Source organism: Zingiber officinale, chromosome 6A (assembly GCF_018446385.1).
Source record: "Zingiber officinale cultivar Zhangliang chromosome 6A, Zo_v1.1, whole genome shotgun sequence".
Lineage (NCBI taxonomy): Eukaryota > Viridiplantae > Streptophyta > Magnoliopsida > Zingiberales > Zingiberaceae > Zingiber > Zingiber officinale.
Window position 1 is genome coordinate 144,954,431 of NC_055997.1, and position 71,162 is coordinate 145,025,592.

Here is a 71,162-nt window from a genome sequence, read left to right on the forward strand (position 1 = left end):
ACATGGCGCCGCCACCAAATTACCAGCAGCAGCAGCAGCAGCAGCAATATGCACCTTACCCACCAATGACAGCGGCTTCACGGCCACCAGCGCCGCCACTGCCATCCGCAGGACAGCAGTATCCTCAAGGCCCACCTGGACCATAGTAGTTTGTCATCCTCATAAAAATTGCAACGGTATTTTTCTAAATCACTATGGCTAAGTATGTATTATGAAACTCATTTTGGCTGGCAGGCCTGGGCAGCTTGGAATTCGTTCATGACCATTAAGGATCCGTTGGACTTTGTTTACGTACCATAGCTGCAAGCGAAGAACTGTTTAGTTTTTGTTGTAATCTTTCAGTACCAATCTATTGCGTCCTTTCATATTCTAGTAACAAAGTGGATGTGCCAAGTATATGGATGTATTTTTTTCACATGAAACTGAAGTGTTCAACCGGTCCCGTTTGCAACAGCGCCCAGTCTTTGCAGATCATGTTAACATCAAATATATTTATTGTCGTTTCTTTATTATTCATATTCTTTTACTAACTATTAATGTCTCTGTTCTTGTTGCCAACAACCTGTGCATTATTATTATTCAATTAAAGAGCAGAAAAGCAAAGTACCTGCAGAAGGAAGCCAACACCACTCCACCCACACAAAAACCCGCAGGTGTAGAGGAAGAATTGAATCGAAGGAATGGAATGGAATTTGAACCCTACTCTTGTCTCTCTCCGACTTCTATCCTATCGCTTAGATCCCAGACCAGGCTTTGTCTCCTCCTCTTGTTCTCTTCTCTCTCCCTTCTCTGCTGCAGAATTGAAGGTTCATTAATGCTGTTTGGTGGAGTCACTGATCGAGGACGATGGAAAAGTATGCATCGCGTAGCACAAATATTGCCTCTACGAGGAACCTCACTTATTGCTCCTCTTTGACTCCTTTCTATTCATGCTTTCTTTTCAGTTTTTCCCCTCTTCTTCTCCTTCCTCTTCTTCTCCCTTTCTTCTTTCCCGGTTCCTCAACAACCTTCCTCTGTTTTACTCAGTAACAGGAAATGAGGAGGAGGAGATCTGCAGCAGCTTTGGTTTCATTCTTACTATTGTTTGTTGTTTCTGGTGTCTTAAGTCGAGGGATTGGAGGACTGAAGCAGAGGCATGCAGTGGACGGAGAGAGACTGAAAACAGAGAAAAGAGTGGTAATCCATGCTTGTGGAATTCTTCAGGGAGAAAAAAGTGTTAATGGGAGCTTGGGTGTTGAGGAGGAGAAGAGAATGGTGCCTACTGGTCCCAATCCATTACATAATTGATCAAGGAAGCCACTTTTGATGGAACAGAGGACACGAAGGATGCTGAAATTCTATGTTTGTTTTCTTTTCTTTTTCTCTCTCTCTTTCTCTGGTTATATTGAAGTTTAATTATCACCCTTTTATTGTCCTTTTCTTTTCTTGCAGTTGTGCATATTCCTTAAGATGATAATTCTGTGTCCCTTTTCTTCTTTTCATTGAAGTTTAATTAGCACTCGTGCATAATATTAGTGATAATTACCAAAATTTTCAACAATTGAATAACTGATGCTGCTCTTTAATTAGCTCCTTGTTAGCAGAATAGAAACTAATGATAAGGGCGCCAGCTCTTTTGATGAACTTAAAATTTAATAGTTTAAATTTATCTCTTAACAAATTAAAAATATATATTTATCTTGTTTCTATCGAACCAAACTTTTTTCTTTTGTTTTTGTGTCTTTTAAGAACTCTGAATCAGAAAGTAAAACTTACAAGCAAGAGAAACTTAAACCTGATCGACCGGGTTTTGATGAGGATACAACATTGAATATACAGATATAATAAATGCTCATGTTGCAGCAAAAAGGCAGCATCATCAATGGCCTAAAGCTTCCCCTGTTGTTTTTCCAGTACAAATCCATCCCCACCTTTAATTCCTGCGCAGCCTCCTCCACCGCCACCGCCAGTCATCATTCTTTCTTTCCCCTCGGCGAGCTGTTTATTTCGAAGGAAACAAACATTAAGCATTAAGAAATGAAAGAGATGCAATGAATGAGAGGGGGAAGGAAGGCAGAGGCCTCGGCTTCTGTGCTGAGAAGTGGAATGGAGATGCGTTTATTAAGATGGGACGTGAAGATAATGAGGGAGGAGGAGATTGTGGAATGATTTCGCCATGATTGTGAGATGGAGTTTGTGTTCTTGCTTAGAGACGAACACTGAGTTTAAAGTAGACAAATTTTCCTTTTATTTATTATTTGTTAACCCTATTAATTTTGATAAGTCTTTTGAGTTTATGCTAATTTTTGTAAATCTATAATTGTAGTCAATGATATAACGACACGATGATGCTTTATTAATTTCTCAAACATACAACAATCTAACTCTAATTTTCAGATGATAATCAATAATTACCAAATAATATTAGATTATAAACTGTATTTCTTAATTTATTCTGATATCCTTAGGGTGCGTTTGGTTCGAAGTTATCATGGATAACCTTGGTTATCTGTATATAATTATTCACGATAACCATATTTGGTTCAAGGTTTTTTTGGATTCCTAAGTTTTCCTCGATTCCGAAACGTCAACACACGTCATCAATTGAGGCATCCAACCCGGAATAGAAATACCTTCGGTTACCTTGGTTTTTCTCAATTCATGAGGTTATGATATTTTTGTTCCGAAATTATCCTCAAAGTGATATGACCAGAGCACGAAGGTGGCGGTAGGCTGCAGCAACAGGCGTCAAGCGGCGGTCGGTGGGCAATGGTCGGTGTTGTCGGAGGTGGCAACAGATGGTTGGATGGCGGCAACAGGCGGCTAGCGACAATCGGTGGGCAGTGGTCGACGTCGTCGGAGGTGGCAGCAGATCGATGGCGGCAACAGGCGGCTGGCAGCGGTCAGCAGATCGGTAGATGGAGGTTGACAGGAGAAGGTCGGCGGGAGGTCAACGGTGGGCGGCAGGCAACGGGAGACAGGCGGGCGGTGGGCAACGAAGGTGACTTGCAGTGGTGGGCAACGCGAGGGAGAAGAACCGACTTTACTCTTCTCTGATACGTTTTTTTTTTACTTTAGTATTTTAATTTAAATGTTACTATTTTAATTAAAACTTTATTAAATTAAAACAAATTATAGGTAAAACTTCATTATTAACTTTAATAAATTATTTAAAAATATTATCTAATTTTATTTATTTATATTATTAAATATTAATATTATTAATTTAATTTATTTTAAAAAATAATCAAATATTAAATTGATTTAGTTATAAAATATCTTAGATGGAACAAAGGATAATACCGTAAATACTAAATTAGGTTATACATTAGAACCTCCAAACAAACAAGTCTGTGTTACATTACTTAGAATTGAACCAAACAACATTAGGTTATATTTTATTCCCTATAACCTTAGTTATGTGATTACCAAGTAATTACATAACCAAAGTTATAAATGATAACTTGAACCAAACACACCCTTAGAGTTATGGTACCACAATAAGATATTCATATTATTATCCAGACATTCGTAGTTTGATCTCCAGCTATGGTATATTTATAGGAATTTTTCCTTTAAATGGAGGGCACAAACAAAGGGCACTGGGCTTCTGAACTGGCTGTCGGTGTATTTCCCGATTTATCCTGATAGCCGGTGGAAAACTTCTGTGGGATCAGACCGATCACCCTAGAGATAATCAATGAGGCTAATTACGATTATCATTTTTTCTCTCAATTTATTAAAATGATCGATAAAAAAAATTTTAAATTAATTACCTTCAAAATTAGTTGACATATACTATATACTGAATACATGTACTAATTGTAAAATTAGTTGACATATACTAAATACATGTTTTTTTGAGTATCCAGGGTAATCTTGATGTTATTAAATAAGTTCAGATAGGTTCTGTCGTGTTTGATCCTTATATCTCAGTATACAGGAGCTTAGGAACACAAGAAGTAGAGCAGAAGACGCAGCTAGAGAGAAAGATGACATGAGAAGGGAGTCGACGGACTCGGTGCATTCGAAGGACGAGATGCTGCGAAAGAGTACATCGATGGACAAGAAAGACGTGTGCGACGACCCGAGGGATGAGAAGCAAGGAGGAAGGCTGCTCGAGCAGAAGGCCGGTGTTGAGTTCGGGTGAGCTTAATTTCGGACGACCGGAGTATCATCCTAGCGAGCGGAGCAAAAATTTGGTTAACAAAGGAAGTTAACTATTTTCGAATGAACAGTACGAAGGTGCCTTCAAAAGTTTGGAAGGCGCCTTCCATGAATAGTACGAAGGCACCTTCAAAGGCTTGGAAGGCATCTTCTATAAACAGTACGAAGGCGTCTTCAAAGACTTGAAGGTGCCTTCAGTGAATAGTACCAGCCTAAAGTAATTGTTTATTGTCGTTGAGTTATGGATAAAACTTTATCCACTTGAAGGCACTTTGAATCCTTTTGAAAGCGTCTTCCACCCACGGATAGAATTTTCCAAGAACTATAAAAAGGCCCTGGAGTTAGAAAATATTCAACAATTTATGTATTAACTTTCCTAGTTATTCTTGAGCTGTCAATGTGTATAAAAGATTTCTCCGTCTTCAACGAAAGAGATCTTCTAGTGTTTTTCAACGTCTTGGATTAACAACCACCTAGGTTGTAATTGTTGGTGTGGTTTGTACTAACGGTCTAACTCGAATTTTGATGAATGACAAGTAAGTTAAGTTAAGTTTTGTTGTTATCTAACCACTTGATTAAGTGTGCAGGAAATCCAGCTAGGTCAATGGGCCGACCGGATAGCTGGTACGAAATCCAGCTAGGTCAACGGGTCAACCGGATAGTTGATAAAAAATCCAGCTAGGTCGACGGGCCGACCAGATAGCTGGTACCAAATCCAACCAGGTCGACGAGTCGACCAGATAGTTGGTACGAAGTCCAGCTATGCCAATGGGCGGACCAGATAGCTGTCACAAAGTCCAGACAGGTCGACTGGATATCTGGCAAACTGGTAAGTTAAGGTAAGTCACTGGAGGAGAGTGACCAAGTGAGAATGTGCCTCGGTTGAAGGGACAGTAGACATCAGTTCAGTTTAGGTCCATTTGAGATCTCTAAGCTGAGACCTTGACTAGTTTCTGGTCCTGGAAGGACAGGAACTAATTGTTGGGGCAATTTCCCTAGGTCAAAGTTGACCAATTTGACTAAGCTTGAGTTGAGTCAAGTTTGAGTCAGGATTTGAGTTTTGATGTTTGGCAATATAAGGAGATTGCTGGAGCAATCGTACGGTTATGGAGATGGTCAAAGGGTTGACCAGGTTGATGAGAATACAAGTCAAGTAGGTCAAGATTGACAGGAGACTTGACTGGGAAAGTCCTAACTGGATGTTAGGCATTTGGAAAGTCCTAGTGAGGAGCTAGGCAGGAGAAAATCTTGGTGAGAAGCCAGGCAATTGAGAAGTCCTGGTGAGGAGTCAGACAGTTGGAAAGTCCAAGTGTGATCTTGGAAATGAAGAAAGTCCTGGTGAGGAGCCAGACAATTGGAAAGTCCTGGTGAGGAGCCATGCAATTGGAAAGTCCAAGTGTGATCTTGGCAAAGGGTGTAAGTCCAAGCATGTGGTCTTGGCAAAATAAGTCCTAGTATAGCTTGGCAAAGAGAACCCGACAACTAGGATGAGGCCGAAGGAAGCTCCTGAATGCAAGGCGTGAAGGATGGGGAGATATGTGAGGGACGCGAGGCTGGTGGAGGAGGCTAGAATGCTAGTTCGAGGTTAGTCGGGTGTGGAAAAATGCTAGGCATGGAGACCCAACAGGTCACGGTTGACCGGGAGTTGGGTTGGAGACTTTGGACTTGAGATTAAGTCAAGTCCAGGATGGTCAATCGATTGGGCGATCGGTTAAACCAAGGTCCAATCGATCAGCCGATCGATTGGAGTGTGCTGCGAAGGAAGAAATGACCCAATCGATTGGTCGATCGATTGGGAGCATGAGTCACGAGCACAGAGGCCTTCCTAATCGATCGGTCGATCGATTGGAGCTGGGAGTTCTCGCGCAATCGCAAGAACACAGAAAGCATCTGAATCGATCGGTGGATCGATTCAGACTGTCCCAATCGATTGGTCGATCTATTGGGATTCGACCGTTGCGCGGGATGCAAGTGATGGACGCCTGAGATTGTGCAGAGTTGACGTGGCAATCGATTGGGATTGATTTAAATTGATTGGGAGCACAAGATATAGCCGTTGCGGGGCATTTTCTCCGCAGATCTTTGCGATCTTCTCCTGCGAGCTTACAACGATCTTCACATCGATTTCTTCAGCACTCACGCCAGTTCTTAAAGGCACTTGGGGAGCATCTACAAGGTTCAAGAGGCAACAACAAGTAGCAAGAAAAAAGGTGTATTCACTTGTATTCTTAGAGTTTCTTCTTGTATTTGTATTTGTGTTGTGTGTGAGTTTGTACGAGGCTTCTCCGCCTCCGGCTGCGACCGAGAAGGAGTTGTTCTTAGTGGAGATAGCATGTCGTGTGTGGATCCTTGGATTAGTCACCTCTTCTTGAGGTGGATACCAAGTAAATCCTAGGTGTTAGCATTGTGAGTGTTTGTATTGGAGTATTCCGCTACACAACAACAAGATGAAGCAAACTGACGCAAGGGCGACGAAACACTATTCACCCCCCCTCTAGCGGGCACATCGGTCCCAACACTAATTACTACTCTGTATAATTATTAAATTGTCCTAATACTCGTTTTGCAGGATATTTTTGGACTAACATTATTTTACAGGGAGAAAAGAAGAAATTTACCTTCGGATGAACAATGTCCAAAGGCGCCTTCAAACAGTGAAGGTGCCTTCGTACTGTTCATAGAAGACGTCTTCCATAGGTATGGAAGGCGCCTTCCGCAGAATAAGCTTTTGGCGTCGTAGCGGATAAGTGTCGAACTATTCGGGATCAAACTTGCCTCATTGGAGGCGCCTTCCATGGCTATGAAAGACACCTTCCATGCCTTTTATAAGACTGTCTCGAGAAGGCATTGAAAAACAACACACATATGAACTACTGTGTGTCCATTTGAGGCTTCAACTGCTCCAGGCTCCTGCTACGACTCTGCTACGAAGCTGTTGTGTCCGACGACTGCTCCGAGGACTTCCGATCTTGACCGGCAGACCGACTCTGACACACAAGCGCCTTCACATAAACTCCTAAAGTGTCGGTAATAAAATTTCTATTTGTACTTAAATTCTGCAAACGGAAAGTATAGTCTGTTACACTTCTCCGAACTCTCTCTGTACTTGATTCCCTCTTCCAGAGGTGCCGGAAGAGGCTTTTAGTGGATTACCCATCGATAGGTCCGTAGGACCTGGGTCTTGGAGTAGGAGTCGCCGAAGGCTCCGAGCCAAGTAAAATCGCCTGCGTTTTCTGGTGATTGAATTTTTGTTTTTAAGTTTTCCGCTGCGTACTTTACTTTGATTTTAAAACACAAAAAATGAGTTTTTGAAAACCATGTGATTCACCACCCCCCCTCACACGTCCGCAATCGATCCAACAAGTGGTATCAGAGCCCGTACTGCTCTGAATTGGTGCAACCACCAATCAGGCAAGGGGGTGCCTTTCATTTTTTTCCCTACAAATTTTTTTTTGAATTTTTTTTTATTTTTTCACTATTAGTTGGAATTAGTGAATATTTTGACAAAATTTATCATAATATTATTTTTTTTATTATTTTTGAAATTGGTGAAACACCCTTATTTACTTACCTCCCACATTACTTACCCCAAGACAAAGTCTTAGAAATTGCTTCTTGTCAATATTTTTTTTTGCAAGTATATCAATGTCTCTTCAAGAAGGACGGAGCATCCATGAACCACCACCATACGGGTATACGAGAAGAACGAATTTCACCTATGGAGGATGCAAATGGAAAGCTTTATCCTGATGAACGACTTCGATGGTGGCATGACGCTGAAACAACCTTCTCAGAATTTGAAAGTAAATCAAAAGGTAATAAAATTGATTTCAAATTTATTACTTAACAAAGTTACCTGCAGGATAGGAAAGGTCAAAGATGCTCATGAGTTTTGAATCCGCCTAACCAAGCTTCATGAGGAGCCATTAAAACTGGAAGGAAAAGACAGAAATAAATCAAGGCTCGAGTCAAATCCAACAGAGAAGCCTATAGCATTAGGGGTCACGCTTGATGTTAGTAATATTTACCGAAATACCCCTATCAGTAATGATTTAAATAATCTGCATGATAATTTAAATTTGCATATCGAGTTAGATATACAAAATTCTAAAACAAATCTAGATTTTGATCAAGTCAATCAAAACCTTGATCAAATCTACATCAACCTTGATTTGATCAAACAAAACATTGACCAAGTCAATTTAAATAAATAAATAAATTTTGAAAATACAAATAATTCTACAATTAATAAAAATATAAATTCAAATAATTATAAAATTTTAAATAAACCAAACTTAACGAAACAAGATAAATCTCAATTAACTGATTTAAATATTATCCTTAATAATTTAATTGATAATAATACTTTAAGCAATTCAAACTTTAACATAAACTTAAAACTTAAAAATGAAGTCAATATATATCTAGATAAGGCTAACATATTTCATGATAAAATATTTTGCAATCTAGATCTAAAAATTTCTACCCAAAATAATAATTTAAATATTAAAGATAAGATCTTAAACAAAGATAATTCAATCAATTCAAAATAAAAAATTAGGAAAAAGTTAAAAACTAAAGATAAAACCTCAAACACAACCAAGTTAATTAGATTGAGATTAAAAATCAATAAAAATGTAAATAATTCTTTAAACAAAGATAACTTAATCAATTTAAAAAATTAAAAATTAACAAAATATATTAAATCTGAAAGATACTCTTTTACAGAATGATAATTTAACAAGCCTAATTAATTCAAAATTAAAAATTTGTACTTACATTATAACTAATTAAACCTTAACTAAAAATAAAAAAGTTCAATAATTTAGGGGGAGATATCAAATTAGTTGGCACCTCCAAAATAATAACTTACCCGATAGGATAATTATGACTAGTTTAAAAAGGGACAAAAGTTTAACTTAACTAATGGTACTGGTAAAGTTTTGGATGATAGTAAATTAGGGAAACTCTGTCTATGCATTTCTAGGAAGATATGACTTCGACTTGGTGCATTTGGTTTAGTGGAACTAACTAAAGCTACCCCTTACGGATCATAACTAGTTAGACCAAGATTTTGTACTAAGCTCAGTGGATAGACTATTTGGAAAACCTCGAAGGCATTATTACTCTAATCATGTCCAAGTGACTCATCATAGCTCAGAAATTTATCCAAAGAATGTCTATTTGTTGAGACAAAAGCTAAACTTGAATCTAATACAAAGTTAACTCAACCCTGAAATTGAACTTAATTCATCTTACAAAATCATAAGATTTCCTGATTGAAAATAAAAATCGGGTGAGATAACTAAGACAAAATATTTAAATTTAAATTAAATTAAATTAAATTAAAATTAAATTAAATCAAATTAAAATTAAATTAAATTAAAACAAATTCAATTAAATTAAAGATTTTGGTTTAAAAAAATCATTTAAAAATTATTTTAAAATCATTTTAAAAATTCTTTAAAAATCATTTTAAAATTTATTTTAAAAAACATTTTAAAATTTATTTTAAAAATCATTTTAAAAATTACTTCTTTTTAAAAATTATTTAAAAATTCTTTAAAAATCATTTTAAAAATTATTTTCAAAATCATTTAAAAATTATTTTAAAATGATTTAAAAACATTTTAAAAATTATTTAAAAATCATTATAAAATTATTTTAAAATCATTATAAAAATGATTTAAAAATCATTTTAAAAATTATTTAAAATTATTTTAAAATTCTTTTAAAATAATATTTAAAATTAATTTAAAATCATTTTAAAAATTATTTAAAAATATTCAAAATCATTTTAAAAATTATTTTTAAACCATTTTAAAATTTATTTAAAAATAATTTTATAAATTATTTTAAATGTATTTAAAAATAATTTTAAAAATTATTTAAAATTTATTATTTTTTTAAAATTATTTTTAAATCATTTTAAAAATTATTTTAAAATAATTTATTTATTATTTTAAAATTATTTAAAAATCATTTTAAAAATTATTTAAAAATCATTTTAAAAATTATTTAATAATAATTTTTAAAATCATTTTAAAAATCATTTATAAAATTATTTTTAAATCATTTTATAATCATTTTTAAAATTATTTTAAAATCATTTTAAAAATTATTTTAAAATCATTTTAGAAACATTTTAAAATTGTTTTATAAAATTATTTAAAAATCATTTTAATAATTATTTAAAATTTATTTTAAAATCATTTTAGAATTATTTAAAAATCATTTTAAAATCAATTTAAAATCATTTTTAAAATTATTAAAAAATTATTTTAAAATCATTTAAAAAATTAATTAAAAATTATTTTAAAATCACTTTAAAAAATTATTAAAAAAATATTTTACTAATTATTTTTAAATCATTTTATAAAAAAACCTTAGATGCATAATTTAAAGCTTAAACCTTATTTAACAAATAATTTAATCAATTAAAATTTAATTAACTTAAACTTTAAATTGAATTTAATAATTAATTAAAATTTAATTTAATTAAAAACTCAAAGTATTCATTTAAACTTAATTTTACTTTAATTAAAACATTAACTTTATTCTAATTCACTTTAAATTTGACTTTACATTAGAAAGTTAATTAAAACTTAACTTTAATTTAATTTAATCGACTTTAATTTCAATGTTAATTAAAATCTTAACTTTAATTAAACCATAATTTATTAAAGTTTGACTCAAGTTGAGTCTTAATTTACTTAACTCTGTTTAATAATTCTAATAAATTTAATTCAGACTTACAACTTAGTTAAACCTAACTCAAATTTAATCAATAATTTGTTTAAGTTAAACTTAATTTATTTTAGTTAAGTGTAAATTACGCCTAGGTCCTTATTTAGCCTAATCTAAGTATGTATAATAAAATCAAAAAATCAATCATTAAACAATTCTATTTGTTGATAAAAATGATCTTTCTATTAGCTCCCTCTGGATCATAGCCTCGATAGGGTCTATCAAGGTAATGAATTTGATTGTTGGGGAACCAATAGTGTCCAACTCCAACTTAATTAACCAAGTTTGACTTGGAGACCCATGCTTGGACTAATTTTTTATTATTTCGATTAACAAGGGATAAATAAGATTTGTATTTTCTATTATCCTTAAATCCAAGTCTAGATCGATTATAAACGGCTCGTTGTTTTCCAAGAATCAGATCAAGATTCTTGGAGTCTAAAGTAAACCGTTCCAACATGTCCTTTAGTTCATTGACTTGATTTTTCAGGGTAGAATTCTCTTCCTCAAACTTTTGGACTTGAGTTGAGGTTCCAGTCAGAATGAAATCAGTCAAGGGGCTATGGTTAGTCACTTCTTTAAGGGTTATTACCTCCTTTTGAAGTAATTTGACCCGGACAATTGATTTAGCTAACTTGCGCATTAAATAATTAATTAAATTATGCAGTGAATTTCTTACATTGGATTTAGGTCATTCAGAAATAGATACGGATCCGTGGCTTCGCTCGGACTCGGCTTCTGATTCACTTTTGGTCTCTGATTCGTCGATGTGTTCCCGGGTCGTCAATCATGAAAGCTCGTCTGTTCGAGCTCTTCGTCGGAGTCTTCTGAAGAGGACTCATCCCATTTTGCCTGTAGTGTTTTCTTCTTCCTCTACTTCTTTGCTTCTTTTAGGTTTGGACAATTAACTTTGATGTGTCCCTTTTGATTGCACCCATAATAGGTTACTTCGAACTTTACCTTTGGACTCATTTGTACCTTTTTGGATTGAACCACCTTCTTGATAACCTTCTTTGTGAACCCCTTCTTCTTTCTGTAGAGCTTGCGTACTAGGTTGACAAATTCGTCTCCTATCTTGTCGTCGTCGTCTTCTGAGTCCAGTTCTTCTTTGGACTCTGGCTCGATTTTACGCTTTGTTTTTGCTTCCCGGGTTCTTCTTGTATCTGCAATCAAGGCAATACCCTTCTCGGCAGAACGTGTATTAATTTGTTCGTATAATTCAAATTCCGAAAAAAGTTCGTCTAACTTAATTAAAGAAAGATCCTTGGATACCTTGTAAGCATCTACCATGGATGGCCACAAGGTATTCCTTGGAAAAGCTAGCGTTTAACGCATACCTGATTATGTCTCGATTCTCCACCTTCTGTCCGATTGCGTGGAGACCGTTGAGGAGGTCTTGGATGCGTGCGTGCAATTGACTTGCTGTTTCACCCTCTTGCAATTTAATGTTATATAATTTATTAAAAATCAGATCCCTTTTACTTACTTTTGTGTCGGAAGTCCCTTCATGCAGCTCAATCAACTTCTCTCATAAGTCTTTGGCACTTGAGAATGGTCCAACTTGATTCAGATCCTCCTTTGTTAGGCCGCATTGAAGGGTGCAGGTTGCTTTGGTGTTGACCTCAACCTTCTTGATTATGCTCGTGCCCCAGTTCTCGCATGAAACTGATTTTCCCGTGCCATCGAGTGGAAGTGCAATGTCAGTTTTGATGATCATCCACATCTCAAACTGAATTTGGAGGTAGGACTCCATTCGACCCTTCCAGTAGCTAAAGTCTTCGTCAGAGAAGAGCGGCAGGCGGACTGTGTTGTAGCCTTCTTGATGAGCCATTGTTAAAAAAATATCTTGCGCACACACAAAAATGAAAAACTTGTTCCAAGACTCAGTCTTGGATTAGTAGTGCGGGATTAAGAAATTAAAACACGAACTCGAGTGGTGTTGCACCAACTTCGAGGAAAAAATTCGATTACGAAAAAAAATAGATTGGAAGGCAGTAATTTTACCGATTCCGATCGACTCCGAAAAAATGAAAAACTACCACGAAAAATTTGCTTGAATGGTGGTTTCACCAATTCGAAGTGACCCCGCTCTAATACAAATTGTTGGATCGAAAGCGCTAGAGGGGGTAAATAGTGCTCGTAGTTTTCACTTTCGTTTCGGAAAAGATTAAGAGTAAAACGTAGCGGAAAAGTAAATAATAATGTAAACACGCAAACACTAAGTTTTTTATTTAGTTCGGAGTTTGGGGTGACTCCTACTCCAAGGTCCACGCTCGTTGAGCATTTACTTTGGGCAATCACTATCAATCCGGAAATATTATAGTTTATAGTACAGTGATTAAGTACAATAAAATCGTAAGGTAAGTTATACCGACAATGAAAACAGTAGACTTTGAAGCTTCGGGTTGTCGGTGTCTTGTCACAGCTTTATCGAAACGTTTTTCTAGCAGCACACGGAAGAAAGATCACAGATTTGAGTTGTTCCTTTGCTGCTGCTTGAACCTGCATTATAAAGCTTGTTGAGGGTGCCCTCATCCGCACCAAATTCGCAGTGTGGATGAGCTCTGACCTCTTCGACGCTTATCCGTCCGAGAGCGCCTCCAACCACATGGAGGGCGCCCTCCACCTACGTCCCAGGTGCCCTCAGCTCCATAGAGGGCGCCCTCTGCTCAGCGTCCAGGGCACCCTCAAGCTCCATGAGGGCGCCCTCTGCCCTACTGCGCAGAGGTCATCAACTAGTGACCCGAGGCTCCTCCAAGCTCTATAGAGGGCGTCTCAGGACTGTTCATCCAAGCCTTTTACTTCTATTTCACCCCCTGTAAGATGGGTTAATCCAAAATACAAACTATATCCTATAAGACAAAGTTTAGCACAACAAAATAAGTCAAACATAAGTATTTGACAGTCTTCAAACTATCCGGTTCTGATTTCGGATTTCCGACCGAAAACCCTAGCTCAAATCGACTCCTACTGTTCTCTCACTGGGGAACGCGTCCTCACCTACTCCACTTAGGAGAGTTTACCTGTTGCTAGTTGATCCTCCAAACCAACTGGACTATTGCTCAACGCCCGAGACTTCAGGACTTTCTGCTCGACGTCTGCTTCACGACCCATCCAGACTTTCACTTGGTTCGCGACACCAGGACTTTCCACATAGAGTCCTCGACTCTAGGACTTTTGCCCAAGCTCTCGACCCGCCAAGACTTTCCGCCTAGGGTTACCACCCTCTAGGACCTAGGGTTACCACCCGTAGGACCTAAGGTTACCACCCCCTAGGGTTTTCCACCTGCCTAACCGCAGTTAGGACTTTTGTCTAAGTACCCTTAGGACTTTTATGCAAACTCATTTAAGCATGTTAGATCACAAATGACCTTAAGTTTGAACCCTTTACCATTATCAAAACTTAGATTCGATCGTCGAATGTTTACCGTACCAACAATTATCATATGTTTTGAAAAATTATTTTGAAAACTGTTTCAATTTTTCCAAGCTACTTTAAAATAATTTTAATTGTTGCGACACTTAGTATTTTAACCTTTATTCTTGAATTTTTTTTAAACAGTTTAATTATTGCAAAATCTAGCATTTTCAAACCAATTTTTAAAGTTTCAAGGTTTTTGAAATGTTAGTAGTTTTTGAATATTACTTCAATTTTTTTTTGAAAATTAGTTTAAAAGATGTCATTGAAAAGTTGTGAATAGTGAGTAAAATAGCATCTATATCAAAGAAAGTTATTTCAAATGATCTTTTTTTCTATTATTCTAAGTAAATAGTTGTTATTGATATACAGAACAATTCTAATTCTTGGAGGATGATCTTGATCATAATCCATTATTTTCATTGTACTCTCAGATAGACATACTTCATATGGTCTTGACGTAGCTAAAGAGGAGATTCGACTGGGTGGGGGTGGGGTGATCTCCTTTTTTCTTCGACAAAGTAAAGCACTAAAGGGAAGAAAGGCGGAACCCATCTCTATCCCCACATCAATGACATTGTACTATATAGCGCATAAAGTTTTAGAATTTCTCAATTCACGTATCTAAATTTCATAATACCCTAATCACATATTTATGAAAATCCCTCCTCTCTCCTCTTTCTTTCACTAAATAATCATGAAATTTTTATATTTTTACTTTACCTCTTGAGAAATTTATTATTCTCAATTTACATTATAAAATTTAAATTTACATTAAGTAGATTTTTAAGAGTATATTGATTTTAGTTTGAAATGATTCAGAATTATTTTGGTCCATTAACCAGTTTCGAACATCTACATCATTAAAAAATTTAAAAGTTTATTTTTTTTTTATTTTTTATTTTTATTTTTATTTTTATTTTTTTATGAATGAGGGAAGTCTTAAGAATTCATTGGCAGTGTTGGTTAATGAGTATCGTGGTTATATGCTCTATAACGAGTTTATGACAAATTTTATCAAGTCTTTTCAAATTTAAAAATTCACTTCTCATGATTTATGTTATCGAATTTAAATCAGATACCATTGATGCATTACGGAGTTCTCTAAGTAGGCAAGTGTCATGAAACTAGTTGATAAATTTACAACATTCAAAAATTTAAAAAAGCGATATTTTTTAGCCAAGAGTTTTTTAGGAATTCATTAGTAATGTTGGTCAGTTAGTAATATTATTCTAATGAGTTTAGGATAAATTTTATTATTAAAATTTTAAAAATTCATTACTCTTAATTGTGATCAAATTTGAATTCGATGGCATAAATAAATTAAAGAGACTTTCAGAAGTAAATTAATTTTAATTTAAAATTATTTGAAATTGAAATTATATCTAAATTTGACAATCTAAATTAAGAATAATAAAATTTTAAAAAAAAATCCTTCATTATTTCACGAAAAACATAGGAGACAGAAGAGAGATTTCTAAAATATATTTGAATGTTATGAAACTCAAGTAAAAAAAAAATTAAAATATGCATGCGCGATTTGGTAATATATCATTAAAAAATGGTAATTAGGAGAGTGTTTTAACTTTCACCCCAAAAATATATAAATGCGTGGCAGTTTAATGTTTTCACTATTTGTGAAAGGCAATAGAGAGAGTCACTTGTGAAACGTGCTCGTCACATTCACACAATCGGGTTCTTGAACCGAACCAAACCGCGATGTATGTTTTTAGTACCAAACCGCGATGTATGTTCTTGATCCGAAACCTTGCTCCTACCGGTTCGCATTCGTCATGAGCCGCAAAGCTCCTGCTTTCCGACTTCGCTTTCTACGTCTCCTTTCCTCGTCTTCCGCCGCCGCCGCCGCCGCCGCCGACACTTCCATTGATGACCTCGCCAAGCTTATCAACAGCCAGCCCATCGCCGCTATCCGCCACCGCATCCCTCCTCGCTTCCTCGCCTCCCCTCTCCTCGACTCGCTTCTCCTTCGCCTATTCGCCGCCCACACCGCCTCCGACAAGGCCCTCCGCCTCTTCCGCCTTTCTCTCCACCACCATGCCGACCCTCCCCCCTCACCCTCCGCCTTCGCCACCGCGCTCCACATCGCCACCCGCGCGCACCACTTTGACGCGGCCTTTGAGCTCACCGAGGACGTCGCCAGATCCCACCCAGCCCTTCTCACGCCCAAATCCCTCGCAGTCCTCCTCTCCCGTATCGCAAAGTTCCAATCTTTTGATCGAACACTCGACGCATTCGAGCGCGTCGAGAGGGCGTGGGTGTCCGCCGGTCTATCCTTTGGCGTCGATGAGTTTAATGCGCTCTTGAGAGCCTACTGTGCTCGTGGGCGAATCTCTGAGGCCCGCGCTATCTTCCGGACGCTTCATCAGCGGTTCTCTCCTAACTCACGGACGCTCAATACTATCCTTTTGGGCTTCAAGGAAACGTGGAATCTCGTTGCTCTGGATACTATCTACCATGAGATGATCCTCCGCGGTTTCGAGCCGGATGCTGTAACTTATTGCATCCGAATGGACGCCTACTGCAAAAGGCTGCAGTTTTTGGAGGCCCTGGACCTTCTAGATGAGATGGTAAAGAAGAATTGCTCCCCAACTGTGCAAACCATCACAACTTTGATTCACGGTGCTGGTCTTGTGAAGAACCCTCACCGTGCACGCAAGTTGTTCGACGAAATGGGTGAAAGAGGTATAACTCCTGACAGAGCGGCTTATAATGCTCTAGTGGGCGCGTTTGTAAGGGCGGGTGATCTTAAGTCTGCTTTGGTGATCATGGATGAGATGGAGGAGAAAGCAATTGGGCTTGACGACTTCAGTTATTACACCGTGTTCTGTGGCATGAAGAAGCACGAGGATTTAGAAGGGTTTTGGAAGATATACAAGAGGATGGTTGACAATAACTATGTGCCAAGGGTACGCACAGTAATGCTGCTCATGAAGGTGTTCTGTCAAAATGGAAGGGCTCACTTAGGGTTGGAGTTGTGGGACTACCTTTTAAAGAAAGGATGTTGTCCTCATAAGCATGCATTAGATCTCTTGGTTACAGGACTTTGCTGCAGAGGGAAGGTGGCAGAGGCCTACAGGTGCTTCAAACAAGTAATTGATAGAGGGCGAGTGCCATCTGAGAGAGCCCTTCGGGTGTTGGAAGACTTTCTCGTACAAGCTGAACAGGCAGACATGCTAGAAGAGCTTGGCCAGATGACAAAGGGGTTGCAAATGCCATTTTCATCCTCATATTAATTGGATCACAAATGGAAGGTAGTGGCGGTGACATCGTTCCTTTTGATTCCTTGTTCAGTGATTGAAATGGAGCCAAGGGTTCTGTCTTAGATGATGATGTAGACAACAAACATTGTCGATCAAATTCATTGCCTGACAATGTTGTGAGTTATTGTTATGAATCCATGGATAAAAACAAAAGAAGCTTGGAAGTTTCACTTCATCTTGAGATATTCTCGCTCCTCTTCTATCCTATAGTCAAGATTTGGTGATTGAACTGGTGGTGGGTGGACACAAGAAATAGAGGCTGAATGTGATACTACTACCAGATTGTTTGGGAATAGAAATGGATCTCCTCTGTGTAGCTGTTTGTAAGATACAATCAAATATTGTTCTTGAGAATGTCGTCAGTTAATCGTGTGAAACCTTATCACGATATATGGAAAAGAAACTTCAGAAGGCTGCTGGCTGTAAGAGATTGCTTGCTCTCATTTGCGATATTCCCTTATTGATAAGGTAGAACAAGTGATGGAAGCACATATTGTTGGAAAATTAAGTTATCACTTGTATTTATCCTTTGTTTAATAAAAAGATAATTAATTGTCTTTTGAGTCTGGAATTGATTGTCGCCTATAATTGAATTCTTCCAATGCATAACTTTTGTTCTCTCAGTAAACCATATACTTTGATGTGATTAACTGTTTCAGATTAGTTATCTTGTTCCATTACAAAGTTCATGTAGAAATATATTGGCTTTTAGATTACAGGCACAATTCATTACAACTAACTGGCCTTTGGATTGGATAATAAGTTTGCTCCTTTTATCAGTAATGTGATGTGTTTTCTGCCCTCCTGTAGCAGGTTAAATTTTGTATGATTTGTGAATGAGGATTGTTAGTTTTAACCCTGTCAGATTGGTTTAGGAGGGTTTCTTTTTCTGTGAATTGCAATGTAAGAACAACTTGTATTTGTATCTTATGAAGTGTAAGAACAACTTTGTGTGAAATCCAAACTGAATTAAAATGAAGTAACTTGAAAGGTAGATCATTCACCTACATGCCTTGTGAATTGCACTCACCAACATAGAGCCACAACTTGCATAGATTTTGTAGGGGATGGAGAAGCTCTTGATCCATAAATATTGGAAATATAAGACATGGCATGTGACCACATCATCCATCTTTTGATCTTACTCTAATGAGCGCTCAATTTGATCTAAATCTATATTTGATGTAATTTATTTTTATTCAAACAATTTTCTGGCTAAGATTGGCCAATTCATATTCTTGTTAAATGCTAATTCAATACTATCAAAGTTCTCTTTAGACTTTACAAGTCTTATTATATGGATAAAATGATTAAATGATCAAGTTTTGAAAATATACTATGACATTATCATAATTCGAGGATGATTAAAAAAAAAAGAAAACAAATTATTCACTATTACTGTCTTATTTTCATATTTTTACAAGTGTTCTTGTAGCTTTACTATTACTTTACATACAATTTCATAGTTGTTATCAGTTCACTTCCTTTGCCACTAACAATAATGAAAGAAAGAATTAACAAAATCATAAAAAGGGTGAAGATAACATGTAGGTGTAAAAAAAAATATTCTAGAAATATATTATATATATTTTAATGAAATTAAAATTATAGGAGATATTTTATAATAATGGAGACACTGATAGCAAAATGAAGTCCTCCCAAATATAAAAGTAATTATCATAACTGTTTTTGCAGTAGATTTTGCCCATTTTTACCCATCCATGCAGTAAGTTAATGCAACTAGATGTTACAACCGTAAAGAAGAGAATCATTGTGGTTAGAACAGCAGCGAGCCGTTGGGGTTTCAGATGCATGAGAGCAGAAAAGGACAGAAACTTTGGATTTCTTAATGCGAGTTTGTAGCTGCTAGATTGCAGATATGTGCTCCCGTCTTCTTTTTGGAGGAAAAGAAAAGCTACATGGAAGAGGAGGTGGTAGTGTGGTGCTTGTTCTTTCCCTTCTTCAATGAATCTCTCTATTTCTGGATTGGGTATTGGTTAAAAATCTAACTTTTAGCAACAAATTTGAATCTTTCATGGTAAACCAAAAACTTGAATTTTTATAATGAGCAGGAGTTTCATGATTCCCATTTATCCTACTCCTTTACTAGATTTACCCATGGTTAAAATTTAATTTTTAGCTGTAAGCTCAAGTCTTCATGGTAAGTTGAAGAAGTTTTGCAGTGAAATATGAGATTTGATGATAAAAATAGACCTTTATGATGAACAAGTGAACTCAGGTACCATCTCATGCCGTATTCTTCTTTGAAAGATTCTACGAGATGATATATATTCTGTTCATTTTTCTAATCCAGAGAAGGCAAAGAATCCTCATTTACAAGAGCAAGAAGCCCCCACACGCAATCCCCATATCAATCACTGAATCTAGTCTACTCTCAGGAACTTGTAATCTTCGTTCAACTAAAACTATTCTTCCTAGATTCTGAGCATGTGGTTACTTATTCCAGCCTACCTATAATCTAATAGTCCCATTTGATCTTATCTGCTGTTTATAATAATTAAATCATCAGATGAAGTCAATCCAACAAAAAGGAAGCCTAACTTTTTCACCCATTTCAGATTTTTTTTTCTTCAGCTGGGTCCTGCTATAAAAAGACAATTCTAGGATTCTAATTACTGTTCTTGATCAGATAAGCATGCCTAAGTTAGTGGATAAAAACACTCTCAGCTGTAAAGATTAAAGGATGTGTATCTCTAATTTGTAATAGAACACAAAATAAGACTGTGAAGATGATTGGACTTTATGGAGAGGGAGAGACAGAGACACAGAGAGGACCAATTCCCCAACTTAGTATCTTGTTGTCCTCTGAGAGGTGAGGAGCTCCTCTGTCTGGAGTATTTTCTTCAATGATTACATGTAGAATTAGTGAAATTTGGAATTATTTGATGTTATATTTTACCCTCCCTTTGGTTGTGTTATCCCCCCTTTGGTTTCTTAGCCTTTTGCTATCCTTGTTATTAATTCCTATGGAGATTTGACTCAATGATGGCGTCATCATGGTGATGAGACTGGGAGAGAATTCCAGACTTCTTCATTTGGTATTTATGAGGGCAATAAATGGAAGAGAGACGTTGGCAGGAAGGAAGATGTTTGATAAGCAGCCAAAGTGGTGAGTTTGCAGGTGAAAAAATTCTGTCTTCATTTCTTCTGTTTCCTTGATTGGGTTCATTGAAGCTTCAATGGAATAGTAAGTTCAAGATGGATCTTGAAGTTGAGATGTCACAAATTTTCCTTGCTTTTGTAGTGAAGTTAGTTCATCAGCGAGTCCAAATAATCCTCTTAGAGTTTGGTCCCCTATTTTCCCCCCTTGAAATCATTCTTGAGATCTAATCTTTTTGCCTATTCAATAGTTTTGAATCACTATCATATCTTTGCAATTAAAACAACTTTATGATATCCTCCTCTCCATTATAAACTACTTTGTTAATCTCTTTTCCCCCCCTTTAAAGATACTGTCTGAATCTTTCCTTGATTTTTCAGATATCTTCTCATCCTATGACAGAAGAATCTTTCTGCATTCTTATCAGGAGAAAGATACTTCTGAAATAAAGAATTCCTTCGCAGAAAAGAAATTCTACTCTGATGAGGAGTTGGTAATTTCTTTTATATTTCCCACAATAGTATACTTTGTTCTATTTTTCCTTCTCTTGTGCTCATCTTCCCATCCTTCAGGTGTAACTCTATCATTTCTCTTGAATAAATTGCCATATTATACCCCCTAAACTCACAATTATACCTAGTAGTTGCCATTTTTCTCTGGCTAATTGCGACTTGTTACTTCATTGATGCAAAACAGGAGACTTGAGGATTCAAATTCTACCTTATCATTTTCTCTTCTTTCTTTTTTTCTCTTTCTTTCTTGAAAGAGAAACCTGAAACCCTAGAAATGTTAATGGTATCTGTTAAGACTTTATCTCCTACTTATCCTCTTTTTTGAAAAGGGGCAACAATTTTGTAGTGACTACAGGAGCGAAGACATCAGATTCAGATGCTCTGAACCAGCTCAAGTTTTCAATGAAGAAACATGTCAAATGCCATGACAGTGATTCAGTGAGGAATACAATGTTGAAGCATGAAGAAATCTTCAAGGAACAGGTAAAAAAATGTGCTATTTTAATTGCATTTCTACCCTAAACAAACACATTGTTGCTACTGAATAATTCTATTTCAGTTACTAACTGTGCAAGGAGCACTTGTATAATTCATCACTTTAAAGAAAAGGATCAAATTCTGACTCACCGAGATGAGCTGACTACTGTAGGTTTGTGAACTCCATCGTCTGTATCAAGTCCAGAAGATGCTGATGGTTGAGCTGGTGAACAAGAGAGAAGAGCTCAATTCCTTGCCAAGTGAAGCTACAGAAGCAGTTGCAGAAACAAAGACTAGAATCTGGAGTAGTGCTTCAACCTCAGAGATCACTGAATCTTCTCATGTTAGTAATGTGAACCAACCTGCAGCTTGCAGCACAAGGACAAACCTCCTCTCAAGGGAGCTAAGTTTCTGCTCTCGCAACCGATCATCAAGCGCACATATAGTGGGATTTGACTTCAAACAACCAGTTCAAGAGAACACTTGCATAGGAGTAAGGAACGCCAAACAGCTACAAGAAACATGGTCTGATGATGGAAGTGAACTTGACCTGACACTTAGCATAGTATGTGGTCCTAAAAGCATGGAGGAACAAATGGTTTCACCGTGCCTGAATGCTGATATTGGCTGCTCGGATCCAACTACTAGTGATATTAGGTTGAGGCAGATTGAGCAGGAGAAAGAAGAGGATTGTGGTGATACCTCTTCTGAGATGAACAGGAAAATGTTGAAAAGTCCCCCTTGGATTCTGGATGCTCAAAATTTGAACAAGAGATGAAACATCACAAAATTTTGTTGCTTGTTTCTCGTTGCTTGGATCCTTGAAAAAATGGTGAAAGAGAATTCTGAACAAGGCCTTTTACAGTAGCAGCCAATATCAATTTCTTTATACAGCCAATATGTTTTTTTGGTTTTCAAGTTTGTTAATCTTACTCTTGATTTTTTTGTTTTGTCATTTAGAACAAAAGTGATCCAAAAGTGTAGTATCTCTTTTGATCCCAAATATATTCTTCGGAAACACAATTCTCATCTAGCATGTTGAAACAAGCTGAACTTGGCTGGTAGTTTCAGACTTGAAAAAGTTATCAAAACTTGGAACAAATTTTATATAAAATTTATTTATTTATTACTTTGAAAATATTTTTGTTGGATCAATTTTCCATAAGGAGACAAATCAATGATCACAAAGTGTGGGGAGTCCTTTTTTATCCACCATAATATTGATATTTTATTTTTTTATGATATTTTCATAAATTTAATAGGGTTGATTGTTTGTTGAGTGGGTTTAGAATTTATGGACTTTGGGTCGATTTGGGTGATCCATCCAACTTCACGTGTTGAGCATGTGTCCATATTGTTGGAAATTTTGAATGGGAACAAGAGATGTGGAAAGGAGACTCCATTGTGAATTAGACTCTAATCTCACATTGGGAGTTTGAAGACATTATGATTTGGTTATAATGTATCACAAGAATTGAGGTTGTGAACATATGCATGGGGGAGATTCTCTCTCACACATGGGCCCATAGGGCTTGCAAATCCAAGACTTGGATTGCACTGAACCAAGTTGACTTGTGTGCGAATAAGATCATCGAATGCTAGATCAGTCGCGGCTATTTGGCCATGACCGCAGTCAAAAGTATGAACTCCTATATAAGAGGTCATGAGCAGTAGAAAGAACAAGTGAAAGCAAAGAGATTTTGCCACCTTCGTTCCCCTGGTTTTCCCTACGAACAACCCGTGCTAGGTTGCAATCGTGGTTTTTCTGTTATATTCTGGGAAACAGACGTCTATTATAACCCCAAAGCATAATCAGAGGAGGCGAATTTGTTTTAAGGAAACTGCGTCAAATGCAAGTCTCGACATCTTCCTCTTCCAACTCGACACTCAAGCAGCAATGAACCATTCGGCAACTCGACATCTCAACTGACTCAGTGACTCGGCCAAGTCAGCATTCGGTAGTGGGCAACTCGGCTTTCGGCAGTCGGGCTACTCAGTACTCACCCAGTAAAGTCCCACTCGAGCTCGAAAAATCTAGCAACTCAACCTAACTTTCTAAGCTGACAGCTTAAGATTATCTGCTCAAGCCATCTTGACAGATAAATTTGATTTTGATTTAAAATTTCAATTCAGACTATTCCTCAAGAACAGATCCTCTGCAACTCCAACAACAATCTCCAACAAATTGTGGAATATTTTCCAACATATATGTACATGTGAATATAGAGATTTGACTTCATAGGAGAGACATAGGAGAGAGTTCATTAGATTTGACTTCATTTATTATTGTTCATCCTTGTTCCTTGTTCTTTGTTCTTTGATTGAAGGCTCTCCTACTATTGTTGTGAAAAATCCTTATCTTGTTAATTAAACCCCAGATTTTCCTGAGGCAAGCTGTTTGGTGAGCTAATACTATTATTGTTATCAGACATCACTGTTCAAATTGGAGTTTTGCATCATGCTTTTTGACTTTTCATTGATTTATTACCCAAACAGTTGGTATTGGCAAGGGATGCAAGAATTGAATGAGATCATAGATTGGACTTGATTTGAACTATTTCATTCAAAGTAACAAGAAAAAGTATTATCACTTTGAATGATGGATTTTGTAGATAAACTTATGCAGGGTATGATTCTTATTGTTAGGTTGCACCATCATGATAATTTTTCTATCTTCACTTCTAATGACCTGGTTGGGAGAAAAAGACAATCTACAGCATTAAGTAGGAGAATTAGTTAAGATTCACATAAGAGAAGTCAACTCAAGTCAACTATACCTGCTTCTGGTCTGTGAAGTATAAAAGGTCAAAAAAATATCAATTATATTTAGCAAATTATACTTGATGACTATTGCTGAATTCTAAGAATGTACAAGAATCAAAATATTTATACGGTGATAAGCAAGTCTATCTCCCTCATAGTTGACCTGAGTCATATATCTCTTATGGCGAGAAGCAAAAATTCTATCTTCCTCGAGTCTGTATGTGAAAAAATATGGTCATACATCAAACTCTAACAACATTAAACCTCCTTTTTTTGGTTCTCAAGGCTATACTTTATGAATCAAATATCTTCAAACATTTGTGCAATTTAAAACTCAGCGTTGGAGCTTAATTACATTGCAAAAGAACATCAAAGTGCTGTAATTCTGCTTTTCCTAATAAGAGGTAAGCAGAACTATGTGAAATTGAAAATAGGGGGAAATTGAGCAATATTTTATCTGCTACATCATATAATGATCTCTAGTTAACTTTTGAGTGTTTTGTACTGCATCACCTTAATGGCCACACATCTGTAAGAGTCCTAGACTGTATAATGCTGCTGGATGTTGTCGATGTCGAGCCCCTTTAGCTTGACAACTGATTCCACATGACCCTTCAGAGTGTTCAGCTCTCTTATCCTGCAAAACAATTACCCATTTGTACATAACAGTTTAATCATCTCTTTGGGAGATAAGTTTAATTATGTAGAAATGACATTCCGATGATTGAGTTGAATATTACAGACAACATACCTAGCAATCTCAGCTCGTCGCTTGGCCTGCTCGGCGATCTCAGAGAGCTCAAGGAAGCTGCTCCTGTCAGAGAATAGATTGGTGGAGTCAGGTGTTTGGAGGCCATGAAGCGTTCTCTGTGCAACAGCCCATTGAGCTTCCCTTTCCTCTCTTCCATAGTTCTTCTTTGTGGTAAAGGCAGTCTGCCATAGTATAGACAAGTATGGATGTGAGAAAAATCAGTGGCAAATAATATGGTGTTTAAGAAGTTCAGGCTTAATCTTCACTGAACCTTCTGCTTGAAGAGATTATCCCACGCTTTTCCACTTAGAATATAGCGAATGAAGAACTTGAAAAGGTCCAATGGGATGTAGAAAACTAGACTATACAGCCACACAACTCCGGCCCATCCCCAGCCACAGCCTTTGATTTTGGCAAAACTCCAGTTAGCATAGACAGCAATAAGAGTTGCAACCTGCATGATGAATCCTTGCTTATTCGAACAGAAATTCAATTTTTTAAAAAATAATAGTAATAATATGGTAGACTTTTGGCCCCTGTGTTCATCAATAAGTAGTGATTTTATTGGAGAAAAGCACTGCCGTGTTACTATTCTGCAAACTTATTTTGCACAATAAGCAATAAAGAAAAAAAATTAAAGAGCAACTTAGTCCATGATAGCTCATGTAATCTTCTGAAAATATGATATAAGTCAGATGCAATGATGTTTCCCTGAGATTGAAAGTTACCCTGAAAGCATTGAAATCCTTATTATGCCATGTTAGCCTCAGCTATTTGAAGTCAAATATATGAATTTTGCTGAACCTTACTCAAGGCTGAAAACCAATTAAGAATTATGTCACAAGGTAACTTGTTATAAAATTTATCTTTGCTATACTTGTGGAAATTTCAAATGAAATCAAGTATGCAGAATAATCTTGGCGAAGGCATAACATTCATACAACAATGAACAGATGAGCTTTTGCTTGACAAAGATTATTTGTGGGAACAATCGACATTGATTTTAGAAGATTATGTGGGCAAAAAGGCTTCACTTACAAGTTGTGCAATAACAAAGGCACTGACTAATAGAAGTCCAGGGCGTTCAAGAAAGCTCCAACCGCGTGATCTTGTGACAAAAATGAGAGCCTGGCTAACAATACTAACTTGAAGGTACAGAGCAGCCATCATTTCATGGTCACTTTTCCTTATTGATCTAACTTTGAATTTATCCTGTGTTAACACATCAAAACAAAAAAGAATTTTTTTCATTTGTCAGAACAAGAAAATGAAGGGGAGTCTTGGCGCAATGCTAAAGTTGTTGCTTTGTGACCAAAAGGTCATGGGTTCGAATCCTAGAAACAACCTCTTGCAAAAAAAAAGTAAGGTAAGGCTGCGTACAATGGATCCTTCCCTAGGACCCCACATAGCGGGAGCTTCGTGCACCGGACTGTCCTTTTTTTTTGTCAGAATAAGAAAATGAAAAGCTCTTCGGCCATGTATTTTTATTTCTCTTTCTTGTATCAATAAGCATAAATTTGGATGTTCCTATAGAGGTACTAACAGCGGAAAATAAAAGCAAGTCTTCAGCAATGATTACATTAAGAGAGGGGTTGAACCATGAAGAGGGTGCTTACTGAGAAGAAGTTTGTCTCCCTCATAGCCCAGAAGAAGATGACAGTCATCAAAGCTAAATAAGATCCTAAAACGACACCAGTGGCAAAAATCTCCCTCAACTTCCAACTGTCAGGCAACGGAGATGGTTTCACCCGGTCTTTGGAGATTGTCATGATAGTACCTGCAAATAGAGCAAAAGAGAACATACTAAAAAAGAGTCATCCAGAGAAAGTGTTAAGTAAATTGCAGTAGTCGAGGACCTCACCATCATTAAGTATGGCAATTATCAGAACCATAAAAGGTGAGAAGTCAAATTTCCATATCAGTGCAATAAGCATAAAACCAAGCTGCATAATTTTCCAAGTGAATAAGAGAATATTTTGCAATCAATTTCACATTTTATAACTAGAGACTAAGCTTTCCAGCATACCACAATACGGATTGTAATAGAAACAGCATATATCTGCATACAAACCAAAATGGAGAAATATCATAAAGTTGAATTAAAAAGTAGAATCAAATAAATAGAGCATACAGTGTAGTTTTTCATTCTCTGGAAGATGGCTCTACTTGTAAGTACAGCACTGATAATGACACTGAGACCAGGTTCAGTGAGGACAATATCAGAAGCACTTCTTGCAGCATCTGTGGCATCAGCAACAGCAATGCCAATATCAGCTTTCTTCAACGCCGGTGCATCATTCACACCATCTCCTGTCATACCACATATGTGCTTCTTTTCCTGCAACCTCTTCACTATCTCATACTTGTGCTCTGATTCAAAGATAAATTTGTTTCAATGAGAAAATGGCGATCATTATTGCAGAGTTCAGAAAGCTAGAGTCTCAATTCATGAAGTACAATAAACCAACCAGGGAAAACTCCAGCAAAACCATCAGCCTTCTCAATCAGCTCATCCACAGGAAGTCCAGCGATTGATTCGTCCTTAATTTGGCCAAGGAGCGAGGAGGAAGGATACATGTTTGACCCCATTCCAAGCCTTCTACCAGTTTCTTTAGCTATTGCAAGCTGGTCACCTGGTGAGCAAGAAAGCATGTCAATAAGAGACAAGCAAAAAATGCAACAGTAGATCAAACATGAATAAAGCTATCGATCACCAGTAATCATCTTCACGTTCACGCCAAGATTAAGAGCTCTGCGGATTGTTTCTGCACTGTCATGCCTTGGGGGATCAAAGAGAGGCAACAATCCGACGAACTCCCATGGCCCACCTGAGCTCTCCTTCGTCCTCTCTGGTACTTTCTGTAAACAATGACGCAAAACTAAAACACATAATTGGGCATTGAAACGGAACACCGCTCTCACAGATAAGCAATCAAACACCTGTCGGGCCACAGCCAGCGACCGAAGCCCGCGCTCGGCAAACTTGTCGATGATAGAATGAACTCTTCTCTTAACCTCCTCTCTGGAGTTGCAGAGGCTCAAAATCTGTATTCAGTGATCAAACGAGTTACTTGCAATGCTGCTGCAAACCGTTGAGGAATTATTCCAAACACAATACGGGCACCTGTTCCGGAGCTCCTTTGCTCACGCGATGCCATTCGCCGTCAGCATCGATGTATGTCAGCGCAGTCCTCTTGTCGACTGGGTTAAATGGCAAGAAGTGGACTTCTTGTATGCCCGCCCTCGCCTGAGATGGATCACCGTTGACTAATTTAGTAAAGTCAATATCGTTGGTCAAGAGTCAATTTAAATATGAACCGGCTAAACTAATCAGATCGGTTGAACCGGAGAGGCAGTGTTTATATCATGGACCCGGTTTAAGGTCGCTTTGAAAAAAAAAAGAGCTAAGTTACCTCTTTTGGGTCGGCAAGCATTCCGACCATGGCGGCGTCGATGGCGTCCTGGTTCTCGGTCCTCGAAGCTCTGGCCGCCATTAGGACGACCTGATCCCGATCGACCCCTCTCGCGAAGACCTCAATCAAGTTCTTGTCGACGCTCAGTTTGTTGAGCGTCAGCGTCCCGGTCTTGTCGCTGCAGAGCACGTCCATGCCGGCCATCTCCTCTATCGCCGTCATTCTCTTCGTGATCGCGCCCTGCTGAGACAGCTTGTGCGACCCGATCGCCATCGTCACCGACAGGACCGTCGGCATCGCTATCGGGATCCCTCCGATGAGGAGCACCAAGAGGTTGTCGATCCCGTCCCGGTACTTCCGGTGCTGGATCGGGTACATAACGATGAGCTCGACGAAGATCCCTATCGCGATGGAGCAGATGCAGAAGTTTCCGATGGCGGTGAGCACCTTCTGAAAGTGGCCGACCTGGTTGGTGCTGTCGACGAGGTGCGCTGCTTTGCCGAAGAAGGTGTGCACGCCGGTGGCGATGACGACGGCCTCTATCTCGCCTTGCTTGCAGGTGGATCCGGAGAAGACCTCGTCGCCGGGGTTCTTCGTCACGGGGAGCGACTCGCCGGTGAGCGCAGACTGGTCGATCTTCAAGGGATCCCCCTCGAGGAGGCGCGCGTCGGCCGGGACGATATCGCCCAACTTGATGCTGATGATGTCACCGGGGACCAGAATCGCCGCGTCCTGCTCGGCCCACCGCCCGTCTCGAAGCACCTGAGAACCAACAAGCGATCAAAAAGTAAAATTTTGAATCGGATTTGTGGCTCCTGAGTTCTGATTACCTTTGTTTTGGGGGCAAGGCCGGCCATGAGAGCGGCGGCCGCGTTGCCGGCGTTGTTCTCCTCGACGAACGATATCGTGGAGTTAATGACCAACAGCACGACTATTCCAAGGAAGTCTTCCCAGTCCGGCGGCTTGCCGCCGCCGTTGGCCAGGGCAATGGCTATTATGGCGGCCATTTCCATGACCCAGGACAGAGGGTTCCACATGAACCCTAAAAACTTGAGGATCTTGCTCTCCTGGAACACGAAGCATTTCAGAAAACGAATCGAGTTTATCAAAATAGGAAAAGAAAAAAAAAGAGAAACTTTTGATCCGACCTTCTTCTCCTCGAGCTTGTTCGGGCCAAAAATTTCGAGCCTTTTGACTCCCTCCTCTGAGCTTAATCCTTCTCTGGAACATTTGAGCTGCTCGAAGACTTCCTCCACCGGAATATGTTCCTATTGCAGACATAACGAGCTCAAATAATAGCCTTAATAACAAATACATGTGTTCTTCCTCTTCACCTACGAAGCATGAACTATACCAAAAAAATTTTTGGTATCAGATATCAAAGATAAAAAATTTCTTTTCAACCAGAGAGAATTCAATTGAGAGTTCATTCTCCGACAACTCCACCTCCAAGACAGTTTAAGACGCAAACCAACCAGTCTCCTTTTCCAACTAGCATTCCATTCCAAACGATCCCAAAATGAACTCTTGTTCGATTACTTTTCCATTTTGATTACGTGAAGAAATAAAAAGAAGAACAGAGAAGAGAAGAAGAAGAAGAGGAGGAGACGAGTGACCAACCAAATCGACGGTCTCGTTCTTTATTTCGTCCAAGCTGATGCCTTTCTCTCCCATGTCTTATCTCCTCCGATCCACGGCGCAGATAACGGGACCTGCCTGGCTTTTCCATCTCTCCCTTCTTCCTCTTCTTATACTCCATGAAACAGGGGAAAGGAAGCAGACGATGAGGGGGGTTCGCTCCCAGCTGCTGGTTACGCTACCGGTGACGTGTCGATTCACCTACTTCAAAACAGGCAACAGCTACCTGGCCAGTTCCCACGTCGACACATGGCCCTACACTCTCCGGTTCCAGTTGACGTGTCGGTTCCAGCTCGCTTGCGGAAGCGCTTGCGCCGAAACTAAAGCGAAAATAGCAATGCGATTGGTGGCTATAGTTATCGAGTAAGTGGACCCCACTAGATTTTTTGAAAATAAAATAATAATAATAATTCAAATAATATGACCCACTTCCTTTATTTAGATATAATAGATAACTGTAAAAAATTTAACATTTTAAATAGGCCATTAAATATGTTTAACATTTATATAAATCAATAAAACAACCCTCCCTCTACTGTAGTTATCAGAGAATTGATGCCGATCGAGTAGTTGCACCACAGAGCTAAAATTGATTATTCCACACGTCAAATAAGTTGCACCACAAAAACCTCATCCACGCTCGGAGGAAGTATAATTTGAAGGGGAATTGCCTTGTGGCATCGGCAATCCATGCAAGCAACGATCGAGTTATTTGTCCACGGCAACTGATTAGATATACGTAATTAACAGCATAATGCATGCAATTAATTAGTCCATGGAAGTTACTGTTCCAGTTCATGCATCTGTTCTTGAAGTTAATTTAAAGGGAACGGAAAAGGAAGACTTCATTGATCGATCTCCACCGATTTCTTGCTGCCTCAGTTTGATACATGTGAGAAAGAAGCAGTCATATGCAGCAGCTAGCTGGTCTTGGCTTTCACATGATTTAGGTTTCTTAATGATATATAGTACCAATAATAATAATAAAAAGAGTTCATTGATCTCGTGAAATGCGGGTAGCTGTTTCTGTCAGGTCTTCCATATTCCAGAAGAAGCAAGTCGATCGGTTGTGGTGCAAGGCCTTCGCATTGAAGGTAGATCTTGCTCTGTTGCTCAGGCTCATTTATCACTCGCCGATCGAGGCCTTCACAGTGATCGTATGTGCCATGAAAATTTATTCTTTTCCTTCACGTTTGAAGGTTGAAAATTTAATTTCAACCTGAAAAAGAGAAACAAAAGTACACACACTGCCACACGTACATAATCCACATGGTGCTCAGCGCATCACATGCAACATTTATGTCCTGAACATTGTGGCTCTTAAAATGCTAGCTTTCATGCATGTGGCATTTTGTTCACTCCGAGCTTCCTCAAATGATCGAGAGAGAAAGATGCAAAACCACTTTGTCTCTCTTGCGCTGCTTCATCCTACAATTGTTTGCTATTTTCAACAAAGGATTTGTTGAAATGCCCTAAATTGTTAGACCTTTCAACGTGAGTTGCTCTGGGAAAAGCATATAATTCCAAATACTTCTCGCAATGAAAATTTGACTCCACTTCTCATATGCTCGCATGGCAATTGTACATATCTGCCAATGCCCACTAAATGTCGTGGATGATCAAGCCATCGATCAATGAACAGACAGACGTACATGTTCTCTAGAGATCGTCGGTGAATTAAGAAGATGAGAAGGCATGAAAAGCACTTCAATAGAGGATTATAATGATGTCGAGATCTCGGCAGGCCATTCTTAAGTTAAGGTTCGCATGAGGTATAAAATCATAGGAGAAAGAAGAAATAGGAGAAAATTTGATGGAGCCGAAGAGAATAGAGTCCTTTTGCATGCTTACCTTCTCTAGAGTTTATATAACTGCTAAAAGAGCATCTCTATGACGTGGCATTAATTCATTTTCGTCATCCTTGTATGAGCTAGTAAGAGGGCTAGATCCGACAACCGTTAGTTGTCTCTCCATTCATCAAACGCCACATGTTTAAAGTAGGGCAATCAAGAGACCAGATATAACAACCACATAATCGCTTCTTCATTCGCCTAGTGCCGTGTGTTACGGAATATTCATAATTATTGCGTGCCTGTCCTGGAAGAAATAGTCTTATTATTGAGACGCTTATGTTGCTTCCTTATTTATGTACACCCAACGCTTTTTCAGAGGGCTAGCATAGGATGTGAGTATGATCCAAAGATGAGAAAATGAGGTTGATATTGAGTGCCCTTGATCAGAATAGACGAAGTCAACGACTGAGACAGAGATAGACAGAATGTCAGGATCAAAGGTTGAGTCTTGGATAGAGTCGGTGGCTGGGATCAAGTTCAGGATAGTGTCAATGTCTAAGGTCGAGTTCGGGATAGTGTCAACAGCTGAGGCTGAGGCCAGTATGATGTCGACGACTGAGGTTGAGTCAGGTGCAATGTCGGGATTTGATATTTAGGAGTGGAGGATGTTGGTGATCGAGATCAAGGGATGATGTCGGGATCTGAGGTCAAAGCGTGAGAGATGTCGACGACCAAGGTTGAGGCGGGGATAATGTCAAGATCTGAGACTGAGAGATTTGGATGATGTTAACGACTAAGGTCGAGATAGGGACGATATTGATGACTAAGACTGAGACATAAAGGATATTAAGGTTTGAGACTAAGACATGATAGGGGCAATACTGACGATTAAGATTTGAGACAAAGACATAAAGGATATTAAGGCCGGCATAGATAATGTCGACGATTGAAACTAAAATATAATAGTTGATTTTCTCCCAAATCAAACTTAAATATTTGAGATGAGTGTATTAAATATGTTAGTTCAAATCCGAGGCTAAATCTAATTCTTCTAGTCTAGAATTTTTTTAAATCAAAAGAGACCCTATTTATTCATTAGATGGATAGATTGGACCCCATCTGTTAAATAGATGGGATCAAACTCATCCAACTAATAAATGAACAAGGAATCAGGATCGATCCAGATATCCGGGATCAGAGGATCTCTGCCATTCTTTTTGAGTCACGTTTGATCTATTTTAATTTTGACTGATAAACTTTTAACTATATAAGACACGCGGAGGTTACAGAATTTCATCATCATTTTTAATTTTGACGGACAACTCAATCTGACTTTTAACTATATAAGACAAGTGGAGGTTATAGAATTCCATCATATCGCATGTTTATACTGAAATTCACAAGTTGAGAGCATAAAGGAGACCAACTAGCCAAACTATATTTTAGTATTTTTCAGTATATTTAATTAAAAACTTTGACTGATTTTTGGTGGCTTTGTTTTTTCTCAATGCTTGCAGAGAGAGAAAAAAATTCCTTTTTTAAGAGGGCTTGTGATGCCTATATTTATATGCTTTTTTGTTGGTCTTTTGATGATAAAAAACTAGACTAATACTAAATTCAGTTGCTTTTATTTGTGTGATTGATCTCACCGTTAGTTATGAAAAAAAAGGGGTTCTTGCAGTCTATAGGCATCAGTCTTCATCGAAAATTATGCGTATTGATGGTATTAATTCCATCAAGTGGTAATAGAATAGTCTCCAAACCTATCTAGCGATCTCAATGATGCTTGTTCCTCAAGAAATAGGATCAGAGAAGATGCTTGGTTGACAGTACATTCCTGCACCTTCACTTGGCTAGTCATGAACGTGAGCTTCCGATGGTCGATGACGACGAGGTATTGGATTCTTCATCGGAGTAGTCCAAATCGTCAAAGTCCCAAAGTTCTTCTTTCTCCTCATCCTCACCTGGCAACTTCAACTGATCCTGCACCATCTCTTTGCCTTCGATTATGTTCAGTACCTGCCATCACCCATTTCATCCTGCTCAGTATCACTGTTTGAATGTTTGATCCGAAGAAAAGCAGAGTGAACACGGTTGAGATTTATGAGTCACCCGTGACACATGAATAGTCATGGATTTGGAAAAGTATCTTTTTTCTTCTTGTTGTTAATTCTTGTGGATATTGAAGCAGATCTGGCAATTAACATAGCAACTAGGGTGGTCACTCCAAACTATGCATGATCAGTGTTTAAATATAGTTTTTGATGAACAAATATGACAATCTGCTGTTCATAATTTGATCATCATTGGTTAGGAGCTAAGGCAAGAAAGCAATCTGTTACCAAACGATTACAGTTCCTTGAATTAGATATTTTGATTAACAAATGCAACTTGGTGGTCACAAAGAATAGCCAGGTAAGAACAACTAAGAAAATATCACAAGATTCAGCATCCACTTGTTTCCTTTTTAACATTTTGTCCAAACTCTAGTTGTTCAACTACCTTTCAGATCTACTAGTTTCTCGTTCATAGCTATTGGACTAACCTCGGTCATCGAAGGACGAGATGTTGGTGCCGGTATGATGCAGAGGGATGCGGCGAAAGCGAGCTTGTGTAGCTGCTCGCAGTCGTAATGATCTCCTAATCTTGAATCCACCAGCATTCTTATTGAGCCATCTCTTAGATAAGGCTTTGCCTGCGGTTAAGTTAGTTAAGAATTGATCCAAGTTCAGGAATTGAAGGCCCTGTGCATTGAGCAGGCACTTACCCAACTGACCAAGCTCATGTGAGATCCGTCGACCGGATTCCTCGCCGATATAATCTCCAAGAGGAAGACACCAAATGCAAAGACATCAGTCTTCTCATGCACTATCCCATGCATGAAATACTCCGGCGCCAAGCACCTAATCACACAAAAACTTCATTAATTTTTTAAAATCCCAAGCTACTCTTCCTGTAAGCTGATGACTGAAGTTTAAGTTTGTGTAAATACCCAAATGTGCCTTCTATGGGTTTCACGGTGCGATGAATCCACTCCGATGGAAGCCATTTCGCGAGCCCGAAATCGGATATCTGTGATCGACAAGTAGTTAAATAGAGTTGAAATTCAGAACAGAAACTTCAAGTTGGAAGAACTGAGAGAGCTAGCTACTTGGGGCTGAAAATTATGAGTGAGGAGTATATTGGTGGCCTTGATGTCTCTATGGATGATCCTTCTCTGGCACCCTTTGTGCAGGTAATGCAGTCCCCTTGCAGTTCCTAGAGCAATGTCGTACCTCAGCTTCCACTCCATGGGAGGTCTGCTCTCATCTGCATTAATGATTAAACCCTTCGATCAATGTTCAAGTCGATCAAACAGACTATTTTGAGCTCTAAACCGTTGAAGAAATGTTCAGTACCGTGGAGGTTGGAGGAGACGGAGCCATTGGAGGCGAACTCGAAGATCAAGTGGAAGCCGCGCTCGATGCAGCAACCGATGAGGGGGGAGACGTTGGCATGGCGGACGTGGCCGACGGTGCCCAGCTCTGTTAAGAAGTCCTTCTCTTTCTGCTCTTCCGACGAAGCTCTGGCCATCGTCTTCACCGCGATCGCATGTCCGTCCTCCAGCACTCCCCTGTACACCTCCGCGTGGCCTCCTCTCCCCACCAGATTGTCTGCTAAATCACCCCGAGAAACGGGTCCGTCGTAGGTCCGGATGAAGCATTTGAGATAGGAACGACAAAGCACGAACCTTGGTTAAAGCCATTGGTGGCTCTGTGGACCTCCTCGTAGGAGAAGCATCTCCAAGCTGGCGCTTTCAGTGCTTGGGCATCAAACAGAGGCGGCTCTTCGGCCTCTCCTTTCCTTCTCCGCCTGCCGAATTTAAATAGCAGAAGCATGCTTTTGAGACGCATTAATTCCTAGAGCAAGCTAAGAGCTCCTGAAGCAGTAGAAGACGAACAGGAAGACGAAGCAAGTGTTCCTCAATGGGCACTAAACCAGTCCACCATGGCCGTGCATAGCTTTGCTTTACGAGGGACGTACGCTACAGAGCATCATTAATGAGGAAGGTGGGAGCTTTTAAAGGGGAATCCGAGCTGCCATGGTTGCTTTCTTGAATCACGGAGTCACCTCCATCCATGGCTGCTTCGGCCTTGAGGAAAACTACAAATTACTCGTGCCTTGATGGAGGAAGCTGGATCTTGGATGTGGCGGCAGCCTTTTGCTTGCTTCCTTTGAAGATTATAGCTAGGAATAGGTGATTAGGAATGGCCACCCTGTCCATGCGATTTTAAAGATTATAAATAATAATAATATTATCTAAGCATTTTGGCTCTTTTAATTGGTTTGAAAATATAAAAACTATTTAAAAAAAAAGGTTAAAATGAGAGTCCTTGGTGGTCGCAAGTGCGAATGGGTCCTGCAAGACTGTTGATGCTTGAATTGTCATTGTTTGGAGCAGCAGTGAATAAGTTGTTCGACGAATGATGTGCCCACAGCAGTTTGTTTAACGTTGAACAGTTAATGAGATCGGTTTGGTATCGATTCTTTTGTGCAGGAGAAACGATTCCTCAATAATTAGGTACAGTAGGTGTGTGTATGATCCTGAAGTTTCTGTCATGCAGATGTCTGATCGAACACGGTTCTGTGTCTCTGTCTTATCTTCTGGCAGCGTTTGACCGTGAGAAAGGAGTAGGATCCGTCTGAGATTAGAGGATGGACTGAATAATAAGCTCCTTTTGAAGAAAAAGCAAAAAAAAAAAAAAAAAAAAAAAAAAGGGGTTAAATCACCTAAGATGATAAATTTTTCATTAATTATTAAGATAAATCAAAAAATAGTTATGACGAATGGCGTAAAAGTTTAACATCCCATGGCTACGTATCTCACTTGACAAAAATTTTTTTAAAAATATATCGTAGCTAAGGATCGAATCGTGGATAACATAAAAACTCGTATAAAAGCCTATAATGTTAGTTGTCGGGTAATGCAATAACTCTGATGAAGGCCTATATATGACAACTATGATTAAAAAGACGGAAAATGAGTTTGAATGGTAATTAAGGAGTTGGAAGGAAGATGTTCATATCTGAGACAGTCAAAAGATGAGTAATCAATGAGTTATACGGTATTGACCGAGTCATTGAGCACCAAGGGGGTTGATCGTCGTGAGAACTGGTAACACGGGAAAGAGAGACAAAGAGAATGTGAGGATTAGCATCAAGGCCAACGGATGTCCTAACTCAACCACTTGGACGCTCCAGTTAGATTTCCAACTAGAAAAAATGGAGAAGAAGAATAGTACAGAGGAGATGCGTATATTTTTGAAATCATACTTGTGTTCGCATGAGCGAATCCTTTTATATCACAACTATATGATACCTCTCTCTTCTAAGTATTAATTGATGATGAGACATTTGACATATTTTGGTAAAAATGTCTCACATCATATCTAGGGTCAAGTCACTCACATTTTGTACTATGCAAGATCATGTTGTGAAAGTTATTACGCGTAGGTGCACCATATTGTTATTGGCCGGTGGGAACGGAGGATTTGAGTATATTAGATTACAAGGTGTCAAGCTAACAAATCGAATTAGATAAGTTTGAATGTTGAGTCAGTAAGAGCTAGTACAGAGTAGTGTGTCAAGTCAGTCAAGTTGAGCATCTAGTTGATAGGATCAATTGGAGATGAGCATCGAGTTGTCTCATTGGAACTGAGCGTCCAGTCGATAGGTCAAACTAGAGATGAGTAAAGAGTCATCTTGGTAGAGTTGAGTATCCAATCAATAGGATCGATTGGAGATGAGCAGAGAGTCATCTTGGTGGAGTTGAGCGTCTAACGTCAGATAGGATAACGATTGTCCTGCGAGCTAATGAAAAGACGGAATTGAAAAGAAGATAAGAATAGAAAATGCCAAAAATAAAGAGAAACACATCGTTCTCTAGGTTTTACAAAAAAAAAAACTTTATTTAGAATAATGAATCCTCAAACCGATAAACATGTGTTTATATAAAAAAAAAAACTTTATTTAGAATAATGAATCCTCAAACCGATAAACATGTGTTTATATAGACTCTCTATCCCTAAATTTTTTTTTAAAAAAAAATCCTAATATATGAACTAAATTCCTATTTTGTAAAGAAAGAAAAAAAAATCTTTTAAGAAAAGAAAATTTCTTAACATAAATCCTAACAAAAAGAAATTAATAAAACATAATGTTGATATTGACAAACTTTAACCCATAAGTACAAAAAAATACCCTAAATACTATAAAATAAAAATTACTAAACATAATAAAAAGATATTCAAAGACTCTGAAAAATGCCTAAATGGTGTTTTTTGGGCCAAAAATTTGTTGGTTGTAGATTCCCTGATAAAAAATGTAGATTTTTAAATTTTGCACGCGTGAACGTTGATAAAGCCTGATTCCGAGTCCCGAGTAAAAAATTATGAATCTTTAAAATTCAAAGGGTTATATTGAGTTGATATTGCATCAGTGTCTAGTCAGTAGGACCGACTAGAAATAAGTAGAGAGTGGAGTTGAGCATCCAAACAGTAGGACTGACTAGAGATGAGTAGAGAGTCATTTCAGTGGAATTGAGCATCCAATCGATATGATCGGCTAGAGATGAGTAGGGAGTCGTCTCGGTTTATCCAAATCAAATGGTCAACCCTCTCATCTTAGATATCCCAAGAGAAGGTGGTCTGGTTGACCCATTTGAACTTTAATCTCCATCTCAACAGAACTATTAACCTGTTTGGTACATGTGTAGGCTTCCGATGCTTCCATATCAAAAGAGATAAAGAAGTGGAAAATAATAATGTTCAATGTAACATTGTCTTCCCTCCCCTGCATTATTATTGTCTATCCAAGTATATGCGTCTTCGATCCAATTAATCTTCAAGGTGAATGGTACGGTGTTGTAGATTAGTTACTAGGTTATGTTATTCTAAGAAATGCAAGTGAGTCCTAGCTTAACACCCAACGTCATCAATGGTTTAAACTCCATAGAAAATACCCAACGTGAGATTTGAACCCTAGTTGTAAGGAAATCATCCTTACCTTTTACCACCGCACTATGCCTCTTACCTCTAACTTATTTTTTTTTAAAAATAAAAATATCCAACTCTGCAAACTAATTAATTATAAATGTGATCGACCTAGTCTTACAGAAAATTTGCACCGCACAACAGAGTAAATTCGAAAGAACAAACAGCTCATTGCTCCGTACCCAACATTCTAGGATTGTCTTTCCACTAGAAGAAATTAATCCACAATGTGTTGCAGTTAGAAATTGACTTGTAAATGTCTATGCTTGATTAACTATAGAAGTACTTTATTATTGCACCGTAGCCGAAGGAATTATTTTAATAATCCAGGTATCTAACTCTTCGAACCGACTAATTCTGGAGGTGATCGGTCCAACCCTACAGAAGTTCCCTACTAACTACTAGGATAAATCGAAAAGCGCTCATACAGACACACCCAAACGACTAACATTTTAGACTCGCTTTTTATTAGAAGAAAAAATATCCTATATCCATTAGAGGGTATAATCAATTATCCAGCTCTTCGAACCAATTAATCTTGGGATGACTAATCTAGTATTTGAAAATTTTCCACTGACCACTAAGTAAATTGAAAATCACTCATGAAGACACATCCAGATGAATAATATTCTTAGATCCGCTTATTATTGGAAGAAAAAATTATCTATAATATATTATAATTGAGATTCAAATTTTAAATCCCTTAGATATTTATTAGAAAGTCTAATCATTACACTATAGACAACTTAATTTGTTTTTTTAACATGTGTGAGGTCTGTTATTGGCCATTAATTTAATCATTTAGACATTATGGATTGTTATTTTATATAAATCAACTTATAATGTCAAAAGCTTAAGTTATTGGAACTTCAAAGATAAGCCTAAATTATCGATAGTTATGATTATTTTTAATTTCTATTTAAAATTTATCTTCGATATTTTTGTCCTTTCCTTTTTTTTATTCTTCTTGTGTAATTTTTATATATTTAATGCTATTTTAGGCAACAAACATAGTCAACGAGATCTCTCCTCACCGTCCAATGTACCACGTCATCCAAACTTTTTGGAATAAAATTGGCACCAATTCCAAATTTAGCATACTTTTTCACCTATAAATATCGCATTTGAGTGTTCATCCACATCAAACGCCTTCCTTTTTCTTTTTAATATATAAAAAGAATAAAACAGTTGAATAAATTCCCAGAGCATTAATCAGACATGGCCTCCAACGCCGGCGTCCTGGCCTTGCTTCTCCTCTCCGCCGCCGCCGTCGGTGCGCTTGCCTTCGACGTGAAGGAGATCCTCTCGCCGGAGCCCGACTTCTCCACCTTCACCAAGTACCTCACCGACACCAAGGTGGCCGACGACATCAACAGCCGCAAGACCATCACCGTCCTCGTGCTCGACAACACCGCCGTCGCGCCGCTCGCCGGCCTCTCCGCCGCCCAGCTCAAGGACGTCCTCTCCGTCCACGTCCTCCTCGACTACTACGACCCCGACACCCTCGACCGCGACTTCAAGAACAAGACCGCGCTCATCACCACCCTCTTCCAGACCACCGGCCGCGCCGCCGACAACAACGGCTTCCTGAACTACGCCGAGAAGGCCGACCAAAGCATGTACTTCGGCTCCGCCGCCGCCGGCGCCCCCCAGGACTCTGAGCTCATGAAGGTCATCGGCGCGCGGCCGTATGATCTGTCGGTCATCCAGATCAGCAAGGCCATCATTCCGCCTGGCATCGCCGGCGGAAGCACCGCCGCACCCGCCGGTGGAAGCGCCACCACCTCCCCGGCCACAGCGTCTCCCAAGTCCTCCGGCGACAAAACCACCTCCCCAGCCGTAGAGGCTCCCAAGGACGGCGCTAGCAATGCCACCTCTGCTTCTCCCAAGTCCGACCCTCCGGCAGGAAGCGCCTCCTCGCCCGCCAAGGAACCAGTTTCAGATGCCAGCTCTCCCTCAGAAGATACTCCAGACGACGGCACTGCCTCCGCTCCCGCTTCCAGCGACTCTGCAGTAGCGCCGGGCCCTGCCAGCGGGAAGAAAGCCAGCTCGGCGGAGAGGACGGTGGCTGGGGCCGCTATTGGGCTCGCCATGGCCTTGGCACTTGTTGGTGGGCTTTAAAATTAAGGCCAGGCCCAAGTGAAGAAAGAGAAAGGGAGGAGTTTTACTTCTCTCACTGATTGATTGATTGATTGCATGCGTTTGTAACCAGCTATTTGAAGGCGTTTTTCTTATATCCATTTGGCATTTATTAAAAATTTTAAAAATTGTAATCTTTTGCTTTCCTTCCCATTGTGCCGGTACCCTTGATGGGGGAGAACGGTTATTTATTGATTAATTTGAAAGTAATGCTATTTTTCTTAAGCACAAAAACAGGAAAAAAGGAATAATTTATAGGACTGATTAAATAAACAATCAAATTATATGTTGTGTAGGTTAATGTTTATGCAAATAAATCTAACTGAAATTTCGAGATTAAAATAAAGGCGCTTTAAAAAATATGCGCATCTAAGGAATCGAAACCTAGTCAATAATTATGGGTATAGATACATTAAATCTAGGGGTGAATCTAAAATTTGAAATTAACATAGCGTAATATAAACCATCTACTACTTTCCAAAAATTGTCCCAACACACTTATCAAAGACATCAACATAATCTTAAACACTTGAATAATTAAAAAAAAAGAAAAAAAAAGACTAAATTAGCATTTATAGTCACTACATGAAATTACATGCAATTAGATTACTAATTTGTGCTATTCTACCCCATGAAATTTCATTTGTTCATCAAACTCACAAACATGCAACTACCAACATAAAGTTCTTCTGTAATCTATCTTTCATTGAGTATATATAATGGAAAGGGGGAAAAAAATCAAGGGTAGGATATGAAAACAGATTGTTAAAAAAAAAAAAAAATTGTAGCTTGTCCTTGATGATACTACAAATTGAAAAATTCTAGAATTCTCCAGAGCAAAAAAGAACTCTTTACTACAATAAAAATCAGTCACAGATACATGTGAATGAATTAAATAGGAACCGTGAAATTTCTCTAATCAAAAGAAATTCAATGTTCTTTTAAATTTTCTAACTCTTGATGATAGATTCTATGTTCATAATTTTAATAATTTTTCTTTCAATATATATCATTAGCGAGTCTGAAAGAAAAGCATCATCTCTTTTACTCTGAAACCTTATTTTCACGATATTCATATTAGAAAATGATCATTTTGTAGTAGTAGTGAAAATCAAAAAAGTAAACACAAATATGATCACTCTAAAAATGAAGTTTTATGTAACAGATTTGTTAGTTTTCATTGATCATTGACATAATTTTGAAATAGTTAACAATTTTTTGTAGTCAGGTCCTTTCACAATATTATGTGGGGAATCTTGTGAATGATCGGCTAGAAAAGGGGGTTGAATAGTCGATGCCCCAATTCAATAGCTTCCTACATATTCGTTAGTGTGCAAGCGGAAATACAATACTAATATGAATATGAAAGCTAAAGAACAAGCAAACAAATTGACACGCCGATGTAACGTGGTTCGGAGATAACTTACTCCTACTCCACGATTGTCCGTAAGGTAGACGATCACTCAATCAGTCAGTAGATTAGTCTCCGGCAAACTCCGGCTAGCTCAAGCCTCCTTGTGGATGAAGAAACCTCACCACAACACTCACCAAGACCTCTTGGATTACAAGGAACTCTTTAAGCACTTGTTGACTACTAATTAAGGTTAATCACCACTAATTTCATCAACCTTAATCAAGCTTCCAAGCTTTGATTATATAGGGTGCAGGTTGAAAACCCCCGCCTAACAATCAACTGGTGAAAGTGTCAGTCAACTGCCCTCTGTTGAGATTCGACCGTTACAACTCAACGGCTCGATACCAGTCAACTGTCATTTCCATCAGTCGACTGGTACCCCAGGTACAGTCTCTCAGCACTCAGACTCTCACCCCTTATGGCTCACTTGACTCTTTGTTGCAGCCTTGACCTCTTACCTTCAAGTCTACTTCCTTTGGCTCACATCTCTCGGATGCATCTAAGCCCGCGGCTTGTCCCCAATGTCATCATTCGCGTATGCCTCGAAGTCGCTTCCCTCGGCCCTTGTCCTTACTGTTTTGTCCACGGTCCCTCATATGCTCTATACTTCACCGGACCTGAAGCAATCAAGTTGAGTCATATGTGTATCCTGCAAATATGCATACTCACATACACATATCAAATACAAGGTGAACCTAACTTAAACTCTTTGCTCAAACACCAAAACACATGGTCGCACGGATCATTGGGATTACTCCAACATATTATACTCATAAATGCTTCAATTGCATCTCCAATTACTCTTTATCATCTCTTGTAAAATTTTGGGCATAAATTTTTTCAACTAATTTACATGTATCTGCAACTCTGAAAGATTTCACAACATTTTAAGGATTTAAGGCATTACTAAGATTAAGCAATTCCATATCATCATCACTAAAGCGTCCATTAATTTCTTGCAACTATAAATCTATTGAGGCATAAAAGAGGCCAACTTGAAAATAATGCTCAATGATGAAATTGACTTGAAAAATACGAGCTCGACCTTATCTGCTAATATATAGAGCATTGAAATCAGGAATATCAATATTTCGAAATTCACAAAAAAATTTCACTTGTATAAGTAAATCATTCCTCCTGTTATCCCTCATTTGTTGAAGTAAATTCTTGGTAGATAATACAAGTTCCATTGTATTTATAATATCCTGAGACTTACTTTGTAAAGTTTGATAAAGGATATCTGTGATCCACATGATCTCTTTCATAAGATATAAGATGAATACAAAATCAAAAGAAGTCATTCCATCATAAACAGATGTTACATCTGCTCGTTGAGAAGGAAGTTCTTCATCCATAACCTTGAACAATACCATACACGATACACCATTGTATTTGTAATATACCGGGACTTACTTTGTAAAGCCTGATAAATGATATCTGTGATCCACATAATCTCTTTCATAAGATATAAGATGAATACAAAATCAAAAGAAGTTATTCCATCATAAACAGATGTTACATCTTCTTGTTGAGAAGGAAGTTCATCATCCATAACCTTGAGCAATACCATACAAGATACACTAAACATCTTAATTAGGTCTTTCAATGATCTCAAATGAGAGCTCCAATATGTATCAGTAGCTCGGTGTAAAGTACCTATCTGATTAAGTCCATACCCTGTCTCAAGTTCATTAATAACAATCAAATATGCAATGTCATCCGCATGAGCATTCTTCAATTCATCATTATGCTTACATGAAGAACCAACAATATTAACTATAAAAGTTAATCTATCAAAAAATTGATGAATAGGTGTCACATTTTTTGATGCTGCAACTAAAATCAATTATAATCGATGAGCATAACAATAAACACTTCTAAAATCTTTTATTATCAAAGCTTGCAATCCATTAAACTCACTCCTCATATTACTATCACCATCATAGTCTTGTCCTCTAATATTTTGAACATCAAAATTATAGTAAGCCAAAGCAGAATAGAAAGCATCCTTTAAAGTCAAAGCCTAATATTAGATACATGAACAAGTCCAAAAAAACGCTCTTAAATGAATCCAGTAGTATCCACGAACCTCAATACTATAGACATTTGCTCTCTTCTTGGCTCATCTTGGGCTTCATCAACAATTATGCAATACTTGACAACTCCAATTTCTTCACGGATTGCATTTTTTACTCTCACTGAAAGCACATAAAGTATTTGTTTCTGAATATCGTGACTTGTATACTTGGCATTTTTTGGAGCCTTTGCAATTACCTTTAAAAGTTCATCATTGTACATTGTTAGCACATCCAAAAATTCAAGGAAATTACTACAATTAGATGAACTAGATTTCTCATCATGGTCTCTAAAGGGAATTCCTTGAAGTGCAAGCAACAATACCACATGTATGTGAACCTTTAACCGAAGACTATTAGTTGCAACTTGTTCATCATTAAAATTGTCAAATCTCCTTTATATATGTTATGGTTGATTCATCAAATCCTCACATGCCTTTTCAGCATTACGATGAAGTGAAGATAAATTATCTTTCTCTATATGGCCCAGAAAGCACAGACTTTTCCATTTCGAACTTTCTTCCAATTATCAAATTCATCAATAGTAAATGTAGTTTGATTTGAGTATCTTGATGGTAAAGATAAAACATGGAAAACAATATGCTTTATCTTTAACTGGTAAATATTCCAACCAGGAAATTGTTCTTATCGAGTAGACTGAAATTTTCAAGGGCGCTTAATATTTTTATTTAATGGATATTCTTGAAGAATAGGTTGATATACCTTCAAATTTAAATAAACTCGACGAATCTCTTCTCATTAGTTAGGATGATATTCCCAAATTTGTTGACATAATCCTGGATCACACTCTAAAGAATCGAGATAAACCTTTTCAGTTTTTGCATTTTTGAATCATTTATGAGGAGTTTCAGATGAAAGATCATTGTTATCTGATCTTGTTGATGGGGCTATAGAAGTAGTTGAATCAAGTTCATTTACTCTCTTCATTTGAAAAAACATATCAATCGTAACGGTTTTTTTTCATTTGCAATATATGAAACCTTTACGAATGAAAAACTCAAATTATTTTAAATAAGTGAATAATAATTAATAATAATGTTAAACTAGTGAATAATAGCAACATCATAAAAAACACCATGCTTTTTATCATTTCATCAAATATTAAATCAATAATAAAGAATTTCAACTTCACCTACTTAACTACTTAAACACTTTAATTTCTAAAATCATAACTTGTAAGATTTTATTGAAATATCTAAGATTAATCATTTCAATAGAGGAGAAATAAAAAAAACTTAAGGAATCTCATAAAAAAAAGAGAAAAAAAAACAAATAAAATCAAGCAATCTAGTAAAATTATGAACTTTACCATTAGAAAGAAGCTATAAATCATAACAATGTAGAGATCTATATGTTACTTCAATGCCATGGGCCCACGGTAGCTAATTAGGATCATTGAATATTGATGGATCATGGATACCAATTAACAATTACAATATAATATTAGCATGTCACGTCAGCATATGTGTGCATATATTATAGGTGAAAAAAATTTTATGGAGGATCATATAAATTGTAAAGCAACCTTCAATAATTCAAGTTCAACTTCAAGTGCAACTGTGCAAGTCTGCAACTCTGCAAGATTGAATGCCAAACAACTGGACAAGTTCACAAGGAGGAGGAGGGCCATGTAATATTAAGATTTTTTTCCTTGCAAAATTTATGAATTTGGTCTTTCGGTATTTATCTTCGTGTTCTTCTGGCCTCATTCATAAAGGTTCAAGGTATAAATATGTTCAATGTTCATAGAATCATAGTGGGGTAGAACTGTAGAAATGAATATAAAAATTGGAAACATCAAAAAAAAAATTTCTTTTTCTTTTTCTCTTCTTAGTTTTAAGGGTTTCAAAATCCTAAGACTAAAGTCTAAGGAGTAAGGAGTAAAATGAAAGTGCACCTTACTCTCGAATTGGGCTTGAGAACGTTCTTGTCGCACTCGCACAAGACCTCCACACAACATTCAGTGATTTCGCAGGCTACGAAGACACCTAAACCACCAAGCGACGAAAGTGAGTAGATTGTCATGGCATGCCACCGACTCTAATAGTATTGCTAATAATGTGTACACGTGGACTAGGGGGTTGTGCCCCCCTGGTCCATGTGTAAATCCGCCCCTAATTGGGTCGAATAATAAAGGTGAGAAAGAATAAAGACCATTGTTGCAAATATTATAACTTATGAGAAGTTGGTGTAGAAAATAAGAAATGGAAACGGTGGTACTAGATCAAGGACATTTCTTGATTTACAAAGAGGGAGAATCTTTGTACCTATAGAAGATGGTCGACAAAGATAATTGTTGAAGAAAACTCATGACCCACAATAGGTTAATCATCTAAGTATCGAAAGGATGCTTACTCTTTGGCCCGTTCTTATATTTGGCCTTAGATGGAAAATGATGTAGATGCTTATGTGAAAACTTAGCGAAAGAAGGAAGTAGAATTACTCTAACCACCCATTCCCGAAAAACCTTCGGTTTTGATTTCCATAGACTTTATCTGTGGGTTTCCAAAGATTAATAGCATGTCTTCTATCATGGTGTCAATGGACAGATTCTCAAAATATGTTGTGTTTATTGCGGCTCCTTTGGCTTGCCATTATTGCTGTTGAACTCTTTTATCAGAATGTGGTAATATTTTTTGATTTACCTAATGACATTGTGAATGATAGAAATACAAGGTTTATTGGGAGATTTTAGATTTTTTTTATTCAATATGATGAGAATTAATCTTAAATTCTCCATTGTAAATCATCTGTAAATTGATGGACAAACTGAAAGAATAAACCATTTACTTGAAGAGTACTTGCAGCACTATGTTATAGCAAGTCAAAAAAATTGACTAGAGTTATTAGACTACATAATTCTACTACAATTTACACAAATTCTCAACCACTAAGAGGAATCCCTATGAGATAGTGTTGGGAGAGTAGCCAATAACTCCTACATAGATAGTCAAATAAAAATCTAAAGGAAAATATCTTATAACATATAAATATGCAAAGAAAAAACAAGAGTTGCTTTAGAATCCCAAGACAGTTAGAATTTTTTATTAGGGATAAAGTCTTGCTAAAACTTATTCCTCAAATTTGGAGCAGCATCAGTAGTAAGGCTATTCATAGAGGATTAATTTTAAAGTATGATGGACATTTCAAGATTGTGGAGAAGGTTAGTAATATGACGTATAGGTTGAATTTATTTGAAAGGCTTAAAGTTTACCCTACGTCCCTTGTAAATTTTTTCAAGAACAAATCCATTGAGAAATAGTGCCAAGAGAGCTCCACCGATTGTGAGAAAGCAATTTGCAGATGATATTAAAGAACTCTTAGATCACAGAACCTTCGAAATGTAAAAAAAAAAAAACGAATTCTGCTAAATCCGCCGAACCAAGCTTAGGCCTTTGATAGGGTGTAAGCCATTTGTACATGCGAGATGACACTTGATAGAATTGTACAATGCTTTAAAAAGGGATGCCTGTGGAAATCCGCAGTCCACTTTATAATTGCAAATAGAAAAGGTTACATGCAGGCCTTCTGGCCTGAAACAAGTGTGACATTTGATGGAGCAAATGAATCTAAATGAGATTTCGAGATTAAAATAAACGTATGCCAAATGAGATTAAAATAAAGGTGTGCTTAGAAACTGCGCATCCAGGGAATCGAACCCTGGTCAGTACCGTGGGAGGGTACTATGATACCACTACACCAGATGCGCTTGTTAATGTAATTCGACACAATAATAATATATAATTATTAATTAAAATTGTTTCATAAATATTATGTAATAATATAATAGGTTAAAATTAATTACATCTATAATTGTGATGTTAACCATTTTTTATCATTATTTAATACTTAATAAACCGTTGAGATCCTTGCGAATCAAATGATCATTTTGCATACATTAGTAGAAATTAATGGTCCCCATTTATAAAATAGATAAGGACTATTAATTTCTATCAATACATATAAATAAATTATTTCCTGATCCATAAAATGTAGATCAAAGAATCTGACCTCTCAACAAAAATACATTTCTAAAACTAATGTATTCGTTATTTAAATAATACTATATATTTAATTGAAGATTACCGTATCATTCTGCCTGATGCACACGAAGATTGTACTTAAGGAACTAATTAACATTCATCCAGAGTCCTCATTTCATATCCGACTTATTGTGCACGCTCCCTACATGTCAACCCAAAATTAATTTTTTACTTTTGACTTATATTAATATTATCATACATAAACACATATTTTATTTTTTAAAATAAAATTTAATTTAATCCTAAAATTTATTAAATCTTAAATTAAGATCAATCCCAATCTGATTTAAAAATTTTTAATATGAAAATTCTTGAATTTGAATTCTACCTTAATACGGTAATAAAGAGAGATCCACTAAGTACAGGTCATATAACGGAGGTAGCAGCTAATGTGGAGATCAAAGTCAAGGAAATCACCGGTAAAGGGTCAGACATTGAGGGGCCAAGTGGATCTATCTTGTAGTGGTCGATCGGGTATGTATTGTCCGATCGGCAAAGGGTCGGTTCAAGCGAAGCGCCCGTTCAACCAAGATCATCAGACGGTCGTCACAAAACAGAGGAGCATGCGTGTGACCGGAGCGTTAGTCTGGTCGGACGGAAACAAACTATGGAGATCTGTCGCCACGCTGAGGAGCAGCCAAGTTCGGCAGAGCGGAGGAGTACTTAGCTGAGCAGCTATGCCGCTCGACCCAGTAGATGGATCGCTAACGCATTCTTCGGGGAGATAGTGTTAGATCATTGGGCAAACAATCTGTTGCTGGAGATATACGGAGTATTAACAGAATTTAAATACTCGAATTAAATTCAACTTACAATAGAGATGACCTGAGTGGATAATTTTAGGCTGCCAGCCAAGGCTGGTTTCTGTTACGTACAGAAGAGTGGACTGAGTCGCCGAGCGACCAGATCAGCCGAGCAACATGTCTGTGTTACCGATCGGGTGAGCTGCAGGTCTGCGTTGCATAGCGACTTGAGAAGGTATGCAGAGCGACAAAGCAGGTTTGCAGAGTGACAGAGCAGGTTTGAGGAGCGACAAAGTAGGTCCGCAAAGCAGGTCTTGATAGAGCAGTCTGTAGAGCGACAGAGCAGGTCTTGACAGAGCAGTCTGCAAAGCGATAGGGCAGGTCTTGACAGAGCAGTCTGCAGAGCGATAAGGTAGGTCTTGACAGAGCAGTCTGCAGAGCGACAGGGCAGGTCTTGACAGAGCATGTCTTGCCAGAGCAGGTCTTGACAGAGCAGTCTGTAGAGCGACAGAGCAGATTTGTAGAGCAGGTCTTGATAGATCTGGCGAAAGGTAGACCGGGCGAGTAGACAAGTCTGGGGAGAGGCAGACAGGTCTGGCAAAAGGCAAACCGAGCGAGCAGACAGGTCGGGCAAACAGACTGGCCGACCGTGCGAGTGTTGGTGCAGCGGGGCCGGCAAGAGAGGAGAGGTGAATTGTCTGCAATAAGAAAATACCCTCCTCGATCTTTTAACTCTAAAATAACAATAATAAAATAATAACAAATAAAATAAAAGAAACGGAAAATAAGAGACTCAACAATTTGACTTGGTTACAACCTAGATGGTTGTTAATTCAAGGTGGTTGAACAGCACACTAAGAATCTTCTTCTCTAAAGGCAGAGAAGCCTTTTACACACTTAGAGGGCTCAAAAGTTGCTAGGAAATTGAATATTAAGTTAAATGAATAATTCCTAACTCCAGAGGCCTTTATATAACTCTTGGAAATCTTATCTCGAGTCTTGAGGGCACCTCCAAGGGGATAAGCGGATAAAACTTTATCCGCGCGCAAACGGACGAATTGACCCAGTTGAGGGCGCCCTCAAGCTGAGAGGCAGAGGCACCTCCAACGACTGTTGAGGGCACCTCCAGCTGCTTTCCTAGCATTTCTTCATCTTCTCTTTAGCTTCCGAAGTTTTGATTGCTTGAATGATTGCGGTCAACCGAAATAGGGCTCACCCGAACCCAATTTCCGGCCTTCTCCTTGAGTTGGCTTCCGCCATGGCTTCTCGTCCCTCAAACGTCGTGCACGTTCTTCTCGTCTACCGATGTACTCTTCCACAGCTCTTTCTTCCTTCGTACGCACCGAGCCCGTCGGCTCCCTTCCCGTGTCGTCCTTCTCGCTAGCTGCGTCTTCCGCTCGACTTCCTACGCTCCTAAGCTCCTGCACACTTAGACACAGGGATCAAAATCAAACAGGACCTAACCTAATTTGGTTGATCACATCAAAACAACCACGGGGACCAACAATCTCCCCCTTTTTGATGTGCATCAACCCAAGTTCAAGTTAGGAAAAAAACATACAAGAAGTAATTTAAAGAAATTACTATGCTAACATTTTAAGCATAAAGATTACAATAATATAATTTATAATTTTCTAAAAAAAATATTAACTTGTTCCTATATAAAAAATTTAAGTACCAATTTTTAAAAAATATTAACTCCCCCTAAACTTGTTTCTATCTCTCCCCCTTTGATCACAGCAAAAATGGGGTAGGAATTTTTCAAAATAAATTCTAAGTTAACAAAGAACTCTAACCTTTAGGCAATTTAAACAAAATATTTTTGAGAAATTTCTCAAAAAAAAATGATAAAAAAAACTTGTTAAAGCATTGTCTAATTTCGATTTTCATGCTTTATCAGTAAGTTAATTAAACATTTTATTTCAATATTTTGGCTTCTAGGCAGCGGCGAGACACTAGATCTTCTTGGTTATTGGAGAAACAACCACTTTCTTATATAAAGCCTCATAAATAAATTAATTGTTTAATTTTTATTGCTGAAAGCGCTAACTTACAAAGATTTAATCTAGAAAAGATTTTGGAACCCAGTATAGGTTCCTTCCTATTGGATTAATTGTTAGAGTGTATACTAAAAGTCTAGCTTTTGTAAACATTTATTTTGAAATAAAGAATCACATTGGTCAAATGTCTACATTTATATGCTAAGTGTAATTGTTCAATTAATTTATATTGTAGGTAACATGGTGTGTGGTGTCACATACAGAAGATCATGTTATCAATTCCTTATAAATTATAAATAGTAGCTCACGACTAAGATGGATAGGAACAAACCATTGGAATAGTCGTAGTGTAATTTGATATTAGTTTATCTTGACTATAAAATTACACCAGTACACTCTGAGTATATTGAGCATGACTATTTAATGTAAGTTTTTTTTATACTGACTTCATAAAACAACAAGACCTTTGTTATTATGGAAGTGTGTGCTCTTAATCATGATATAATAATAAACACATATACTCAATATTCATTTCTTTAATTTATCAAAGGGTGTGATTTAGTTCGATAAATCAATAGACCCGATAAGTTGTAAATGGTATTATTTATATGATATGTTGTTGATTATAGAATGAAACTGTGTCCTAGTAATCTAGGTTGATGATGTCCCTAAGAGGAGCTCATAAGGATTGTCATGTAAACCCTGCAGGTGGAGTCTGGTGGACTTAGTCCGACATGACGATAAGGTTGAGTGGTACTACTCTTGGAGCTAGATATTAATTAAGTGAGTTGTCAGTAACTCATTTAATTAATGAGCATTTTATATCTTAAACACAGGGAGATTAACACACTCATGATAAGAACGAGCTCATATAGTAATATGGGATTGGTGTGGTAGTTCAATAATAACTCTTTAGTGGAATGAGATATTATTGATGAACTCGAGTTGGGTATTTGGAGCGAACACGAGAAGCTCAAGTTCATCAGGAGACCAAAACCAATTTCTCCTCTCGGTCCCTGTCGTAGCCTCTTATTTATAAAGTCTTATACCCACCTATACTCACCTTCTTACCCATCCTTAGGTGGTCGACCAAGTTTAGCTTGGAGCCCAAGCTAGGGCCGGCCAAACCAAGGTTAGATGGGTCAAGTAGGTGGCCGACCATAGCTTGAACCCAAGCTTAGGTGGTCGACCACAATAAATTAAAAGGATTTTATTTTTTAAAATCTTTCTTATGTGGAAGCCATGGTTTTAAAAAGAGAGTTTAAAATTTAAATCTTTCCTTTTATAGTTTTCTACAAAAGATTAAGAGAAAGGTTTGATATCTTTCCTTATTTGTAGTTAAAAGGAAGATTTTAATTTTTGATAAAATTTTCCTTTTTGTAACTATCCTCATGATTTTAAAAGAGAATTTTAAAATTTAAATCTTTCCTTTTATAGTTTATACAAAAGATTAAGAGAAAAAATTTGATATCTTTCCTTATTTGTAGATTGAAAGGAAGATTTTAATTTTAGAGAAAATTTTCCTTTTTGTAAATCATCCACATGTTTTAATAGAGAGATTTTAATTTATAAAAGTTTCTTTTTATGACCAACCATGAAGGGAATTTTTAAAAGAGAAATTTTTATTTAAAAATTTTCAAAAACAAATTAGGAAGTTTTAATTTTGTGTTTAAAACTTTCCTTCCTTGGAGGATTTGATATGGCCGGCCACATTGATAGAGAAAAGGAAATTTTTTTAGTTAATTAAAATTTTCTTTTCAATGGCAAGGAGAATAAGGAAGTTTTTATTAAACTTTCCTTATTTGCTAAGACCAAGGAATATAAAAGAGAGGGTAGAGGTGCCTCACCTCACAAGAACATACATCTAGTATTCCTCTCTTCTCTTCCTTGTGGTGGCCGACCCTCTCTTCTTCCTCTTCCCCTTTTCTTCTTTCTTGGCCGGCAGCATCAACTCTCTAGGAGACCCTTGGTGGCCGGATTTTGCTTGGAGAAGAAGTAGAGAAAGGATGCTTTGTTTCTTTGCATCCCTTGGAACTTGGTTGGTGGCCGAAGACCTTCATCTCTAGGAGATTCTTGGTGGCTGAAACTTGTAAGGAGAAGAAGGAGGCTTGGGTGGATTCTCATCTCGATAGATCGTCGCCCAAACGACGTCCGAGATAAGAAGAGGAATACGACAGAAGATCGTGAGGTCTATAAGCTATAAAAGGTATAACTAGTTATTAGTTTCTGCATCATAACTAGTTCATCCTTTTATTTAGATCTTGAAATACCAAACACAAGAGACTAATGAATCTAGTTAATCGAATTTATTTTTTTGATTTTGTGTTTCTTTTATTTTTTGAACTTGTAATTCGATTATTCTTTTTGGTTAACCCTAGGGTTACTATAAGGAAATTAAATATTAAATTTCCTTGAAAGGCTTTGTTTAGGAAGTGATGGATGCTCCCATACCCAAGAAGGCATAGTGCCTCGTCATGTTTAACCTGGAAGCCGATCACTGATATTAATATGTAATTGAATTTGTAACATGGGGGGGGGGGGATTTGGATCAATAATGTTAAGAATCGTTTGCGATCCAAGTCTTAAACCACTAAGAATAGATAAGTTGAATTTGAAATCAATAATGTTAAGTTCTATTTACGATTCCAAATTTAATTTTTAAAGAATACAATAGGTTGTTAGGAATGGTTCAGGACTTGTACAAAATTTTTGTACAGGGGAACCGGTACAATATTCCGAGTAGCAACCAACATTAATCAAGTATTTAGGAGGTATACAACTTTTGGGAACTTTTCTAAGTTGTCCCTGATGTTTTCTAATATACCAATTCAACTTTCTATAAATTCTAAGCTTTGATTTTTGAAATTTGTTTGGTTTAAAGCATGCATCAGTTTTTAGATTTTCAATTTGCATTTTCAAATTATCATTTTTTTATTTTAAATTATCTAACATTAATTTTAAATCAGCAATTTCTTTTTCTAATTTTACTAAGTCTTTTGAAAGAATTTTGATAAAATGAAAAGACTGTTTAGGGGTTAGAGTACGTACCTTACTCACCTCTATTTCTGATGCTCCCCTTTTATCGTAGCTTTCTTCTAATGATCCTCCCCCTTCATCTATGCTCATCTCTGAGCTGGTTTCTTCTTCAATTTGATGGTTGGCCATCAATGGTACTCCTGAGAAGGCTTCGACTTTTGATTCGGAGGATGATGATTCATCCCAGGTAGCCTTCAGACTCTTGCGTTTAGAGGGCGTCGGTCTTTGAGACTTCTCCTTGCCCATTTTCTTTAATTTTAAGCAGTCATCCTTGATGTGCCCTTCTTCGTTGCAATTGTAGCATCAGACCATCCTTCTGTTGCGTTGATGCTTTCTCGACTGCGACCTAAATTTATTAGTCTTAATAAATCAAGTACGCAGCGGAAGAGAAAAATTGAAGCAACGCTAACAAACCAATTTTACTTGGTTCGGAGTCTTCGCCGACTCCTACTCCAAGGCCCACACTTGAGAGTGCTTTCGTTAGGAAATCACTAATAATTCGCAAAAAATATTACACAATTTAGTACACGAACTATAAAAAATACTGACAACAAGGAAAATGAAACTGAGTTGCAGGTTGTCAGAGGAGCTTCGCAACATCGCAGGAGCGTCTTTAGAGTAGCTCGCAAGAGAGTAATCATAGAAGAAGTTGTGTTTGGCTCTTGGTGGAAGACTGCTTATATAAACAGTTCCGGGAGCTCGGATCTCTTCCGAGCGCCTAGACCATGACGTCGACCTACTCAATCAGCGCGCTCCAATCTGGTGATGAGATAAGTTTTGGCATTCCAGGCGCCTAGACCCCCCTTTTCCAGCAACTCATTTTACTGTAAGAAAAGGTTAGTATGAGGCAATAAAAATTATAGTACCCTGTAAAACAAAGTTAGCATAATATAAGAAATAGAGTAGTAATTAGATTTTGTCTCCTCAAGACCAGAATCTAGTGAAAATCTCAACTTAGATTTTCCAAATGGATCTAAGTTGGATCGACACCTACTGTTCCCTTAAACGAGGAACGCGCCCTCACAAAGTCACTATCCTCCAGTGACTTACCTCAACTTACCATCTTACCAGACATCCGGTCAGCCCGTTGACTTTGTCTGAACTTCATGACAGCTATCCGATCGACCCGTTGACCTAGCTGGACTTCCTTACAACACTGAGTTAGCATAATAGATAAAGCAGTAAAGTAAGATAGTGTTAACAGATTTCAAGATTCGCTGGTCCGATCGACCGCGCGCAGTAGACCAGAAACCAGTCGGTCACATATAGCCTAGGATTACCTCCCCTAGGGTTGCTCAGCTTCACTTACTAGGACTTTCATTGCCTAACTTCATTCACCAGGATTTCCACCGCCTAGTTTCACTCACTAGGACCTGGCTTCACTCACCTGAACTTCCACTACCTAACTTCACTCACTAGGGCCCGACTTTACTTATCAGGACTTCCACCACCTAGCTTCACTCATTAGGATCTAGTTTCACTCACAAGAACTTCCACCACCTAGCTTCACTTACTAGGGTCTGACTTCACTCACCAGGACTTCCACTATCTAGCTTCACTCACTAGGGTCCGGCTTCGCTCACCAGGACTTTCACTTTGCGTAACCTCCAGTTAGGACTAGTCACTCAATATACTTCTCACCTGCCTATCCTTTGGTTAGGACTTACCTTTGCTAGTCATCTAGTCCTGACTAGACTTCTCTCTTCCAAACATCAAGTCCTGTTTGGATCAATCCTTGGTCAAATTAACCAAACTTAGGTATATTATCAAACATTGAAACCCTAGGGTCGATTGCACCAACAATATCAAATACAAGGGTGAACCTGACTTAAACTCTTTGTTCAAACACTAAAACACATGGTTGCACGAACCATTGGGATTGCTCCATCATATTATACTCATAAATGCTTCAATTGCATCTCTAATTACTCTTTTTCATCTCTTGTAAAATTTTAGGCATAAAAATTTTCAACTAATTTACATATATCCGCAACTCTGAAAGATTTCACTACATTTTAAGGTTTTAAGGCATTACTAAGACTAAGCAATTCCATAGCATCATCACTATAGCGTCCATTAATTTCTTGCAACTATGAATCTATTGAGGCATAAATGATGTCAACCTGATAATAGTGTTCAATGGTGAAATTGTCTTGATGAGCACAGGATCGACCTTGTCTGCTAATATACGGTGCATTGAGATCAAGAATATCAATATTTCAAAGTTCACAAAAAGATTTCACTCTTACAAGCAAATCATTCCTCTTGTTATCCCTCATCTGTTGAAGTAAATTCTTGGTAGATAATACAAGTTCTATTGTATTTATAATATACTGAGACTTACTTTGTAAAGCCTGATAAAGGATATCCGTGATCCACATAATCCCTTTCAGAAGATATAAGATGAATACAAAATCAAAAGAAGTCATTCCATTATAAACAGATGTTACATCTGCTCGTTGAGAAGGATGTTCATCATCGATAACCTTGAGCAATACCATACAAGATACACTAAACATCTTAATTAGGTCTTTCAATGATCTCAAATGAGAACTCAAATATGTATCAGTAGCTCGGTGTAAAGTACCTATCTGATTAAGTCCACACCCTGTCTCAAGTTCATTAATAACAATCAAATATGCAATGTCATCCGCATGAGCATTCTTCAATTCATCATTATGTTTACATGAAGAACCAACAATATTAACTATAAAAGTTAATCTATCAAAAAATTGATGAATAGGTGTCACATTTTTTGATGTTGCAGCTAAAGTCAATTGTAATTGATGAGCAAAACAATGAACATAATAAACACTTCTAAAATCTTTTATTATCAAAGCTTGCAATCCATTAAACTCACTCCTCATATTATTAGCACCATCATAGCCTTGTCCTATAATATTTTGAACATCAAAATTGTAGTAAGCCAAAGCAGAATATAAAACATCCTTTAAAGTCAAAGCTTAGTATTAGATACATGAACAAGTAAAAAAAAACGCTCTTAAATGATTCTATTAGTATCCACAAACCTCAATACTATAGACATTTACTCTCTTCTTGACTCATCTCGGGCTTCATCAACAATTATGCAATACTTGACAACTCCAATTTCTTCACAGATTGCATTTTTTACTCTCACTGAAAACACATAAAGTATTTGTCTCTGAATATTGTGACTTGTATACTTGGCATTTTTGGGAGCCTTTGCAATTGCCTTAAAAGTTCATCATTGTACATGGTTAGCACATCCAAAAATTCAAGGAAATTGCCACAATTAGATGAACTATATTTCTCATCATGGCCTCAAAAGGGAATTCCTTGAAGTGCAAGCAACAATACCACATACATGCGAGCCTTTAACCGAAGACGATTAGTTACAACTTGTTCATCATTAAAATTGTCAAATCTCCTTTATAAATGTTATGGTTGATTTTGTTGGAACCCCAAGGTTGTTTTGGTGTGATCAACAAGTTAAGTTAGGTCCTGTGTTGTATTTAATCTTATGTCTAAGTGTACATGAGCTTAGGAGCACAGGTACTCGAGTGGAAGACGTAGCTAGCGAGAAGGACGGCACGCGGTGCGTCCGAGGGATGAGGTGCTACGGAAGAATACCCCGGTGGATGAGAAGGAAGCGTGTCGTGGTTCCGAGGGACGAAAGCTGGAGCGGAAGATTGCTCGGGGAGCAAGAGACGCAGATAGCGATAAGGTCAGCACGGGGTGCGACCGAGGGACGAAGACTGCAGATGAGTACGCTGGTGGACGAGAAGGAAACACGCGACAATTCCGAGGGACGAGAAACCGGAGCGGAAGGCTGCTCGAGAAGACCGGAAGTTGAGTTCGGGTGAGCCCTATTCCGGATGGTAGAGATCACCCAAGTAAGCGGATCCGGAGCGGAAGACCCGGACCGAGGCGGGACCGAAACGGAGCAGAGGTCCCGGACGAAAAAGTCAACTCTGTTGACTTTCGGGGTCCGGGGCGCCCGAAGCTGACCGGGGCGCCCGGAACCCTTCTGGGCACCCGGACCAATAAAGTTGACCAAATCGAGATTTATCTCGATCTGAACGTTGGGGGATAAGTTTTATCCCCCCCCAGGGCGCCCGGAACCCTTCCAGGCGCCCCGACCAAGGCTATAAGTATAGCCTTGGTCCAAAAGCTTTTCAATAAACTCTGAATTGTAATTCCAAACACTTGTGCGCTTCTGTTCTAGTTTAGCTTCTGTTTTCTGCGCTACATTGTTGTACGAGGCTTCTCTGCCTGAAGGAGATTAATATTGGACTTTATCTTCCTTGGATTAACAACCACATCGGTTGTAACCAAGTAAACCTTTTGTACCTCGCTTTTTCTTTATGCTTTTAATTTATCAGCTTACTTTATATATGCAAGTGTTAGTTTAAAGAGTTCGAGGAGGGTTTGTCTTTTTTTGTTTGCAGGATATCCAATCCCCTCTTCCAGCCGGCCCAACAGTCCTACAAGTGGTATCAGAGCCGAGACGCCTCAGAAGGACTAACCGCCGTCTGAAGCAACAAAACGATGGCCGGAGCTAGCGAATATCCACCAGCATTCGAGGGAGAGTTTTCTTCATGGAAGAAACAAATGGAGGTATATCTTAATTCTGCTGTTGGTATTTTTTTCATATTAAAATCTGGCTATGAAGCACCAAAGACAACGAATGGAGAAGAACTCGATGTACGCCTCTGGAACAAGAAGCAATGTGACGAGTTTATGGCAAACGGGCGAGCTGAATTCCATCTTCTAACCGTAATACGAAAAGAAGATTTCGATAGAGTCGGAGAGTACAAAAATGCAAAAGAACTTTGGGAAAAGTTCTTGAAGATCTACGAAGAACCAGCCGATGTCGAGGATGAATCCAACACCGATTGAACGCCAGAACAGTCCGAGAATGAGGAAACTGTCGAGATAGTCGATCTCCATCCCGAGGACACAGAAAGCTCATCCCAAGTGAGCATCAATGAAGAGGGGAGAGATATTGGAAGAAATCAACTCAACAAGGGGAGAACCAACGGTCGACGAGGTAAGTAAGGTATGACCTCTACCCTCTGAACAACTGGTTCAATTAATCAAATTACCTGAAGATTTTTGTGAATCAAAAATTGAATCATCGAAAGAATTTTTCGAATTACAAAATGTTTTGACGAAAGATTCTTGCGAATCACAAAGTATTTTTTCGAAAGCTTTTTTCGGATCTAAAAATTTTTCTGAAGTACAAATTATCTCGTTGAAAGAGTTTTTCGAATCGCAAAATGATTTGACAAAAGAATCTTGCAAATTACGAAACATTTTTTCGAACAAAGTTTGCAAATTAAAAAGATTATCGAAAGAGCTTTTCAGATTAGAAAATCTTCTGTCGAATAAATTACGAAATATTTTTTCGAACAAAGTTTGCAAATTAGAGATATTATCGAAAGAGTTTTTCGGAGTAGTAAATCTATTATCCACAGATTGTTGCAAATTTATGTTGTCAAAATACTTTTACAAATTACAAAATATTTTGTCGAAGGAAGTTTGCAAATCAGAAGTATTGTCGAAAACTTTATCAAGTTTATATTATCGAAATATCTTTGCAAATTAGGAATTCAAAATACGATAGAAAATGACATGTTACAATTTGCACAAATTTCTACATGCTCAAAGTTTCTTGCTCTAAAGTTAAGAAATTATGATAAATTAAAATAGAAATTTAAAATTTTCTGATAAAAGCATTAGAATATATAAATAAATAAATGCATAGAAAATTTCTTTTAATGTTATCAATTCTCTTAAATTTTCTTGCATAAACTTTTCGCCTTAGAAAGTTTTTTGATGACAAATACTTGGAATTTTTTTTTCAAAAGTTATTTCTTGACTTAGAAATTTGTCTTGACTTAGAAATATTTCCCTGAAAATCATTGAAATATATTTTAAATTTTTTTTTTAAATGTCAACCCTTAGATTCTTTTTTTTACCCCGTTTTTATTGTAATCAAAGGGGGAGAAGAGAAAGTATAAGTCTAGGGGGAGGTAGAAAATTGAAATTTTAATTTTTTTTTTCTATCATGTTGCATCTTATTGCAATAAATTGTTTAATTTCATATCTATTTTTGACCCTAACTTAACTTGGGTTGATCACACGAAAAAGGGGGAGATTGTTGGAACCCCAAGGTTGTTTTGGTGTGATCAACAAGTTAAGTTAGGTCCTGTGTTGTATTTAACCTTGTGTCTAAGTGTACAGGAGTTTTGGAGCACAGGTACTCGAGCGGAAGACGCAGCTAGCGAGAAGGACGGCACGCGGTGCGTTCGAGGGACGAGGTGCTGTGGAAGAGTACTTCGGTGGACGAGAAGGAAGCGTGCCGTGGTTCCGAGGGACGAAAGCTGGAGCAGAAGATTGCTCGGGGAGCAAGAGACGCAGCTAGCGAGAAGGTCGGCACGGGGTACGACCGAGGGACGAAGACTGCAGATGAGTACGCTGGTGGACGAGAAGGAAACACGCGATAATTCCGAGGGACGAGAAGCCGGAACGGAAGGCTGCTCGAGCAGACTGGAAGTTGGGTTCGGGTGAGACCTATTCGGGATGGCAGAGATCACCCAAGTAAGTGGATTCGGAGCGGAAGACCCGGACCGAGGCGGGACTGAAACGGAGCAGAAGTCCCGGACGAAAAAGTCAACTCTGTTGACTTTAGGGGTCCGGGGCGCCCGGAGCTGACCGGGGCGCCCGGACTAGTAAAGTTGACCAGATCGAGATTTATCTCGATCTGAACGTTGGGGGATAAGTTTTATCCCCCCAGGGCGCCCGGAACCCTTCCAGGCGCCCAGACCAAGGTTATAAGTATAGCCTTGGTCCAGAAGCTTTTCAATGAACTCTGAATTGTAATTCCAAACACTTGTGCGCTTCTGTTCTAGTTTAGCTTCTGTTTTCTGCGTTATTGCTATACAAGGCTTCTCCGCCTGAAGGAGATTGATAGTGGACTTAATCTTCCTTGGATTAACAACCACATCGGTTGTAACCAAGTAAACCTTTTGTGCCTCGCTTTTTCTTTATGCTTTTAATTTATGAGCTTACTTTATATATGGAAGTGCTAGTTTAAAAAGTTCGAGGAGGGTTTGTCTTTTTGTGTTTGCAGGATATCCAATCCCCTCTTCCAGCCGGCCCAACGGTCCTACAGATTCATCAAATCCTCACATGCCTTTTCAACATTATGATGGAGTGAAGATAAATTATCTTTCTCTATATGGCCCAGAAAGCACATGCTTTTCCATTTCGAACTTTCTTGCAATTATCAAATTCATCAATAGTAAATATAGTTTGATTTTAGTATCTTGATGGTTGGTTGAAGATAAAACATGGAAAGCAATATACTTTATCTTTAACTGGTAAATATTCCAACCAAGGAAATTGTTCATACCAAGTAGACTGAAATTTTCATGGTTTTATTTAATGGATATTCTTGAAGAATATGTTGATATACCTTCAAATTCAAATAAGCTCGACGAATCTCTTCTCATTGGTTAGGATGATATTCCCAAATTTGTTGACATAATCCTAAATCACACTCTAAAGAATTGAGATCAACCTTTTAAGTTTCTATATTTTTTAATCTTTTATGAGGAGTTTTAGATGGAAAATCATTGTTATCTGATCTTGTTGATGGGGCTATAGAAGTAGTTGAATCAAGTTCATTTACTCTCTTCCTTTGAAAAAACTTATTAATCGTAACGATTTTTTTTATTTGAAATTTTACGAATGAAAAAATCAAATTATTTTAAATAAGTGAATAATAATTAATAACAATATTAAACACGTAAATAATAACAACATCATAAAAAACACCATGCTTTTAATCATTTCATCAAATATTAAATCAATAATAAAGAATTTCAACTTCAACTATTTAACTATTTAAACACTTTAATTTTTAAAATCATAACTTGTAAGATTTTATTGAAATGTCTAAAATTAGACATTTCAATAGAGGAAAACTAAAAAACTTAAGAAATCTAATAAAAAAAAGAGAAAAACAAATAAAATCAAGTAATTTAGTAAAATTATGAACTTTACCATTCGAAAGAAGCTATGAATCATATCAATGTAAGAGATCTATAGGTTACTTCAATGTCATGGGCCCACGGTAGCTAAATAGGATCATTGAATATTGATGGATCATGGATACCAATTAACAATTACAATATAATATTAGCATGTCACGTCAGCATGTGTGTGTGCATATATTATAGGCGAAAAAAATTTATGGTGGACCATGTAAATTGAAAAGCAACCTTCAAGAATTCAAGTTAAATTTCAAGTGCAACTGTGCAAGTCTGCAACTCTAAACAAGGTCACAAGGATGGGGAGGGCCATGTAATATTAAAAAAATTTTCCTTACAAAATTTATGAATTTGGTCTTTCGGTATTTATTTCCGTGTTCTTCTCGCCTCATTCATGAAGGTTCAAGATATAAATTTGTTCAATGTTCATAGAATCATAGTGGAGTAGAACCGTAGAAATGAATATAAAAATTAGAAACATAAAAAAAATTACTTTTTCTTTTTCTCTTCTTAATTTTAAGGGTTTCAAAACCCTAAGACTAAAGTCTAAGGAGTAACAAGTAGAAAGAAAGTGCACCTTACTCTTGAATTGGGCTTGAGAATATTCTTGTCGCACTCGCACGAGACCTCCACACAACATTCAGTGATTCCGCAGGCTACGAAGACACCTGAGCCACTGAGCAATTGAAGTGAGTAGACTCTCGTGGCATGCCACCGACTCTAATAGTATTACTAATAATGTTTACACGTGGACTAGGGGGTTGTGGTCCCCCCGGTCCATATGTAAATCCACCTCTAATAGTATTACTAATAATGTTTACACGTGGACTAGGGGGGTGTGGTCCCCCCGATCCATGTGTAAATCTGCCTCTAATTGGGTCAAATAATAAAGGTGAGAAAGAATAAAGACTGTTGTTGCAAATATTATAACTTATGAGAAGTTGGTGTAGCAAATAAGAGATGGAAACAGTGGTACCAGATCGAGGACATTTCTTGATTTAGAAAGAGGGAGAATCTTTATTCAATATGATGGGAATTGATCTTAAATTCTCTATTGTTAACCATCTGTAAATTGATGGACAAACTGAAAGGATAAACCATTTATTTGAAGAGTACTTGCAGCACTTTGTTATAACAAGTCAAAAAAAATGACTAGAGTTATTAGACAATGCATAATTCAATTACAATTTACACAAGTTCTCAACCACCGAGAGGAATCCCTATGAGACAGTGTTGGAGGTGTTAGAGTGTATACTAAAAGCCTAGCTTTTGGTATAAACATTTATCTAGAAATAAGAATCACATTGGTCAAATGTCTACATTTATGATAAATGTAGTTGTTCAATTAATTTATATTGTAGATAACATGGTGTGTGGTGTCACACACAGAAGATCATGTTATCAGTACCTTATAAATTATAAACAGTAGCTCACGACCATAATGGAAAGGAACAAACCATTGGAAGGTCGTAGTGTAATTAGGTATTAGTTTATCTTAACTATATAATTACACTAGTACACTTAGAGTGTATTGAGTAGGACCATTAGAGGTCGTTTCTTTTATACTGACTTTATAAAGAAACAAAGACCTCAGTTATTATGGAAGTGTGTGCTCTTAATCCTAATATAATAACAAGCACATATATTTGATATTTATTTCTTTAATTTATCAATGGGTGAGATTTAGTTCGATGAATCAATAAGCCCGATAAGTTGGGAAATGATATCACTTATAGTGTGTGTTGTTGATTATAGAAGGAAGCGTGTCCTAGTGATCTAGGTTGAGAATGTCCCCAAGTGGAGCTCATAAGGATTGTCATGTTAAACCCTGCAGGTGGACTTAGTCCGACATGACGATGAAGTTGAGTGGTACTACTCTTGGAGCTAGATATTAATTAAGTGAGTTGTCAGTAACTTACTTAATTAGTGGACATTTGTTATGTTAAACACACGGAGACTAACACACTCATAATAAGAAGGAGCCCAAAATGTAATTTGGGATTGGTGCGGTAGTTCAATAATAGTTCTTTAGTGGAATGAATTATTATTGATGAAATTAAGTTGTGTGTCGGGGCGAACACGGGATGCTTAATTTCATCGGGAGACCAAAACCAATTCCTCCTCTCGGTCCCTATCGTAGCCTCTAGTATATAGAGATTTATACCCACCGCATACCCACCTTCTTACCCATCCAATGGGGCCGGCCAAGCTAGCTTGGAACCCAAGCTAGGGCCGCCAAGTCCAAGTGGATGAGCCATGTAAAGGCCACCCTTCTTACTACTACCACTAGAATATTAAAAAGAATTTTTATTAAAATTATTTCTTATGTGGATATCATGATTTTAAAAGAGAGTTTAAAAATAAAAAATTTCCTTTTATAACTTTCTACAAAAGATTAAGAGAAGAGATTAATCTCTTTCCTTATTTGTAGATTAAAAGGATGGTTTTAATTTTTGGTAAAAACTTTCCTTATTTGTAAATCATCTACATGTTTAAAAGAGAGTTTAAATTTTGAAATCTTTTCTTATTTGTTGATTAAAGGAGGATTTTAAATTTTAAGAAAACTTTCAATTTTAATCATGTTCATGATTTAAAAGAGAGTTTAAAATTAAATATTCTCTTTTATAAGTTTCAACAAAAGATTAAGAAAAGATTTGATATCTTTCCTTATTTGTAGATTAAAAGAGATTTTAATTTTTAGAGATAACTTTCTTTTTATCCACATGTTTAAAAGAAATATTTTAATTTATAAAATTTCCTTTTTATTAACCACCATGAAGGGAAAAATTATTTGAGAAATTTTTATAAATTTCCGAAAGCAAATTAGGAAGTTTTAATTCTTGTGTGAATTAAAATTTCCTTGATTTGTGGAATGGTGTTGCCGGCCATTGTATTTGTATGTAAAAAGGAAATTATTTTTAATTAAATAAAATTTTCTTTTTCATGGCAAAATAATTAAGGAAGTTTTTAATTAAATTTCCTTATTTGCCAAGACCAAGGATTATAAAAGAGGGGGTAGAGAAGGCTTTATGGTGAACAACTCTATTCTATTCTTCCTCTCTTTTCCTCCTTGGTGGCCGGCCCTAGCTTCTTTCTCTTCTCTTCTTCTTGTGGCCGGCGGCAATCCCTCTTGGAGCTCTTGATGGTGGCCGGTTCTAGCTAGGAGAAGAAAGAGAGAAATGAGGTTTTGTTTCTTGCATCCCTTGGATCTTGGTGGTGGTGGCCGGACCTCTACTTCTCTTGGAGAATTTTGGTGGCCGAAACCTAGAAGGAAGAAGAAGGTGCTTGGTGGTTCTCATCTCGGAAGATCGTTGCCCACACAACGTCCGAGGTTAGAAGAGGAATACGGTAGAAGATCAAGAGGTCTTTCTAGAAGGTATAACTAGTATTTTTCCTTTCCGCATCATACTAGTTATTTTTTGAAATAATACCAAATACAAGAGGCTTACGATGCTAGTGTTTCGAATTTGTTTTCGATATAGTGTTCTTTTGTTTTTCTTTTCCTTGTGATTTGATTGTTCTTTTCGGTTAACCTAAAGTTATTTTAGGAAATTAAATATTAGCTTTCCATAAAAGGTTTTGTCTAGTCGGTGGTGGTTGCTCCCATATCCAAGAAGGTCATGTGCCTCGCCACGTCAGTACTGGGAACCAATTATGGAAATTAATGTTTAATGGAATTAATAACTTAAGGTGATTTGGGTCGAACGTGTTAAGTTCCGCAGGAGATCCAAGTCTAAACCTAAAAGAACATATAGATTAAGTTTTGGATCAAAAGTGTTAAGTTCCGCAGGCGATCCAAAATTTAATTTAAAAGAACACATGGTAGCTAGGAAAAGGTTCAGACCTTTGTATAAAATTTTTGTACAATGGAATCTCTAGGTTTTCCGAGTAGTAACCAACAGGAGGAGTAGCCAATAACTCTTACGGAGGTAGCCAAGTAAAAATCTGGGGGGAAATATCCTATAACATATAAATATACAAGGAAAAAGCAAGAGTTGTTTGAGGAATCCCAAGACAGCTAGGATTTTTTATTAGAGATAAAGTCTTGCTAAAACTTATTCCTCAAATTTGGAAGAGAATCAGTAGTAAGAGTATTCATAGAGGATTAATTTTCAAGTATGATGGACATTTCAAGATTGTGGAGAAGGTTAGTAATTTGGCGCATAGGTTGAATTTACTTGAAAGGCTTAAAGTTCAACCTACGTCCCTTGTAAATTTCTTTAAGGAGTTCCATGCAAATGAAACAGATTCATCAAGAAATAGTGCCAAGAGAGCTCCATCGATTGTGAGAAAATAATTTGTAGATGATATTAAAGAAATCTTGGACCACAGAACTTTCAAAATGAACAAGAAAAATAGAAGAACAGAATTATCGATTCTTTGTAAAGGAAAATTTAAATCGGAGGCTATTTGGAAAAGAGATGTTATACTTTGACAATTTGAAAAGTAAATTAAAATATACATGCAAAAACGTTCCATGAGGACATCGAGTTTTTCTAGTGGCCTAAGCTTGTTAGCCCCCTAACTTGATAGAAAGGTTGGACATATGCAGCATGATGAATAGAACAGTAAGGGATTGTTTCTCGTAAATCCACGGAGCTTGGAACACTAAGGATTTGTTTCTCCTAAATCCGCCAAACCAAGCTTAGGTCAAGGGGTGCACGCTGGCCTTTGATAGGGTGCAAGCCGTTTGTACATGTGAGATGTCAGTTGATCGAACTGTACAATGCTTTAAAAAGGGATGTATGTGCAAATTCTGCAGTCCACTTTATAATTGCAAATATAAAAGGTTACATAAACAAGTGTGACATTTGATGGAGCAAATGAATCTAAATGAGATTTCGGGATTAAAATAAACGTTTGCCACAGGATATTAAAATAAAGGTGCTTTAAAAAAACTTGCGCATCCAGGGAATCGAACCCTGGTCAGTACCGTGGGAGGGTACTATGATACCACTACACCAGATGCGCTTGTTATTATAATCTAACACAATAATAATATATACACTATTAATTTAAACTGTTTCATAACCAATAAATATTATGTAATAATATAATAGGTTAAATTTAATTACATCTATAATTGTGATGTTAACCCTTTTTTTTATCATTATTTAGTACTCGATAAACAGCTGGGATCCTTACGGATCATAGGATCCCTTTACGTATATTAGTAGGAATTAATGGTCTCAACTTATAAAATAGATAAGGACTATCAATTTTTATCAATACATATAAATAGAACATTTCCTAATCGATAAAATATAGACCAAAGGATCCGACCTCCTCGACAGAAATGCATTTCTAAAACTAATGTATTCATTATTTAAATAATACTATAAATTTAATTGAAGATTATCATATCATTCTGCATGATGCACTTGAAGATTGTACTTAATGCTCTGTTTACCTAGTGGGGTGGATCATGGATGGATTAAACAAACCTAGAGACATGGAAAGGGAAAGGAATCCATAACCTACTATGTTTGTTTACCTTGATCGAGGACAGAGTCGTACCTGTCTTTGACGGGGCCCGAAGCGAAAATAAAAAGTGACCCTTTTGTTGATAAATAATTGTAATGTTCAGTTTGCAAATAATAAATACACAAAACACACAAATAAACCAAAAATAATGTATTACATCAATAAAAAGTTAATAAATATTTGAAATAATTACATAAACACTACTCGTCTAACTGTTTTAGAGGCAAAAATATTTATTAAATCTGCATAATCTAATTGCCGGACTATTTCTTTCTCAATCGATAACATTGCTAGTCCATTTAGTCTATCCTGTGACATTGTTGATCGAAGATAATTCTTGATTAACTTCAACTTCGAGAAACTTATTTCTGCCGATGCAAATGTTACTGGTATGGTTAACAAAATCTTATAGGCAATGTAAATATTTGGGAATAAACCATTTAGTTTTGCCAGACATTGTAGCATATCAATTGCTCTTTTTTCATTTGTTAAATAGCATCTCACGACCATCAACTCTGAACACAACTCATCACCATTAATGTCTGAACGTCCATCGTGACTCAAAAATTGTTGAAGCTCCATACAAGACTTCATTAAGCTAGTTAAAGGCTCACTCTTCAACTTCTCCAAATTCAATAAAAACCCAAAAATCTCTTGATATTGTTTAAATTGTTCAAATCGAACTTGAAGAGAAGATCGAGCTTGATCAATTATAAATAGAAAATATTCAACTCTAAAAGACTCTTCACCTGATCGTGTCACATTATCATTGTCACTTTCATCAAATTGTTTCTTTCTTCGAATGATGCGTTTTTCTTGAAATTTAGGTTCAATCCCCATTTCACTTGCCATTTGTTTAGCTTCATTCATGGAACTAGCAAACCCTTCTTCTCTGAACTCATCAAGAAATTGATCAAGTCCTTGTAACAAATTGATCGCAATATCAATATCCATATCTTCAGATTGAATAAACTTACTCACGGTATTTATTGCTCGTAACAAGTTATACCAGATTACTATTCCAAGCAAGAACTCAAAACTCTCAAGATCATATAGGGCTAAGGTCTCAGCATCACTCTTTGTTTTAGAATCTTCAGCAACTTCTGCCAAGTCAAGTAAAGCATCTCTTATATGTACAATTTGCTCCTTTATGGCTTTTACACTTTCAACATGACTTTCCCAACGGGTATGTGACAATGGCTTAACAGTCAAACCAGGCACCTTATCTTTAAAAATTTTCCATCTCTTTGTAGAGGAAGAAAACAATGTGTAGATGCGTTGCACCACTCCAAAGAAAACTTGGCTTTAGGACAACATTCCACTATATCAACTAAGGCCAAATTAAGACTATGACAACCACACGGTGTATAAAAAGCTCTAGGATTTATTTCAAGTAATCTTTTTTGTACACCTTTGTGTCTTCCACTCATGTTAGATCCGTTGTCATACCCTTGTCCTCTTATGTCATCAATGTCAAGCCCAACTCTAGTTAACACATTCATAAGTTCACTTGATAACTCAAGACCTGATGTGTCATCCACCTTCAAAAACTCAACCCAATATTCTTCTACTTTTGGTGTGTCTGTTGAATCATCCAAGCATCGTAGCACTAGAGACATTTGTTCTTGATGACTCGCATCTGGAGTACAATCAAGTATTACTGAAAAATATTTTGCATGTTTAACTTTTGCAATGATTGACCTTTTCACTTCATTTGCCAAAGTTTCTATCAATTCATTCTGAATTTTGGAACTAAAATATATATATTGAGATTCCCTTGCTTCACAACGTCGAACATGCTCTTCCATCACTGGATCAAACTCAGCAACCATTTCTATCATTTGCAAAAATAGCCCATTATTCTCGACATAAAGTTTCTCATCATCCCCTCGAAAGGCCAAATTATTTTTAGCAAGTGCTTTCACAATGGAGATTATTCTTGTTAACACTTGCCTCCAATGTTGTCTTTCTTTGTTGATTTGAAGTTGCATACTGTAATCAATTGTTTGATTTTTTTTCAGCCTCTTTTCTGATTCAACCCAAGCAATCATGCAGTCCATATGATCACTACTAGCTTCATGTTGTTTAAGACTTCTATGCATATTACGCCAGTCTTTGTATCCATCATTAGCTAAATTCCCCACTCTACTCATCATTTGTTCAGTCTTGAACAACTTGCAACAAAAGCAAAATATTTTATCCAATTAAATAGAATATACAAGCCATCTTCTATCTATTGTTTGCCCATTTGTCATTACCCGTGTATAATGCGATGAATCAAAATGTCTATTGTTACTATCCTTGGGAAACAAAAAATCATTCACTCTTTTTGGACCCATTTCTATTAAGTAATCTCTCAATTTTTGACTGATGTTATTCCAATTTTCAGGATCCTGCAAATTCAGAGTTGAATCTAATTTTTCATGTTGAGAGTCTTCTTCTAAGTTTTCATTCGACTCGATCAAATTGGCAGCCTCAACCAATTCCTCATTTTCATTGTGACTTTGTTCTTCAATCACCAAATTATCCCCCAACTCCTCTCTTTCTATTCTGCTACTTCTCCTAAAATATTTGTTAATATCACCGGCTTGACTTTGAATTAATGCCTCCTCTCTTTGTTTCATTTTTCTCTTTTGAGCTCCAGACATATATTTAGGAGGCATTTTTAATATTCTTTTATTATACCTGCAAGGTATTAAAATTAAATATTAACTCAATAATTCTCTACATTCAAGAGTAACAATATATTATGTTTGATTTTTTTGGATAGTTTTCTGATAAAAAATTGATTAAACCAAATGACATTTAATAAGAAGAGGCCGCTACAATTAACTGACAATGTATATAAGAATACTATTAGACTAATTTCAAATTTTCAATAAATAAGAAACCACATTATCTTACAATTTACATAATATATTTATATAAGCTAATTGCATATTCAAAAGATTTGATCACCTAACTGATTTTCTAATAGGTGATATATACAAACAACGTAACAAAGTAAAAGACGTAGCATGGAAAATCATCAAAAATGAAAAGGAGTCTAACATTTTCTAGAAAATCATCAAAGTAAA

At 37.3% G+C, this 71,162-nt stretch overlaps 6 protein-coding genes and 2 non-coding genes across 11 annotated transcripts in view; 4 read left to right on the forward strand and 4 right to left on the reverse strand.

Moving 5' to 3' along the window:
- LOC121998493 (zinc finger CCCH domain-containing protein 40-like) overlaps window positions 1-512 on the forward strand; it is a 5,085-nt gene extending 4,573 nt beyond the window's left edge. Inside the window, exons 4-5 of the mRNA XM_042553440.1 lie at window positions 1-145; window positions 235-512. The exon at window positions 1-145 is cut by the window's left edge and continues 677 nt beyond it. Of these exons, the coding sequence (XP_042409374.1) occupies window positions 1-145; window position 235 (146 nt within the window). The 3' untranslated portion in view covers window positions 236-512. The remainder of the gene's footprint in view (window positions 146-234) is intronic.
- A 15,562-nt stretch (window positions 513-16,074) lies between these two features.
- LOC121998495 (pentatricopeptide repeat-containing protein At3g61360-like) lies at window positions 16,075-18,155 on the forward strand. The gene has a single exon (XM_042553441.1). The coding sequence runs from the start codon at window positions 16,105-16,107 to the stop codon at window positions 17,563-17,565; it is 1,461 nt and encodes a 486-aa protein (XP_042409375.1). The 5' UTR covers window positions 16,075-16,104; the 3' UTR covers window positions 17,566-18,155.
- A 2,147-nt stretch (window positions 18,156-20,302) lies between these two features.
- Window positions 20,303-22,735, forward strand: LOC121998498. 3 transcript variants are annotated; one of them, XM_042553446.1, is made up of 3 exons: window positions 20,303-20,734; window positions 21,572-21,708; window positions 21,875-22,735. In XM_042553446.1, the coding sequence occupies exons 1-3, from the start codon at window positions 20,671-20,673 to the stop codon at window positions 22,478-22,480; spliced, it is 807 nt and encodes a 268-aa protein (XP_042409380.1). In that variant the 5' UTR covers window positions 20,303-20,670; the 3' UTR covers window positions 22,481-22,735. The 3 variants fall into 3 exon arrangements, with proteins under 3 accessions (XP_042409380.1, XP_042409381.1, XP_042409382.1); XM_042553447.1 differs by having other exon boundaries at window positions 20,303-20,722; XM_042553448.1 differs by having other exon boundaries at window positions 20,304-20,800.
- Window positions 22,736-24,735: 2,000 nt separating this feature from the next.
- LOC121998496 (plasma membrane ATPase-like) lies at window positions 24,736-30,336 on the reverse strand. Its single transcript, XM_042553442.1, has 16 exons — window positions 30,250-30,336; window positions 29,778-29,897; window positions 29,460-29,696; window positions 28,630-29,391; window positions 28,341-28,463; window positions 28,157-28,261; window positions 27,931-28,075; window positions 27,685-27,849; window positions 27,348-27,586; window positions 27,243-27,275; window positions 27,078-27,159; window positions 26,833-26,993; window positions 26,255-26,428; window positions 25,488-25,670; window positions 25,217-25,398; window positions 24,736-25,102 (listed from the first exon to the last, which is right to left on the reverse strand). Exons 1-16 carry the CDS (start codon window positions 30,301-30,303, stop codon window positions 25,006-25,008), a joined length of 2,862 nt encoding a protein of 953 aa, XP_042409376.1. The 5' UTR covers window positions 30,304-30,336; the 3' UTR covers window positions 24,736-25,005.
- A 3,348-nt stretch (window positions 30,337-33,684) lies between these two features.
- Window positions 33,685-36,279, reverse strand: LOC121998497 (probable receptor-like serine/threonine-protein kinase At5g57670). Of its 2 annotated transcripts, none has more exons than XM_042553443.1 (7): window positions 35,791-36,279; window positions 35,459-35,716; window positions 35,212-35,369; window positions 35,053-35,132; window positions 34,828-34,963; window positions 34,606-34,755; window positions 33,685-34,079 (listed from the first exon to the last, which is right to left on the reverse strand). In XM_042553443.1, the coding sequence occupies exons 1-7, from the start codon at window positions 35,951-35,953 to the stop codon at window positions 33,918-33,920; spliced, it is 1,107 nt and encodes a 368-aa protein (XP_042409377.1). In that variant the 5' UTR covers window positions 35,954-36,279; the 3' UTR covers window positions 33,685-33,917. The 2 variants fall into 2 exon arrangements, with proteins under 2 accessions (XP_042409377.1, XP_042409379.1); XM_042553445.1 differs by having other exon boundaries at window positions 33,686-34,079; window positions 35,459-35,713; window positions 35,791-36,277.
- Window positions 36,280-40,309: 4,030 nt separating this feature from the next.
- On the forward strand, window positions 40,310-41,212 carry LOC121995435 (fasciclin-like arabinogalactan protein 3). Its single transcript, XM_042549176.1, has one exon. It carries the CDS (start codon window positions 40,310-40,312, stop codon window positions 41,210-41,212), a length of 903 nt encoding a protein of 300 aa, XP_042405110.1.
- A 7,166-nt stretch (window positions 41,213-48,378) lies between these two features.
- Window positions 48,379-48,449, reverse strand: TRNAG-CCC. Its single transcript has one exon. It is a non-coding gene; the product is annotated as a tRNA-Gly (tRNA).
- A 19,052-nt stretch (window positions 48,450-67,501) lies between these two features.
- Window positions 67,502-67,572, reverse strand: TRNAG-CCC. Its single transcript has one exon. It is a non-coding gene; the product is annotated as a tRNA-Gly (tRNA).
- Window positions 67,573-71,162: the final 3,590 nt, after the last annotated feature.

Coding starts and splice junctions, on each gene's coding strand:
- LOC121995435 (XM_042549176.1), top strand. CDS start 40,310: ATGGCCTCCAACGCCGGCGTCCTGGCCTTGCTTCTCCTCTCCGCCGCC.
- LOC121998498 (XM_042553446.1), top strand. CDS start 20,671: ATGGAAGAGAGACGTTGGCAGGAAGGAAGATGTTTGATAAGCAGCCAA. Junction 20,735..21,571: donor CCAAAGTGGTGAGTTTGCAG/GTGAAAAAATTC, acceptor ACAATTTTGTAG/TGACTACAGGAGCGAAGACA. Junction 21,709..21,874: donor AAGAAATCTTCAAGGAACAG/GTAAAAAAATGT, acceptor TGACTACTGTAG/GTTTGTGAACTCCATCGTCT.
- LOC121998495 (XM_042553441.1), top strand. CDS start 16,105: ATGAGCCGCAAAGCTCCTGCTTTCCGACTTCGCTTTCTACGTCTCCTT.
- LOC121998497 (XM_042553443.1), bottom strand. CDS start 35,953: ATGCGTCTCAAAAGCATGCTTCTGCTATTTAAATTCGGCAGGCGGAGA. Junction 35,717..35,790: donor CACCAATGGCTTTAACCAAG/GTTCGTGCTTTG, acceptor GGGGTGATTTAG/CAGACAATCTGGTGGGGAGA. Junction 34,080..34,605: donor CTCGTCCTTCGATGACCGAG/GTTAGTCCAATA, acceptor GGGTGATGGCAG/GTACTGAACATAATCGAAGG.
- LOC121998496 (XM_042553442.1), bottom strand. CDS start 30,303: ATGGGAGAGAAAGGCATCAGCTTGGACGAAATAAAGAACGAGACCGTC. Junction 25,399..25,487: donor ATAATCTCTTCAAGCAGAAG/GTTCAGTGAAGA, acceptor ATACTATGGCAG/ACTGCCTTTACCACAAAGAA. Junction 25,103..25,216: donor CGACGAGCTGAGATTGCTAG/GTATGTTGTCTG, acceptor ATTGTTTTGCAG/GATAAGAGAGCTGAACACTC.